The 70915-nt window shown below is 38.4% G+C and overlaps 6 protein-coding genes across 7 annotated transcripts in view; 2 read left to right on the top strand and 4 right to left on the bottom strand.

Moving 5' to 3' along the window:
* Positions 1 to 3314: 3314 nt before the first annotated feature.
* On the bottom strand, positions 3315 to 4578 carry LOC140764508 (uncharacterized). Its single transcript, XM_073103105.1, has 3 exons — positions 4376 to 4578; positions 3792 to 4240; positions 3315 to 3637 (listed from the first exon to the last, which is right to left on the bottom strand). Exons 1-3 carry the CDS (start codon positions 4576 to 4578, stop codon positions 3315 to 3317), a joined length of 975 nt encoding a protein of 324 aa, XP_072959206.1.
* Positions 4579 to 11206: 6628 nt separating this feature from the next.
* On the top strand, positions 11207 to 15658 carry LOC140765161 (protein DETOXIFICATION 16-like). The gene is made up of 8 exons (XM_073104105.1): positions 11207 to 11486; positions 13272 to 13816; positions 13900 to 13986; positions 14184 to 14240; positions 14324 to 14562; positions 14645 to 14763; positions 14862 to 14948; positions 15397 to 15658. Exons 1-8 carry the CDS (start codon positions 11247 to 11249, stop codon positions 15454 to 15456), a joined length of 1434 nt encoding a protein of 477 aa, XP_072960206.1. The 5' UTR covers positions 11207 to 11246; the 3' UTR covers positions 15457 to 15658.
* A 20612-nt stretch (positions 15659 to 36270) lies between these two features.
* Positions 36271 to 41027, top strand: LOC140764706 (protein DETOXIFICATION 16-like). 2 transcript variants are annotated; one of them, XM_073103416.1, is made up of 9 exons: positions 36272 to 36663; positions 37839 to 38383; positions 38470 to 38556; positions 38733 to 38789; positions 38866 to 39104; positions 39183 to 39301; positions 39392 to 39478; positions 39889 to 40025; positions 40859 to 41027. In XM_073103416.1, exons 1-8 carry the CDS (start codon positions 36412 to 36414, stop codon positions 39946 to 39948), a joined length of 1446 nt encoding a protein of 481 aa, XP_072959517.1. In that variant the 5' UTR covers positions 36272 to 36411; the 3' UTR covers positions 39949 to 40025; positions 40859 to 41027. The 2 variants fall into 2 exon arrangements, with proteins under 2 accessions (XP_072959516.1, XP_072959517.1); XM_073103415.1 differs by lacking the exons at positions 39889 to 40025; positions 40859 to 41027 and having other exon boundaries at positions 36271 to 36663; positions 39392 to 39882.
* A 9-nt stretch (positions 41028 to 41036) lies between these two features.
* On the bottom strand, positions 41037 to 47183 carry LOC140764507 (beta-1,2-xylosyltransferase XYXT1-like). The gene is made up of 7 exons (XM_073103104.1): positions 46897 to 47183; positions 46693 to 46761; positions 45107 to 45169; positions 42745 to 42795; positions 42517 to 42606; positions 42356 to 42418; positions 41037 to 42208 (listed from the first exon to the last, which is right to left on the bottom strand). Exons 1-7 carry the CDS (start codon positions 47024 to 47026, stop codon positions 41037 to 41039), a joined length of 1638 nt encoding a protein of 545 aa, XP_072959205.1. The 5' UTR covers positions 47027 to 47183.
* Positions 47184 to 57523: 10340 nt separating this feature from the next.
* Positions 57524 to 62864, bottom strand: LOC140764505 (beta-1,2-xylosyltransferase XYXT1-like). Its single transcript, XM_073103102.1, has 8 exons — positions 62741 to 62864; positions 62532 to 62606; positions 60062 to 60118; positions 59923 to 59979; positions 59533 to 59583; positions 59312 to 59419; positions 59154 to 59219; positions 57524 to 58824 (listed from the first exon to the last, which is right to left on the bottom strand). The coding sequence occupies exons 1-8, from the start codon at positions 62862 to 62864 to the stop codon at positions 57659 to 57661; spliced, it is 1704 nt and encodes a 567-aa protein (XP_072959203.1). The 3' UTR covers positions 57524 to 57658.
* A 7551-nt stretch (positions 62865 to 70415) lies between these two features.
* Positions 70416 to 70915, bottom strand: part of LOC140766062 (beta-1,2-xylosyltransferase XYXT1-like) — a 4232-nt gene continuing 3732 nt past the window's right edge. The window contains exon 10 of the mRNA XM_073105466.1: positions 70416 to 70915. This exon is cut by the window's right edge and continues 762 nt beyond it. Within this exon, the coding sequence (XP_072961567.1) occupies positions 70509 to 70915 (407 nt within the window). The 3' untranslated portion in view covers positions 70416 to 70508.

Below are 70915 nucleotides of genomic sequence, written 5' to 3'. Positions count from 1 at the left end.
GCAAGTAAGCCATTAGCGAACTAATATAATTAATTATCTTATTAGCACATTTATGTTTGGTACGAGTCAATGGTATCCTAGGAATCTTATGTTATCCCAAAATTAAGGATCATGCTAATCAAATCAGGTGAAAAAGATAAACAGGGTTATAGGGTCCAAATGGCCCCAAATGGGCTAGGCTAGAGGCAATGGGTAGGCCCAAACCCAACCCACGAAGCAATAGGGCCTTGGTGGGCTGGGGGCCCAGCCACAACCCACCAAGGTGGGAATAGTGGGCTGCAGACAACAGCCCACTCCACAATGGGCTAATGGGCTGCAGCCTACAGCCCACTCGGATCCAAGGCTAGGTGGGCTGCGGCCTGCAGCCCACCCAAGCCTAGGTGGGCTGCAGCCTGCGGCCTGCAGCCCACCCAAGTCTAGGTGGGCTGCGGCCCGCAGCCCACCCAGACCGGGCTGGTGGGCTGCGATCTACAGCCCACCCCAACAGATTAGTGGGCTGCAGACCACTGCAGCCCACTAAGGGGGAAATGGGTGGGGGTTAAACACCCACCCCTCCACCCCATCTCCTTCCACTACCGACGGAAGGAGGGTGAGGCGGAGAGAAGAGCCCACGAGGCTGCGGGGCTGCGGCAGCGCGGCACGAGGCCGGCGGCGCAGCGCGGGGACGGCGGCGGCATGGGTCCAGCACAGCACAAGGCCGAGGAGGGGAAGGAAGAAGGGAAGAAAGGGAGGAGGGGAAGGAAAGCTTACCGGAGGGGGGGGGGGTCGGCGAGCTCGGCGGCTAGCGGCAACCACGAGGGAGAGAGAGGAGAACGGAGGGGCTGCGGTAAGGGAAAGAAGAGATGAGGGAGATAGGGGGAGGATGGCGTGCACGGCAAAGGAAGGGAAGAAGAAGAAGAAAAGGGAAGGGCAGGGTGGCAGGCTGACTCGGCACGTGCGTCAGTTAGGTTTTTTTTTTTTATATTGGGGTGTTACAATGCCTATCCCAGCTAAGTCCAAAATCAGCAACTGAAGCACGTAACATGTCCTCCAATATCTGGATCGTTCGCTCTGACTGGCTGTCGGTCTGAGGATGATAAGCTGTGCTGAACTGCAATTTGGTACTCAGAGATCTAGCAAACTGCTGCCACAATCTAGATGTAAATCTAGGGTCCCGATCTGAGGTGATAGACACCAGAGCCCCGTGGCGAGCGAAGATCTCATTTCGAAATAAGGTGGCCCGCTGCTCCATGGAATCTGTGGTGTTAAGTGGAAGAAAATGAGCAAACTTGGTCAACCGATCAACAATTACCCATATGGAATCTTTCTTCTTTATAGTCTTCGGCAGTCCAACCACAAAATCCATAGTAATATGCTCCCATTTCCACTCAGGAATGGGTAGAGGTCTGAGAGTCCCTGCAGGTCTTTGATGCTTAATCTTTACCTGTTGACATGTCAGGCATCGGGATACAAACTCTGCTATGCTCCTCTTCAGTCTAAGCCACCAGAAAGACCTGCGAACATCATGATACATTTTCGTCTCCCCATGGTGGACGCTGTAAGAAGTCTGATGAGCTTCCTCCAAAATTTCTTTTCGGAGTTCACTCACATCTCGCACACAAAGTCTATCTCCAAACCTCAAGGTTCCCATATCATCAATACGAAAACCTCCTTTGCCCGAACCTCAAACTTGCTGAATTATCTGTAGAAACTGAGAATCCTCCACTTGTGCTGTTCGGATCCTCTCAGCTAGTGTCGGTCTCACCATCAAATTAGCAAAAAGTCCTAAGCTTGTTCTGTTGGAAATATTAGGGATATCAATCCTCTGTAGATCCTTTAAGATGCCCACCTGCTGGGTGATCAAACAAGCCAAGTTGCCTGTAGACTTCCGGCTCAAGGCATCAGCTACCACATTTGCCTTTCCTGGATGATAACTAATAGTGCAGTCATAATCATTTACCAGTTCAAGCCATCTGCGCTGCCTCAAGTTCAGCTCCTTTTGGGTAAAAAGGTACTTCAAGCTTTTATGATCAGTGAAAATCTCACATTTCTCTCCATAAAGATAGTGCCTCCAAATTTTCAATGCAAAGACCACTACTGCCAGCTCTAAGTCATGAGTGGGATAATTACGCTTATAATCCTTGAGTTGCCGTGAAGCATAAGCGACAACTCTGCCCTCCTGCATCAAAACACAGCCCAGGCCCATGAGTGAGGCATCACAGTAGACCTAATATCCCACTCCAATACGAGGCACTATGAGAATAGGTGCAGAAGTAAGTCTCCTCTTCAGCTCCTGGAAGGTTTCTTCACAATCACCCGACCACACAAAACGCTGGTCCTTCCGAGTCAGCCTGGTAAGAGGACTCGAGATTTTTGAAAATCCCTCCACAAAGCGCTGATAATATCCAGCTAACCCAAGAAAACTGTGCACCTCTGCCAGAGTGCTTGGCTGCTTCCAACCCAAGACTGTTGTGATCTTGGATTGGTCAACTCGGATGCCTTCCCCTGACACCACATGCCCTAGGAACACCACCTAGTTCAACCAGAACTCACATTTTGAAAACTTGGCAAACAACTTTTCTCTCCTCAAAGTCTCTAATACCACCCGAAGATGCTCCTCATGCTCCTGCTCTGAGGCTGAATATATCAAAAAATCATCAATGAAGACCACAACAAACCGATCTAAGAATGGACGAAAGACTCGGTTCATTAGGTCCATGAAGACAGCTGGAGCATTAGTTAGCCCAAAAGGCATAACCAAGAACTCATACAAACCATAGCGAGTGCGAAAAGCGATTTTAGGGACATCCGCTTTCCTAATCCTCAGCTGATGATATCCAGACCTCAGATCAATCTTCGAAAAGACCCGAGCTCCACGCAATTGATCAAAAAGGTCCTCAATACGAGGTAGGGGATATTTGTTCTTCATAGTCAGCTGGTTCAGTTGCCGATAATCAATGTAGAGGCGAAGAGTACCGTCTTTCTTCTTAACAAAGAGAACTGGAGCTCCCCAAGGTGATGTACTAGGCCTGATAAATCCCCGATCCAGCAAATCATCAATTTGTCCTCTAAGCTCCTCCATTTCTTTTGGAGCCATGAGATAAGGAGCCTTAGAGACTGGTCCTGCTCCTAGAATCAGATCAATGGTAAACTCAACTCCCTTGTCTGGTGGAAGCCCTCGAATGTCCTCAGGAAAAAACATCCGGAAACTCCCGAACCACCAGTAAGTCAATTAAGGCTTGGGCCCCACTAAACTCATCAGACATGATCGCCACCAACTACGGGTGGTCCACTTGTCGATCCTTAAACAATCGACACTCTATGCCATCATTAAGCTACAGAATAACTTCCTTGCTGTAGCAGTTAATGCTGGCATGATAAGCGGCTAACCAGTCCATGCCCAAAATCAAGTCAAAATCATGCATCTCAAAGGGTAAAAGGTCTGCCCTAAATTCCCATTCGCCAAAAGTCAGAATGCAAGGACTATAAATTTGACGAATCTCCAAAGAATCACCCATCAGGGTAGCTATGAACAGAGGTTCATCAAGAGGCTCTGGGGTCATATCAGCATATCTCAAAAATGAGGTAGAAATGAAAGAATGTGTAGCCCCAGGATTGAATACAATCTTAGCAGTATGAGAAAATACTGTCATAGTTCCTGTCATTGTATAAATAGTTATAAACAAAACTTCTTTTATTAAGTTTGTAATAATTATGACATCATTTCCTATTATTAGAAGGAAATAAGGAACAATTGAACTTCTATTTAAGCAGAAATTGTAAATTCTAAAGAAGTATATTTTAATTGTTACCTATCGCCACATCATTAGATGCCTCCGCATCCTGCTCCGTCATGGCAAATACTCGTCTAGTACGTCCGCCTCTACCCTTGTTAGAAGTCCTGGATCGCGCCCCGCCACGTCCTCTATTCGCAGCAGTACTAGCTCCTAAGGCTCCAGAAATAGCTGGCGTAGTGGTAGTGACTGACCCACCAGCTAACAGAGGACAACGGGGTCGAATATGTCTAGTCTGTCCACAATGATGACAACTCACCTCCCGAGTACCAGGACAATCCCGAGATAGATGTCCCTTCTGACCACATGTATAGCAAGTCCTCTCCTCCAAGGTAGGCCGTCGAGTAGATCCTCCACTACTATTGCTGGCTGAAACCGCTGCTGGCCTCCCGGTACTGACAGAAGGTGATGCCTTACTAGGCCCGCCCGAACTCTGTGAGCCGGATCTGCTCGGAGCTGCACTAGAACTGGCACCACCAGCATAGGGGTGAAACCTCGGTCGATAAGATCCAGAGGGTCCACTCTAACTCAAGCCACCTCCTCACGGATGCCCATCCAAGCGACCTGGACGTCTGGCCACTCGTTCCTACCGCTGGGATTACTCCTCTAGTAGATCTCTCTTGGCTATCCCTGCGTTCTCCACTAGCTCCGCATAAGTCAGGTTCCTTGCCATGTTCACCTGTTTACGGATCTCAATCCATAGCCCCATCTTGAATTGCTCAGCTCTGGCAGCATCATCTGGTACAACTCTAGGGCAAAAGCGGGACAAGGTATTAAACCTTTCCTCATACTGAGCTACAGTCATATTCCCCTATTGTAATTGGGTGAACTCCCGTGTCAGCTCAACTCGGAAGGATGCTGGAAAGTATTTCTGGTTGAAGGCATCAGTGAACGCCTTCCAAGTGATGTACTCTCCCATAGGCCGATCTGGCATCAAGCGCTCAGTGGCCTTCCACCACTCTTCCGCTTCCCCATGAAGAAGAAAAGTGGCGCAGGTCACCTGCTGATCCTCTGGACATCTGAAAGCAGTCAGGATCTTCTTCACGTCCATAAGCTACCGGTTCGCCTCCATGGGATCAGTCGTGCCACTAAACATCGGTGGATTTAGCTGCATAAACCGGTTTAGTGGCCACGAAGACCCCCCTCCAGCTTGATCGGCTGTGGTGAGATGCTTAGACGATCCACTCAGCGGGTTTGTCCTGGCCGCCATCGTGCGTTCGCGAATCAATTCCTCAATGAACCTCTCTTGCTGTCTGACCAAACGCCCGAGGGCATCTATGTTGCTGGCTGAAGCATCAACGGTCGGCTCATCAACTGGAGCAGAGGCTCCCTCAGAAACAATCGCACGGATCGATCTAGTGCGTTTAGGCGGCATTCCTATTAAGTTCAAGATAATTTATTTATAATTTTCAAAGTTACACCTACATGTCTCTAACATTCTTATGTTCTATCTATCATGGTCTTTAAACTTCCTAAATCAATATGTGGACTGTATCCTAGAGAACTTACCGGATTATGGTAAACCTATGCTATGATATCAAGTTGAAACACCCACTTCCAAGAATTCACGTGTTCCTCACGTGGAGCATGTCCACGTAATTCCCATGTGATTTGTTAGTGAAATAATCTCACCAAGTATCTGAATAGGTCAAGAAATACCATAATAATCCAACAAATAATCCAGAATTATAATATCACAGGCCTCAACAAGCCTCTAGAAATACAAGTCCATCACAAATTTGTTAAAACATAAATACCCTCGCAGGGGCTAAGTTCAACTTAAATAATAGAATAAACAAATGCTAAAAATAATGAATGAATCTGCTACTCCTCGATATCCGCATCCTCTATAATCATCTCTGAAATATTTCCACCAAAAATAGCGGTGAGCACGGGGCCCAGGAAGTAAAATCTAATAATAATCTAAGAATATTACATGATAAATAAAAATGCAACTCATAACATGTCAGGGAAAAATATACATTATGACTTTTAATAGCTTTCCTCATTATAGCTCATTTTACATAGAAATCTACACAGGAGTCGAGTCACAATAACATATCTCACAAAGCACCATAAAAATCGAGGGGGACTAGTCAACTAGCGGTATTATCGCCCATAAATGCCTGGCGATGCTACATATGACTGGTTGTCTGTGGCCATCAGACTAAGGACCCCAGTCGTAGGCCCATCAACACCGTTCTAGTAATCATCGCACAAAGCAAAATCATCACATACGGCTAATAAGAGCACACAGCTCAATAGACGTCCTGACCCTGCGTCCTCGGGTACCGCTAGAATTACAATCCCTACCTCTTAATCATCTTTTCTAATATCACACTAGTCAAGTCTCCAACTAGGGCAGTGTAATCACCTGACTGCTCCACCAGCTACCGACCTCAGGTGTGGGCCGCTAATATAATACTATATAATATACACTCTACTCCTAACCCCGGGTTGAGTGGGTAAAAGGGCACTGCCTAACTTGGACTTGACTAATAGTGATACGTGCACGTGGTGCCATGACCTATATTATTTATTTAACATAATCATCACAATAACAGATATTATAAACAAGCATAGAGTCTATCATACATGTGCATTAAGTGATAAATAATACAAGTAAGAATTGACATGTAATTAAATGCAAATATGAAATGTCATATAAGTTTCACAAGTAAGAAAACGACATTTAATTATCACAGGTAAGAAATGACATATGCATGCATTTTTCAAAGACTATTATAGAATTCTACTCGCCTGGGATATTTCTGGAATCCATCTTACTCTCCTAATCAGTCGGCTCTTCTTGAATTTCAAGATCCTTCCCGCACATTACTGAATCTAATAATTTATAAATAAAATAAACATAAGATTAATGGACTTATAAACTAACCATCTTGTTGTGTATATTTAAGTTTGATTCTCTAGGTCCGAGATATTATTTGTCTTAATTAAAATAATAATGGTCATTAGAGCCGTTCACATTGTAAATGTGAAGATAATTGAGAAGACTAATAAATTCAAATACCTATTTTGATTTTGTATAGTTCCTAATTTTATTAATAACATGGTTGAGAAAATTATAATAATTACAATTTAGGTAGCTAACAGAATTTAAGAAAAATAACAGACTCAAAATTAATTAGTCTAGGGTTAAAATGTTAAAGGTTGGGCTGGGCTCAAGGCCGAGCAAATTAAGTGAGAGAGAGAGGGAGAGTGGGTTGCAGACCTACCTGCAGCCCACTGGACCAGAGATAGTGGACTGGGCTCAAGAGCCCTGTCTAGCAGGGTGAGATGGTGGACTGGGCTCCAGAGCCTAGTCCACCGAGACCTTAGAGAAGAGGGCACTGAGGACTTGGGCTGCAACGCAGCCCACGCCACAGCCCAGAGAGAGAGAGAGCGGTGGGGGCCCAACCTCCACCTTCTCTTCGTCTCCTTGACAGAGAAGGAGAAACAGAGGAGAGGGGTGTTGCTGCCGGTGATCCTTCTCATCGGTAGCCCCCCCGGCTCCAGCAACTCCTCCCCAAGTTGACTAGGTCGACTTGGGCGCAGGAGTGGACAGAACCTCGAACTCCATGGCCGACGGCCATGGAGTTTTCAACTCAGTGCTAGGTGGGCTCGAAGCCCTCTTCTCGGGTACCTACATATTCCAAGTTAAGAGGTGGGTCAGCCGAGGTTGACGAGTGAGGCCACCACTGCCGATGGTGGCCGCTTGTGCTAAAGAAACCCGGCGGTGGGAGGCGACATGGCATCGCTGATACGATTCGGACTTCACCGACGTCGTCTCGAGCATGGATTCACTTTAGGAGTGTTTTTATTTCATGTTTTAGTGTTTAACTTCCATTAAAATAAGTTTTCTGTTAGTCGCGTTCGAACGCGGTCGGGCAAGTTCAAACGCGGTCGGCGAAAATTGTGTTTTTAGGGTTAATTTGAGTTGTTGGTTAGCCTATAAAAGGATGTGGAAGGCAACCAAAGTCATTATGGATTATTGAATATTGAGATTGAGTTTTTCCTTACCTCCTTCGTCCTCTTCGCTCCCATTCTGTCATTCCCCGGCGACGTCGCTTTTAACCTCCCTCGACCGGCCAATCACCCTAGTCCCTTAGGGGAGGCCCTCTCCTCCCCCTTCTTCCAATCTATCCAACACTTGCCCTAACCCTTCCATCAACCATAACCCTTCCACCACCACTTTTTACCGGTGCCATCCCATTAACGCCGGTCCTCCACCATCCATCATTACCTAGGATCACGTGCCTCCATCCACGGATCCAAAACAGACCTTCCTGACGTTCATCCACTAAACGGACGATATCTCAAGATCCCCAACTCCGATTCGCTTGAAACATGATTTGTTGGAAAGCTCTTTGCTGGGGCTACAACATATCAACATTTCACGTCGATCCAACAGCGGCATATTTTGGGATCTTATTTTAAAGTTCCGTGCCAAATCTAGTCCAGATCTGAGAATTCGGAAGAGATCGAACCTTAGCCTAAGGGGAGATCGTATCAATTTGGTATCAGAGCTCCATAGCCCGAGGTGTGATCGTATCAACCACCTCCCTTGCGCCCCGTGGGTACCCAATTTGGGTACCTACAGCAAGGTGGTGAAGGATGGAAACTTCCCGGACTGGTGGGTGATCGACCCGAGGTCGCCGGTCGGCGAATTTCTCTGGCGAAAGCAGACGAAAATATAATCCTAATTACGCATGATTAACTAGGCTATTTTCAAATTGAACTAAAGAGGGGATGAAGGCTAACCTAAGGATCGAGGTGAGGGGGTTTTAGTTGATTGCCGGCGCTCCGGTGACTTGCTGCCCACGACGAGGACTTCAGCGGTTCAGGAGAGAAAAGAGAGAAGAGAAGAGCGAAGAAGAGGAAGTTGCGAAAGAAAAGAGACTCGAGGGGGAGTGGGGATTAAATAGAGAAAAGGTGGAGAGGGCAACGGAGTGGAGTTAACTCCACTCCGGCGCACTCCTCTCCCACCTCTCGCAACCGACTGCGAGAGGTGGGGGGAGGGGGAAGAAGGAGTCAGCGCACGTGCCAAGCGCGTGCGCTGTGGTTAGGGTGCACGCGCATGGCGCGTGCACTAAAATATATATATATATATTTTAACGGGTGTTACACGAGCTCCACCATATCCACCACTTGGGCACCATCTCGATGATCCATTCTAGTAGATCATCTTTGTCACGTCTGATCTACCAAACCCCCAAATAGTAACTGATTCCAACGGTCGGACCACTACTAATCTCTTAAATTTAGTATTCGCAGATACTTTTGGGATCCCAAATATTTCTCGTAATCTAATTCTAAGTTCAGATTTGGGCTCTCCATAATTTTGTGAGTTGAAATGCATATTTAGATTAGAATTACAGTAACTTGCGGACCTGGAATCTATCAAAGATATCTATAGGGTTATGGGTAAGGGTGTAAACGAGTCAAGCATGAGTACTCAACTTGAAGAAATTAATTTGAGCCTAATCATGTTATTCAGGCTTGGCTCGACTCAAGCAAACCTAAACTTGAGCTGAGCCAAACAAATCCTAAGCCGAGCCGGAGTTTATAATAAAGCCTATTTTAAAGCCGAACTCAAGTTGAGCTTAAAGATCTAATGGTGTATAGATATACTTATATATAATAAATATTAATAAAAAATTTTGAGTCGAGTGCGAGCGAGCCGACTTTAGTTTAGGCTCGGCTCAAAATTCAATTTGAGCCCACAAATTTATTTAGGTTCAGCTTAGTCCAAGCGGAGCCACGTCAATCTCAAGTAACTTGTTTATTTTGATACCCCTAACTATGGGTCACCCTAGGCTTATAATATTAATAATTAGACGACATGTTTGGGTCTTGGGTTGAGCTTCAAGCTCAAATTTCAAGCCGATAAAAGAAAGAAAAGAATTTCAAGTTGAGCTCAGGCTTCAAGTTCTAGGTTGGGTCGTACTAGGAGGAAAAGCTAAGTCTGATCTTAGCTAGACCTGATCATCATGCGTGCCGAGCCGGGTTTGGGTCAGGCTTTTCGAGCCAACGAAACTTAAGTATTTGTTCACGACTCGACCCACCAATTACTCGAGTCGAGCCGGGCTAGAATATTTAGCCTATTATTGCCCATTAGCCCGTGAGATATCGGCCTAGCCAAGTCAGCCCAACCCACCTTTTAGTTATTTTTAGAAATTTTTTTACCATTAGCTTATTTAAAAAAAAATTTGTTCCTCCATTTAAAAATAATAATAATAAATTAAAAAATTTAAAGGTTTGCTTAAAATATATCTATATAATGGTACAACATCAAAATTTTTATTGGTTTTCACTATAGCAGAACGGGCAATCTACTATAGCAAAAAGGCGGACTATTGTAGCAAAACGGGCGGGCCTAGTTGCAGGTTGAACGGGAGGGCTGAACGGGCGGGCCAAACAAGTGGGCTTTCAGGCAAGGTCCGGCGAACAAAGGGCTAACCCGTGCCGCCTATGAGTAGTTTGGGCTCGAGCTGGACCGGGCCTAAATCAAGTCTAGGCCGGGCTTAGGTTGGTCCAAACTAGGCCGGGCACGAGCGAGTTGGACTATTTGATCAAGTCTAATCTTAGCTAAATTGGTCTCGTAAGCTTGGCTCGAGCCAGGTTATAGCCCAAAAATTTCGTACGATCTTGGAGCTACCAGGCAACATGAGGCAATTTGTAATTTACCGTTTATAAATTTACTAAATTACCTTTTTCCTTATGCCAGTGGGACATTTTGCTAGAAAATATGTTCAATGCGATGCTCTTAATAAATATGGGAATGTCACCAATCTAGTTTTCACAAGTCTAATTTGGATTAGTTGTATAAAGTTAGAAGTTGGAAAAACAAATAAATATTTTAACAGCTTACAACGTGAGACAAGTGAATCTTTTCATATAAAGAGCAACGGACCAAATGCACCCTCAAGAGTGTATCTAAAGTTTCTTTTTTAACATTGATACAAATTAATCCCAATAATTTAAAGCGCATTCCCGGTGGCCAAGCAAACCAATTAAAATCTCAGAATAGCAAGATTTCCCAACATGAAACATCTCAGAGATGGCGTGTTGTCCACGGGTTCTCCAGAATTTGATAAGGACAAGAGGTCTTGGTTTTCTTCATGTCAGTAAGTAGATAAGTGTACCAAATTGTCGAACCAAAATCTAAGTAATATATAGTATTTTTTATTTTTCATTTTTGAGTTTAAATGATATATAATATGACTTATGAAGGCCAGGACAACATGAATGCAGTTCACTTTCTACATCATACTCATGGAATTCTTGTATAGAGACAAAAACTCCATTTTCTACGAATGCACTTGTTACCTTGCCCATGACAAGGGTCATGGTCAAATACTGACCAACGATTGGCATTGTGCGGGTGTAACATTCTTCTCTATAAATAGCAGGCACCATTAGGACCCTAGAGAGAGAGAGAGAGAGAGAGAGCGAGGAACAGTGGGAGAAGAGATGGAAAAGCCAAACATGGAGTCTCCACTCCTCACAAGCTCTGGTAATAAGGAAGAAGGGGATTTGTTAACAGAAGTAAAGAAGCAGCTACGGTTAGCGGGGCCAATGATAGCAGGAAGCGTCCTGCAGAACATTATCCAGATGATATCAATCATGTTTGTCGGCCATCTTGGGGAGCTCTCCCTCTCAGGTGCTTCCATGGCCAGCTCCTTTGCTGGAGTCACTGGTTTTAGCTTGTTGGTATGTTTAGATTCTCCTCTCTTTATCTCCTCTGTTATCCAATTGCATGTGTGGCCTAGCTCCATGGACGGTAGGAAATCAACCTTCAGTCTTTGAGGTTGCAGTTGTCTGGGACATCCAAGAAAACAAGCTATTTGATTGTTGTTATCCTTTTGTCTTTATGCTAATCTGATTCATGATTCTCCTTTTTCTTTATATTGAGAATTGCCGGAATTGGTGCTGATGTAAATTTGGGCCTTTCTGTCATTTTGAACCTATAGTTTTACAAAAATGTGGCATGGAAAAAAGACTCTGTAGGTCTTGGAATATAGGTATCATTAAAGATTCATAATATAGAATTGAGCTAAATTCACTTTTTTTCAAAAGTAAGTCAAAGAAATCGATGGAACGCTGGCAAGTCAAGAACAAGATCGGAGATCGACTGGTCCAAAAGGAAACCAAGTGAAATTGTCATCTTCCGATCCATACCATGAGGAATATATTTGCTTCTCTTTCTCTTGTGAACTCCAGGTTCTTGGAGCATGCCATCCTATGGTTTCTCCATATTTTACAAGTTTTGATATGTGACTAACATCTAACCAAACAAAACTACAAACTTTGCGTCCATTCTTGATATGATATAATACTGAGAGGAAATATAGAGTGAGAGAGAGCAAGGGAGAGGAAGGAGAGATGGAAAAGCCCTACAAAGTTATCAATAAGGAGGAGAGTGAGGTCTCATACAGAAATGTAGTTTATAAATTCTGTGAGATTTTGTTTGGACAGATGTTTAATTTAACCTAACAATACAATTGGAAGACATTCTGAGCAAGTTAAAAGTTCTTTGATCTGGAACATAACGTCTCGAGCCCATATAAGCAGTGGAAACAAAAGTATACAAGGATTAATATTACTAGTATAAGAGTCCCTTTATAACATGGTTAAAATTCATATGGAATCAGAGGAGAGTGTTGGTAGATAAAATCCTCATTCTTATCTCAAAAGTTTAGGTCATATACAAGTTTGAAGAAGTGTTTAATAGTAATTTCGAGTGTTAATTTGAATAAGATGACTCTTCAAGCAAGGATTTTTAGTATGTGAATTTTTATGATCTTTCCAACTCAAAAGAGTGTTCTGTTACATGAGGCTCCAGACAGCATGTTGAGAGGGCAAGATGCAGGCAATCTTACCCTCATAGCTCGAGAGACTATTTTTTTGACAAATACATGACCGTATGGTGTGCATGATGGTAAGTCTTAATATCATACTAACACCTTCTTTGCTTTAATGTTGATGTGCCCCATTTATTACACTAATGAAAAATGGTGATGCTACGCCTCTGAGAGAGTTTCCTTTTCTTAATTTTTCTTCTCTAGTTAGCCTTGTGCTGACTGCTAATCTGCACTTAAGAAGAAGTTTCAAGTTGTGGATGCTGTCTCATGATAGTTCATAGATCTCATGTATCTAAATTGAATGCTTGCTCTAAGATAGTTTTGATTGTTCATGCCTCACTCATCTCGCGTAACTTGATGAATGATTGTATATGTTCTTAAAAATTTCTGGAACTAAAACTACATGTTCTTTTCCATCAGCAGATGCAACTAATGTTGTTGCAATGCCAAAATGAAAAGTTTAGCATATTTATATGAGCTAACAATGCTTATCTTGATATGTCTTGCTATAATGATTCATGTCTTTTGTTCCGTCAAAGCATTTTACTATTGAAGTTGACTGCTTTTCCTCTTTGAGGAAAACTGTTAGAGTTATGTTGTGTAAATAAAATTGTTTCCTTTGTTCTGTGGTTAGATGGGAATGGGAAGTGCTTTGGATACGTTGTGCGGCCAGGCCTTTGGAGCAAAACAATTCTATATGCTTGGTATTCATATGCAAAGGGCAATGCTAGTCCTTATGCTTGTAAGCATTCCGCTTGCCATTATTTGGGCCTGCACAAGCCAAATTCTTCTTTTATGCGGGCAAGATCCAGAGATTGCAAATGAAGCTGGAGTATATGCTCGATGGATGATCCCATCTCTTTTCGCATACGGTCTTCTTCAGTGCCACGTTAGATTCCTACAAACCCAAAATATCGTTTTCCCCGTAATGCTAAGCTCTGGGTTTACTGCACTGCTTCATATACTTATCTGTTGGATATTGGTATACCAATTAGACCTTGGCAGCAAAGGTGCTGCCCTTGGAAATGGAATCTCTTATTGGATCAATGTGTTACTATTGGCACTTTATGTTAGACTATCAAACAACTGCAAGAAAACTTGGACTGGCTTTTCAAAAGAGGCTTTGCACGATATCCTTAATTTCACCAGACTTGCTGTTCCATCAGCATTAATGGTTTGGTAAGAAAATAGCATATCCATTTGCATAACAATATTAAGAACTTTGAATAACTATTCTAAGTGCATCTTATGGATTGAGACAGCTTGGAATGGTGGTCATTCGAGTTTCTAGTGCTTCTTTCTGGTCTTCTCCCAAATCCAAAGTTAGAGACATCGGTGCTATCAATAACGTGAGTGCAGCTTTTATAATTTTTTTGCCTTTTATGGCTTTGATGAAACAAAGTATTTAGGATGTTCTCCATGATAAGTACAATATTTAGGCTCACAATTTAATGCATCTAATAATTCTTAATTAAGTTAACACATATAGCAACGCTCTGTGGTTAATCTTGTCCATTAACTAAAGCCGTGCATCTTATTTCCTCAGCCTTAACACAGGTTCAGCAATCTTCATGATCCCTTTTGGTCTTGGTGCTGCAGTGAGGTGAGTTTATTATAGATCTTCTTGACATCTTCTACCTTATACCATCTTTAGTAACATTGCATATAACCTTTTCCACTTCATAGTACTCGTGTTTCGAATGAACTCGGTGCTGGACATGGACAAGCTGCTCGTTTAGCTGTTCGTGTTGTGTTATTCTTGGTCATTGCAGAAGTTTCCATAGTGGGATTGGCCCTGGTTTTGCTGCGTGGTATCTGGGGATATGCATATAGCAATGAAGAAGAAGTGGTGAAATATGTGGCAACTATGTTGCCAATTCTTGCAGCATCCAACATTTTTGATGGAATTCAATGTGTTCTTTCAGGTAAACGTCATCCTTGAATTCGTGATCTGTTTCTTATTCTTATATCATTATAGACTAAATACTTTCTTTCTTGAACATGCAGGAGTTGCCAGAGGATGTGGTTGGCAGAAGATTGGTGCCTTTGTTAATCTTGGAGCATTCTATATTTCAGGCATTCCTTCAGCTATTCTTTTAGCATTTGTCTTTCATCTTGGAGGAAAGGTGGTTTTCTTCCTAGCTATTTTCTTCTTGGTTTCGTATTTTGGCTAATGATAGTGTTGATCGCAAACTGACAAACATGCATCAAAATCAATGAACAGGGCCTTTGGCTAGGAATCATATGTGGCATTTTTCCACAAGCATTGATTTATTTAGCCATTACCCTACGCACTGACTGGGAGAAAGAAGTAAGGATCATTGACGAACTTATATTCCTATTTTGTTGTACTAAGCTACTTTTATTTAATTGCAATCCATTCCATAGATGGTAAACTTTGCTTGCATTGTGGACATACTTTACTAGCTTTGAAAAGCTTTCATGGAAAAGTTGAAAGAGCTTCTTCGGAAGCCATCATATTTTAAACTTATACTTCATTGAATTTTTAGAATATCCATTACCAAGAATCTCTAATGTGCTTTAACTCAGCTATTTAAACCTAAAAGAAAGTTGCCATATGATATGAGCTCAACACTAGGAAACAATCATTTTCCAATTAAATCATAACAATTATAAATTTATAATTAAGTCTGCCAAGGGGAAAATACATTTGGCTCTGCAAAAATCATTAAATATTTCATCTGTTTTCTTTGTATAAGTTCATATATCTGCTCTGATGATGTTCTATTAATTTCCAGGCAAGGAAGGCAGAGGATAGAGTATTCAGCTCCAGCATTCCCACAGACATAGTAACATAATGTCATATTTGACAGGCAGTATTGTAACTTCTATTTTTCTTTTGAGAGAAAGGGATAATTAGCAATATTGTAACTTTGATAGTATAATGCCCTTATTTTGATCATCAAGGAGCTTATTTGAAATTGATGCTTAAACCTAGCAAGAGCATCAAACCAGGAAGATGTAGGAACCTTTATTAATTATTGTTCTCTTTCAGCAAAATTTTGGTGACAAGCTTTTGTGAGAAAATATGATACTGCGTGTAATACCTATGGTGATTTAGATTGTTGTTGGTTTAGCATGTTCATGAAGTTCCGTGAAATCTAACATTGAACATGAAGGATGTGATACAAGAAATATGCTTTTTTTTTTCTTTGAAAGATCCATAAATCGTTGATATATAGCTAGATGGAATTACAAATTCCATCCACTTGCTCACCAGTCCAGAGGCTTGAAGACTTAATATCATGCTGAGCAAGATTGTGAGCATAAAGATTGTTACATATGTTAGTAAATCCTAACTTAATCCAAGGATGTTATGATAGTAGAGTCAAGTACAATATGATGGAATACTCAGTCTGGATTGGCTTTGGAATTAATCTATTTGACTGTTTATTGATTGTCACTAAAGAGCTAAGCCACAGCCCTTAAGGGCAATTTGCAGAGCTCCTTTAAACCGGCCAAGATGGCCCACTCTTCGCCCAGTAACGAACTCAAGCAGTTTTCTAGATAGATTTATTTAGCGAAAAGGGGAGAAGCAAGGTTAGGCCTGGTGAGAATACCTATACCTTCCACATACTGGAAACTTAGATATAATAAGGCGCCGGAAAAAGTATGAGCTCCCCTGAGGTGATTGGTTCTGTTTCCTTGCCTCCACCTCCTTCTGTTCCACCGGATCCACCTCCCGACCCGCCCTTGGTTGTTGGCCGAGTTAATGAGCTAGTAAAAGATGCTTAGGATGCTGCTCCAACATTAGTAAATACTGCTGGGCCTACTGAAGAGATACCAAAAGCTGCCAAGGGTGCTGTTTCAAATGCCAAGGCTAAGGCTCCCCCCTCGTCATGCCCCAAGTCGTGGGCGGAACTATTCAAGGCCACCCACAGACAAGCTGATCCAAAAGGACCCGTTGCTGAATACTCATCTATACTTCAGAGAATTGCACAAGCCACCACGACCAAAGCTGCAACTGATCCTGCCAGAGTGCAAGAGAGCAGGGCTGAATGGAAGTTTACCCTTATAGGTAAGTTTCTCAGGAGACCACCTCCTCTATCCTATCTTGGTAAGGAGACGGAGAGGAGGTGGAAACCTGCTGGAAATCTCCAAGTTATTGATATGGCTACTGGCTTTTTTACTTTCAAATTTTCTTATGAGGAGGATATGTTAAAAATTCTTACGGGAGAGCCATGGACCTTTAGAGGCATGGTCCTCAATCTTATCCCTTGGAAGCCGAATTTTCAACCACTATCTGAGGAAATCTTATCTGCTCCCGTTTGGGTGCAATTGGTCGGGTTGCCGGGGGAATACTAGCCCCAAGATATGTTTATGGACATTGCTACAGATATTGGCAAACCTTTGAAGATTGATGGATATACCCTTGCCCGTTCTCATGGGCGTTTTGCCAGAGTGTGTGTTGAGCATGATCTTACTAAGCCGCTTAAGCAGTCCACCCTCGTTGGCTCGCCTGGGGAGCAAGTGATTCAAGCGGTGGCCTATGAGAACCTTCTGGTTGTTTGTTTTAGATGCGGTCGTATCGGCCACAGGATTATTGCTTGTCCTAGTGGGCCTGAGGTTAATGAGAAGTCCTCTAAAGTCTTGGTGGAGGGCGATTAGGTTATGTCAGACGCAAAGCTCCAGATCCCCCAGGCGGCCCTTGGATCTGTGTCCAGCGAAAGGGCCGCCAGGGAAAAGAGGTCAAATTAATGCCTAGAAATGCCTCCAACTTGGCGGAAAAGGTGACGGAGGTGGGGAATCCGGTGGCCCCTGGGCCGGATAGCTCCATGGGCGGTAAGCTTACCGTTCCCACATTGTCAAGTAGTTAGAAGGATAACCCTGTCAGCGGTACTCCCACCCAAACTCCTAAGGTTGCTCACCCTAACACTCTGAGGGCACGTAACCAGAGGAGAAGGGCTCGAGGTGGCCCATCGCGGGCGGCTCACCCTGACCCTTCCGAAACAACTCCCCATCCTATGTCTAATCTCACTAATACTGATGTCCCCTGCACGCAACTCCCCTATTCTCCCAATGGCTCCTTGAATAACCAAGCCATTCCACCGACCCAAACTTTCTTGAATCAAGTGCCTGTTGTGTGCACGCCACCCCTTCGGTTAGCCCTCCTTACATCACCTGCTCCTGCCTTTGATTTGATGGCTGTTGATATCCCCTTAATGCCTCTGCCTCTGATATGACTTGTCTTTCTCCCCAAGAAACCTTCATCGCTAGTCCTCTGTTGGTCCCAGTTCACTCCCACGCTAATAGGGTTGACAACCTTAGAACCGAGTCCCACCCTCCTTCTGGTCATTTCCCTCTTCTGCATCCTGATTTCACTATTGTTCTCCCCTCCTCTACCTTGCCCGAAGCTTTCCCTGTTCAAGGTTTTCAATTTCCCTCAAACCTATCTATCCTTCCTCCTCCTCCTCCTCCTGACCCGGATGGGGGACCAAGTCATGAAGAAATGGTAGCGCTCGCGTGCAATGCCCTTACCCATGCTAGAGAAAGGGTTGTTGCGGAGGCTACTGTCATGCTTGAGGAGTTACCTGACCCTGATCTCCGTGCCTTCCCTGCTCTAAAGTCCTTCCATCAGAGAAAGCTAATGAACCCCTCTTCCATGATTAAAGCAACTTTCCTACTTAAACCTCGAAGGAAAAATGCAAAGAGACTAGCCAGAGATGTTGGCCAAGAGCATATCAACCCAAGTCAAATACCAAAACTTCCTAAGTAGGACCGGGCCACCAATATGGTTTCCTAATGCGTGTACTCTCATGGAACATCCGTGGTCTCATGAAAAGGGAAGGCCAAACACATATTTTCAAACTTATGGCAGTTTATTCTCCTGAAATTTTTTCACTTGTGGAAACACACACGGATGATCATGCAACGGCTCTCTTTTTACGTAGGATTGCTCCCGACTGGGAGGGTACCTATGTTCCGGGGACGGGTGCAGCAGGAGGAATTCTTCTATGCTGGCGCACTTCTGTCTACAAAGTTATGGTGGTACACTCCTCTACACAAGTTTTACATGTTATCGCCTCTAAACAAGGTAATAACCCTTGCTTAATCTCGGTAATTTATGCTAGTACGGATCCCTAGATCTGTAACTGGTTATAGTTTGAACTGAGTTTTCTTTCGATTAAGCTGCCTTGGATCCTTATGGGAGATTTTAACTACATTCTTAACCCGAAGGACAAAATTGGAGGTAGACCTTTCTCTTTATCTTATTCAGATTCGGCTTTTCGATCTTTAATCAACAAAACCGATTTGATTGATATGGGCTTTAGTGGACTTTCTTATACTTGGTGCAATAATAGGCATGGTTTAGTAGGATTTTAGTTCGATTGGATAGGGTTTTTGTCTCCTCTGTTCTTCTTAATATTTTTTCTCAAGTAATTGTAGAACACCTTCCGCGCATTGCATCTGATCATGCCCCAATCTTGCTAACTCTTGGTGATTTTAAACTTGGAAAAAAATTGCCTTTCCATTTTGAATGGTTCTGGTTTGAATACCCGCAAGTTTGGGAAATAATTACTAATGTCTGGGGTAGACAAACTCGGCAGGATATTCCCCCTACTCAAAGTTTCCTATCTAAGCTTAAAAATGTCCAATCCTCTATCTCCCACTGGAATCATACCAGCTTGGGCCGGCTAGAGAAAAATCTGGACAAGGTTAAGAAAGAGATAGGGATTTTGGAGAGGAAAGAAATCCTTGCCCCTCTGTCGATTACCGACAGTACTAATCTTAGTATTCTTAATTGTAGGTGTTCGGTTCTTCTTAAACAAATATGTATGAAATAGCGTAACAAATCTTGTAACAATTGGCTAGTAGATGGTGATGAGAATATAAATTTTTTTATTTAACTACTAAAATTAGGAGGCAGAGGAATTTTATTGATAAAATCCAACTTATGGATAACTCTGAATGTGTCTTGCTCTCCTTGATCAGTCATGCTTTTGTCATCTTCTATTAGAACCTGTGGTGCAAGGATGTCGAGGCCTCCATGGCCTCAGATCACTAGCCACCCCTACCTATCATTGACCCCCTGCAATGATGAACTCATCAGGCAGTTCTCGGTTGAGGAGGTGAGAAAGGCTGTATGGTCCATGTCGACTGGAAAGGCCCCTGGCCCTGACGGTTATCAGGTTGAGTTTTACCATAATTACTGGGACATTATAGGCCCTGATTTAGTTAACTCGCTTTGGCATTTTCAATCTTATGGTTTTCTCCTTGTTTAATGTGGGCAGACGTATTTATCTTTCATTCCAAAAAAGCCCAATCCAGTCAAGGTGGTGGACTATTGGCCTATCTCCCTGTGTGATGTGAATTATCATATCTTAGCTAAACTATTAGCTGATAGAATCAAACCCCTCCTCCCGAACCTGATTAGCTCTGAGCAAATAGCCTTTATGGCTAGTCAGCATATCCATGATAACATCGCACTTGCGCATGGAATTGCAAATTTTTTAAACTCGGATAAGTGTAGGAAGGATTATATTATGATCAAGGTTGACCTAGAGAAAGCCTATGATCGCTTAAACTAGTCAGCTATTATTGGTACGATGCATGCTATGAATTTTCCTGCTAATTTTGTTAATTGGATAGATGCATGTATTAAATCTCCTACTTTTGCTGCTCTGATAAATAGATCCCCGTCTATTTGGTTTAAAGGTGGAAGAGGAATCCGTCAAGAAGATCCTCTTTCCCTTTACTTTTTCATTATTGTTTCTAAAATTTTTACTAGTCTTATGAATTGGGAGGTTAATTTGGGTAACATTAACCCAATCTCCTTTGGGAACAATGTGAACATTAGTCATCTGATGTATGCGGATGACCTTCTTCTAGTTTGTGAAGCCTGCCCTAGGGCGTGTAGTGCCATCGTTAATATGTTCAGGAAGTATGAGTAGATTACTAACTTAAGGATGAACAGAGAGAAATCGGAGATTTATTTTTCGAATAGGGTGCCCCTACATAAGCGGGCTGCTGTACTTAGCAGCCTGCAAATGTTTGGTGGGGATTTTCCCTTTAACTATTTGGGATCCAAAATCTCTCCCAAAAGACTACTCATAAAAAATCATGAGGAACTCCTCTCTAAGATTAATGATAGGCTCGCTGGTTGGAAAAGATCTTGTCTAATGCAGGTAGGGAGAGTTGTCCTGATCAACTTTGTCCTAAACTTCATACCAGTACATCTTATGTCGTCCACCTGGACCCCTATAGTTGTTGCCGATCAGATTGCCAGACTCTCTAGGAAGTTCCTCTGGGATAAGAACAGCTCCAATAAGAAGCTACACCTCATTGGGTGGGACACTGTCACTAAGCCCAACTGTGCTAGTGGGCTTGGCATTAGAGATCTTCGTACTATGATAATTTCCCTCATGGCCAAGAACATCAACAAATTGCTTAATGGTGGCGATGATTTTTGGGCCAAGGTGATAAGGGCTAGATATGGAACCCCGCACCCTTGGTCCCTACACAAGCCAAAAAATTGTTTTTAGACTTGGAGGCTAATTCTTAATGCTGTCAATGAGATCAAGGATGGATTTATCAAAATCATTCATGATGGCAGGGATACGAGTGTTTGGAATGATCCATGGATCTCTTCCATGCCTTTAAACCGCTGGCCTACCTTCTTTAATATCAATAGGGTAACCACAATCTCCAAAGTATCTAACCTCATCCATAACAACTATTGGAATGAGGGTCTCATTCACTCTATCTTTGGTCATCAACTAAGTCAGTCCATCCTTAGAATCCATATCCCCCTAACTATGGGATCTGATAAGTGGATTTGGCATTTCCACCCATCCGGGAATGCTTCTTCTAAAACTTCCTATTGCCATATCAAAAATCAGTTGGGCAGAATGGCTTGTTGGCCAGGTTGGAAGAACCTTTGGGATCTGGCAATCCCATCCAAAATTAAAATCTTCCTTTGGAAATTCTGTTGGGTAGACTTCCTACAAACTGCAACTTGGGTAGCCTTGGTCTTGGTATGGACTAATGCTGCTCAGTGTGCTCTTTACGTGATGAAACTACTATTCACCTCTTTCTTCACTGTCGGGCTGCCACTATAATTTGGGATTATGTTAAGAGGCATACAGCGTAGAACATTAGACTTTGGGACAGTTGGGCCGATAACACTTATCTCAATGAGGGCGAAGGGCTCTTGGCAAGAGATAGAGCCTGGCTCAGGGCGCTCTTCGTTGTTTCCTTTTAGACAATATGGAAATATCGTAATTGAGTAGTCTTCAACAAGGAGAGTGAAGACCATGATAAGGTTTGCTCACGTCTCATCCCATTAGCCAATGAATATATGAGTAGTAGATATGTCAAACACACAAAACCTGTTGTCTCTAAAATCTTCATTCGGTGGGAACCATCACCTTCGAGTTGGTGGAAAATAAACACTGATGACTCTTTTGAGAGTAATGAGGAAATTGGAGGGGGAGGCTTCGTGGTTCGACACTTTAACTGTGCCCTTCTTTTTGCAGGAGCTCGCTGTGGATTTTACTCATCAGTCCTGATAGCAGAGGCAGCAGCAATTAGGGAGGCGCTTCTATTCCTAAGGGACAAAAACAAAGCCTACGTGGTCAGTAGAGGCTATAGTGTCTAACATCAAATTCCTAACTTGCAATTACCAAAATTATAAAGTTAATCACATTTTTAGAGAGGCTAATCATCTTGCTGATTGGCTTGCTAATTTTGGTAGAACCAATGGCTATGGTTATACCTGGGATGGAGGTTTTCCTTTTGATCTTCTATAGTTGTTGTCCTCCGATTCTAACGGAGCCTTTTGTAACCATGGAAGTTAGTTTATAAAGTCCTTTCTTTCAAAAAAAAAAAAAAGAATACCTATACCTCCACATAAAGTGTTGCACCACGCTATGTCGACCCAGCCTACATAGTCAAACGAAATGTCAGGAGCTAGCATTTGAGATTCCCCATTATCCTAATCTAGTGCATCACTAATACTCTCTAGGCAACTCAAGTGAAGTGTTTTAGTGTTGAAAGCTATATTACTAGGGGAGACATCTTTGTTATTAAAAACCTTCTCACATCTAGCTTTTCAGATGTACCACAAAAAGGAGAGACAGTAGGACACGCCTCATATAGATAAATTTGAGTAGAGAGCCAGTATCAAGTCATTTAAACAGTAACGAGGCTGGATCATGGTTCTAATACCCAGATTACAGGAAAGCCATGCATCCATGCGGACGGGTAGTTGAGAAGGATGTGGTTGATCATCTCATTGCTAGAGGAAACATAGGGTTGCATCATCAATCTCTTGGAAGCGACTATGAAGAACAACCTTTACCAAAATAGCTCGGATCAAGCACCTCCATAAGAATGTTTTTTATTTTTGGTGTTACAATTTTTGCATGCTAGAATAGGACGAGCGCCTCCTACAACTATTGTCTGATGTCGAAATGAGCCAGTCACCATGGGAAAGTAAATCATAAGCAGTTTTAGCAGATAATAATCTATTTTTTGCTTTCGATTAGATTAATTTATTAGGACAATCAACCGAGTGTGGGTTGATGCAGGAATTGAGGATGAAAGAGGCAGCTTTGATTAGAAATTTATTGTAGATAAGAAAATGATTCTAGTTTTCATCATAAATATCATAAATAAGGTCACTTACTTTGCTAACTTAACACCCCAATACCGCTACGTGGCTCTCATGGTGCTTACGCTCACGTGAGATTCACATGGGGATTTAGAAGCTCAATAATATGCTATCAAAATAAGGAAGTCAAATAAATTAAGCGGAAAATAGAGTAGGGCCTAGGCCATAGTAAATCCATCCATAATATTGTGGAAGGGTAAACATCCTGACAAGAGTACATGATCAAAGTAGCTATAAAATGGGGATATAAATCCCTGATTATAAGTTCAAAAGAAAACATGAAATTAAAAAGGTTATCGCCCTACTAGCTAGTTGCTGACAAGCCTCTCGCTAGAGTGTAAGTCAATCTACAACCAATGTCAATACGAAATAAGCCTAACGCTCAGCAAGTGGTATTATCCCTAGTTATTCATCAACAATAATATCACCTCTAGCTCAAAACAAGATATAGGAAAGGGCACCATATAAGATGATATGCATCGTAATATGAAGTATACATGTCAATAACTAGCATGCATAGTCCAAAATGATTACAATTAATTTATCCGTTCTTTATGCATGGTACGCCTCGTAACATAGGCCCTTAAGAGAGGGTAAACTCTAGCGGAACAATTGCCTACTCATAACCCGGTGAACAGCATGATCAATCGTTCATCCTGTAGACTAAGGACTCTAATTGTAAGCCCACACCGAGGTCTACATCATCATTCTTATTTTTCAATTTAAACACCCTTAAGGGATTGATTCTCATCGATCGATAGTAAATCGCCTATCACTCAACAAAACGACTACCTAATTGTCTAGAATCCATATATTGAGACCTCAGGGGTAGGCCCTACTATATATACTATAAAATGTCTTCTGCCCCTAACCCTAGTTGAGGGAGGTGTCGGGTACTGCCAAGACTTAGAATCATCCCCTTTTGGTGTTATTACAAGGTAATTAAGTTTAGCATAACAAGATGGTAAATAAGGTTACCTAAGCATGCAGTACATCACATTAAATTAATAACAAATCATGTCAAGCAACATACTAATTAGATAGGTTTTGCTAGAATACAAAGATTAGCAGGTCATATATGCTTAGGCTATCACATCAAGTAATAAATCAAGACTGGATAGAGCACTTATCTAGATTCACTAAAAAGTTCATAGCGGAGAGCAGTCCCCACCTAATCATGGTTAGCCCGGGTTGAGCGCTAGTCACAGGGTGCTTAGTGATAAGATCACTAAGTTAGCACCAAAATCTTAAAAAAATTTACTAGGGACAGAAAATGGGGACAAATAGAATTAAATGTTGTGGATTAAGATAAAAGGGAAAAAAAAATCTGGTTCAATCACTACCCTGTCCCAAAGTGTGAAGAAATAAAAAGGGCTCAAGAAAAAATGTTGGGCTAGGCCAAGCCCGAGGCGAGCGCGACCGAGCTGGTTGAGCCCAACCCGAGGCAAGCATGCTTGAGTGCGCCTACCATGCTTGGGCTTGACTTGCCCTAACCCGAGCCCGACAAGCTCGGGCTAGTGGGAGCCACTCGAGGTAGGCACGCCCTACAACACTACCCAACTTGAGCTGAGCCCCCCCTTCAAGTCACCACCCCCCTCCCATATGGAGGGAACATGGGGAAGCACCAAGGTCGGTGGCCAACCGTTGCTGCCTTGTTGGGGAAGGAGGGGTGGTGACGACGCACAATTCGAAGCGTCGCATCATCACTGGATAGAATAGAAAGGACAAGGAGGGAGAAAACTCACCGACTATGACGAAGACTACACCAGCCCGAGCATGACAGCGACGATCATGACAATGTTCAGAATTAGAGGGAAAGATGGAAGGGAAGAGGCGAAGCCCAAGCTCTCCTTGAGGAGGGGAACAAATAGGGAGAGAGAGAGAAGAGCAATGGCCCTTTGCTCGAGGTTGCCCCCCTCAGTGCACGCCGATAATGGCTTGTGTAGGGGGGCTAGGCCTGCCCTCCTACCCTCACCTTGGCCTGACAAAGGCGGCATCCCTTTGTTAGGCCAAGACACACCAAGGGGAGAGGAAGTGAGGGTGGGCACGTGCCCCACCTTTTTTTTTTTTGCATGTTACACTAACGTAGTTAGTTAAGTGGAGATTTTTAATGATGGAAGAAGGTAAACAATGATTATATAGAATTGAAATAGACGAACCATCTCCAACCATCCATTGGGCATTCTTGAAGAGAATGTATTTGACTCTAGGGATTGAGGAGCAAGTTGTAGATTTGAAATGCTTCGAAGAGGTTGACACGTCGAGACCTATAGGCGTAGGTCTGCAAATTAAATCTCATTTGGACAACAAGAGATGTCAACCACCATTGGAGAAGCACTATCAACAGTTTCTAATAATGCCATTCAACTCCTTAAGTAGTGATTTAGGCAAGGCCACTATTGCGCTTAGTATTGACTTGATGAGAGTGAGCCTTCCTATATGCAATAAGAGATTGCTTTTCCATGAGGCCAACCTAGTTTTTACTTTGTCAAGTATAAAATGATAAGCCTTACTCCTTGAAGCAGGGAAAATAAAAGGGCTTCCTTTGAGTACTTATCTCTTAGTACTAAGGGCTTCAGGTTGAGAATGCTGAGGACATGTGAGCTTCTTCTTGGTTTGATACATTTACTAAATAGGATGGAGGACTTGTCGAAATTTTATTCTTGGCTAGAGATAGAGCAAAAGTGTCTAAGGATATTAGTGACAGTGAAAACTTCCTTTTGAGTGGCATTCCTAAATATGAGGAGATCATCTGTGGAAAGGAGATGAGAGTGAGCTAGAGCAGTGTGAGCTACCTTGATGCCATTCAGAAGGCTATTATTGGTTGCCACCTTAAAGAATTAGGATGTAGTGCCCAAAATGAAGTGGTAGGGAGAGAGGGAGCACCCTCGCCGTAACCTCCTAAATTGCTTGAAGAAGTCGCTTGCATGGCCATTGACATCCACCGCCAACGATGAGGTGGAAATGCATTGATAGATGAATTTAGTGTAAGCCTCAAAAAACCCATATAGATTTAGACAGTCTATTAGAAATTTACAATCCATCCTATTGAAGCCCTTTAATAAGTTGGCCTTCAGTATGAAGAAAACTTTCTTGCTTATTGAAGACTCAAGAAAATAAACCATCTCATGGGAAATGACTTGGTTATCAAGAATTTGCCTTCTAGGAACAAAAACTCTTTGAGCCTCAAAAAGAAATTTACTAGAAAGATTTTTATTCTTACCGCAAGAAGTTTGGAGATGATTTCCTAATAGATCTAAAGTCATTTACTATCGTGGGAGAGTCCTTAATGAGAATAATGATAGTTTGTTGATTCCTTCATCAAGGATTCCAAAAGTAAAAAGACAACAGCCTTTAGATCAGGCTAGAAAAGCTAGTAGATGCTGGCAGCTAAGTCGTTAGGGCCCAAAGCTTTGTTCAAGTCTAACTTTACAAATAAATATCTTATTCCAACTACTTACATATATTGAAATTGCCATGTAAAACTTCTCACAACCATTGACATAAAATCACCAACATGTTCGAGAAATTGAGAAAATAAATATTTAAAAGAGATAGAAAATTTATCACAAATAATAAAACCAAATCATAGAGAGAAGGGACAAAATATATGTGATTTAATAATTTAACTATTCTTATCTATAGATGACATAACTATCGGTCATTGTTGAGAAGCTACAATTATAAAAGATTTTACCAAACCAAAAACATAAAGAAAATGACAACATTCCACTATCCACTTCCCTCCTACAAAAAGAAAGAAATATTCTAATTTCCAAACTATTAGGGAATATTGACAAAGTGAAATAACAAGAGTAGAACATATATATAATTGCAAGATATGTAGTAGTGTTCAAAATAAGTTTTCCCAAAATTAATAATGATATTTTTTAGTTATTGATGATATTCTAAAAAAAAATAAGTGATGAAATAAAATTAGAAAAATATAGCCACAAGAGTAATGTACATGAAAAACCAAAATGGTATTAGTTTTTGCAAGTTTTGTCTTTTGCTAGAGAACCCAACGGCCAATCTATTTGATCTTGCCTTTTAATTGTTGTCGATCCAAAATGTAGCTAACAACTACATATATGAGATAATGTCATAATGATATTACATCGATTTACCTTAAGGTATATGTTTTTTCCAATGCCATTTTATATATAAAATTAATGGAAATAGTTGAATCGACAAGTTTTGTAACACCTATAAAAAGAAAAGAGTCCAACATGTGCCTCCTACGTTCCCTCTCTAGAGGAACTTATCATTTGCCCTGCACATGCCACTAACAATGAGTTGACGCACATGTAAGGTGACCACCTTCCCATCCTTATCTCCCATTTCTCTCTTTCCCCCATCAACTTACTCTCCACCCAAGTTTCTCCCCATCTCCCTCCATACTTTCTTCTGTGGCTGAAGCTAGCACCATCTTCTTCCTCCCCTAGCCGGTGACCGTTCGATCCTCTCCTCATTGAGATTCCCTTTCGCCTCCTCCCTTAATTTAGTCATAGCCTCGACATGGATGTGCTGCAGCCACCCGTCGCTAGTGGGAACATGAGTGCATCCTCATTGGCTAGTGGTGATCAGATTAATGATCCTTGAGGTCAGTGAGAGCCTTGCACAAATGCAAGTTAACAAAAAATTAAGTGGATAAAAATATTCTTATGCTAATTTAAGTAAACAAATGAACTATTAATATTGTAGACTACAATTCTTAGATCCAAGGAGAAGCATGAATTTCTCCAATCTCATGATCCACCCTTGTACACTAACAAACCTTTTTTTTCTTGAAATAGGAAATCAAGGTGGCCATATTAAAAGATCCTTTGCAAATGGCTTGGAGATTGGTATCAATAAGGAATTAAAGAGAAGAACCCAAATGAACTCCATTTTAGTTGAAGAAAGTTTAGCCTTGTAGTATCACCATGAAAATTAAATAAAGCATTGTTGTAAGCCACCACAGCCACCTCGGCGCTGTCGAAGTTTCTAAGATAAAGGCATGTTATGTTCTTGGGGAGGTGGATCTCGGTAACTCACTTACTCGAATGACACTATGAAACATTGTGGTAGATCTTTGTAGGCTTTATCAAATTAGGCCTTGGGTGAGGAATGATTCCATGGTTTAGTGATGTTTGTGTAGAGATTGGATATAATGCATCTCTATAGGATTTGGTAATGGAGACTAATCTCTATAGGATTTGAGAAGAAAATGCTCAGGACAGATAGATGAAAGGAATGTGCTCAGGAATAGTGAAGACAAGAGAGGAATGAGGGTTGTATATGGGAGTAATGGAGAAAGAAAGGATGGCTGCTATGAGCCTACAATGAAGAAAGGGGAATATGAGGAATTAGGAATTAAGGCATGAGGGTAATTAAGAAGTTAACAAAAAAAAATTATTAGCTATCCCACTTAACCCTTCTACTATTATAAGTGGAGGGGCAATTTGGTCATCTCACTTTTTTCGTCTATGAGATTAGGCGATGAGGCATTTTCAATAGTTCAAGGATTCCTTGTGTATCAAAAAATAGTTCAGAAAAGGTATGTAAAAAATGGTGATAGTTTAAGGGGTCAAATGAGAATTATCCCTATTATACATCTAGGGTTCATAATTTTTTTTTGTTGAGAAAGCATTTTTGGATAGATTTATTATAAGAATTAAAGTCTTCTTCTAATAGGATAATAGGATAATAGGATAGGGACCTTTAAGATAAACCCATAAAGGGCATCTCTTAGTCCAACAACTATTAAATCTATCCTAATCTACATATAATAACAATTGTTTTTTTTTTAAAAAAAAAGAGTCTATAGACCAATATTCATCAAAACGTTGAAGTATAATCCAAAACAAAAGGTGGATTAATCCATTCCTTATAGATATGTTTTCGAATGAGTAGAGTGGCTAAAGAGTGGGCCTTAGTGTTATTATACCTACCTGTAAAACATATCATAATGGAGGGTAAGAGGAAATCAACCTAGAACATTCTTGGACTATAGAAAAGATAGTCTAGTTAATATTGTTGCTGCAACCATTTAATACCTTGATGATAGTATGGGAGTTTGACGTGCTAGCAATTCTACCTAGCGCAGCGCAGCAACCAGAATGACTCTCAAATTGAGAAGTAGAGTCTATTCCTTGCCATAAATAGTGCTAGGGCAGTAGTCCAAAAAGGAGGCCTTAAATATAATAACTTAATCAAGATAAATACTAATGATTATGCCAACTCCACCCATATGGCCCCCACGCCAAGTAGCATCTACCCATCCCACCATGTCTCTCCGAAGTCTCATCCTTTGTAGAGAAGAGGGGACAATAAGGATCCAATGCTAGGATGCATTTGCAGAGGCAACTCTAATTGAAAGCTCGCTCAACAGAGCTCTCCCAAGAAAAGTTTTCACTCAAGGAAGAAAACTTTCATGGCCGACCTCAAACAAGTTTTCAAATGTGTTTTGAGTCCAGGGAAAAGGAGGAACTGAGCCAATCACCATTGGAGAGGGAACAATAGGTGGACTTGAAAGAGAACTCTATAGATGGGGTCGACATCTAGTCTAGATGGTCGGATCTGCTAGTGGTAACTAGGCCCAAACAAATACTAAGGATTTGACATGCGATGACCGGAGGGAAGACCCTTCGATCAACTTATCATTTTGCTTAGATTCTCTCTCAAATAAGTTGGGTACCTTGAGAAGGAGAATACTTTAAGAGATCTATGAGGATAATTATGGATCCTTTGCTATTGAAATAGTTGAATTATCCCCTACTGACTAGATAACATTCACACGAAGGAGATCGCTTATATTTACAATTGAGGCCTAGGTCTAAGATGATCTACAGCGTAGCTTAGCTTTCAAAAAGAAGGATATAGAAAAGTAGTTGTCTTTGAGAAGAAGAGCCCATGGGCTAGAAAAGCTTGATAATTATTCTCCAAGCAAGTTTGAGGATGAGGCTTTTGTTGACAAGCTCCTGCACATGTATACCTAGCTAGCCCGTTGCTCGACAAAGGGCAACATAGTAGGCTCCAACTTTTAAAGTAGATGTGGGTTTGACCAAGTTTATAACCCCACCAAAAGTCACACATTAGTTCCTTGATTTTGTTTAGAGGGACGTGGGGACAATGGTGGTTGCATAAGATAATTGGCATCAAATTGGGGAATGTTTTGAGTAAGACCAAACCACTTGCATGAGAATGATTTTTGGCTTTCCAACTAGTTAGTTTGTTCTAGATTTTATTAATAGCAAATATGTAAGTCTCGAACTTAGATTTCAGTAACTATAGGGGGTAGCCAAGATACTTGGGCCCACCGCTAAAGCTTTTACTTCGAGAGCAGAGACAATGTGGGAGCGTGCACTAGCCTAGTGGATATACTAAAGGTAATAACTAACTTTTCCATATTTATTATTTGGCATAACACTTTGCAATACAAATCTATAGCAGATTCATATTTGAAGCATCTTTGATTGAGGCTTTACTAAAAAGTAGTAAGTCATCCTCGAATAGGGGTGTAAATAAGCTGAGCCAAAGTGAGCTTGCTCTAACTCAAGCATAGCTCAAAATTAATTTTGAGCCTACTTTGATGTTTACGTTTAGCTTAGCTCAACTCAAGCTGAGCCAGACCGAGCCCAAGCTGAGTCCGAGCTTAATTAGATGAGGAGGAGGAGGAGGTGACGACGGTAGGGGCGACGACTTGCTAAAGAAGGAGGATACGAATGGAAAAGGAGGCTAAAGGAAGAGAAGGCGACAATGGCTTGCCGGAGGGGAGGAGGTAGTGGTGACTTGTTGATGGATGAGGAAGCTAGAGGAGGAGGCTAATGAAGAGGAGGATGAGGAGGCGTCGGTGGCAATCCCTTCTCAAAGTTATAGTAAGAAAGGCAATAAATAAGAAATTAAATTAAAATCGTACCCATTTACAGTAACCCACTCTTATTGATCTCTCCAATGGGCAAACAATCCCTCCTCAACTCCGTGTTTAGCACTTGAGGCTGCATCACCCTCTCCACCAATGAACCTCTCCTTTTCTCCTCACCTTCACCCCACTTTTCCCTAGCAACCACCAACTCCCACTCCTAAGGTTCTATTGCTAAAGTGTTCCATTTTAGCTAGATGCACTAAAATTGGACCTAGTTTTGATAAGAGAAGGGAAAAAGAAGAGGTAGCTATTGGCAAGTGAAGGGAGGAGAATGCTTGGGATATCGAAAAGACTCCGACAAAGCACCCAAGAGGTCGAGGAGATGATCAAGGGAGAAGTAGTGGTGGGGGTCAACGGAGAGGATAGGGATGGATGAGGGAAGGTGGAGGAGCTTGCGGCCATTGCAAAGTTCTCAGAGTGGAGACGACTGTGGCTTGGTTTGGGTTGGCAGAAGTGGCTGGAAGAGGTAGGGGAGGTGAGGTCGCTGCAGAAGGAGTGACATTTAGAGTTCAAGGTTTGTGTTACGATCGTGGTGGTGCTCATCTTCTTCACATTTATTTGGATTCAAAGGATGGAAGTAATGTGTTCAAATCTTCATTGGATAATTAACGATGAAGCTTTAAAAATAGGAGTGTAAAAGAGCCTATTGAGTCGAGCCTAAGCGAGCCGACTCACACTCAAGCTCGGCTCAAAATTTAAATCGAGCCTCAAAATAAGCTTGGGCTTGGCTCAACTTGAGTTGATCTAGAGCTTCAGTTGAACTGAGCTAAGTCGAGCTCGAGCCTTAGCTAAGTTGAGCTTGAGCTTGAGCCTCTCAATTAGTTTAACACTCCTATCCATGAACAATTAGTGGTTGATCTCCGATGCTCACCTAGCTAGCTTGATACCTCTTATTTTACGTGTCCTCTTCTAGTAACAATGAATATATGTTTGAGCCTAGGATAAATAAATAGAAAGAACGTGGCATGCTTGCCACTAGCCTCTAGTAGCTATATTACACCTATTAGCTGAATCATTAATACAATGGCTAGAGAGGAAGAAATACATCTCATGATGCAATTAGTGAAGCATTGGGGAAATAATAGAGCGTTAGATAATCATGCAAAAATCTACATTTTATTCTATTAAAGATAGGTCAGCTTACAAATAAAGCCACCCATAGTGCTTTTAGATGCTTTGAGAAATGAAAGCATTTCGTGGGATGTGGTTGTCCATTATTTGTCAACTAAGACACAAATGCATTTTGCTCTTTTGAAATTAGATCATTAAGGTAGGGCTTTATTCTCATGGCTAAGATCTTAGAGATGACTTTGTAGGTCGCATTACTTAAGCTTATTAGCTGATAGTCATTGATGGTGGAAGAATCCTCCTTCTTGGGGATAAGAATAATATGTCACTATTGAGAGCCAAGTCCATATACCCCGACAAAAAGAAATCCTTGACAGCCTTGCATATTCTAGTTTGCAGGGAGGGCTAGAAATATTAAAAAATTGGCATTTAGCTTGTCTAGTCCTAGGGCATTGTTAGGACTCAAGTTATTGAGTGAGATCTCCATCTCCTCCTAAGAAGGAATGTCAATAGTTGACGAGTAGTGGACAACCACATCAGCCGCATGAACTTGAGGAATAGAGCTCAACTTGTTAGAGTGTAAGTTGAAGATAGATGGAGAGATTGAGGGAGGAGGGATGGAGGGATGGAGGATGTACAATGATTTTAAGTAGGCAAGGAAAGCCTCCTCAATCTTGTCCATTTGATTAGTCCAAGCACCAATAACAAGCTAAAGGGAGTTAATACAGTTCCTTCTTTTCCTAGCATAGAAAAATTTGTTGCTTTCGGCTCCATCCTTGAGCTAATCTACTTTAGATCATTATTTCCAATCACCTTCTTGCTTGAGATAAAGGTTTTTGAAGTAACTTCTAAGGGACTTCTTACCCAAATTAGGGCTAAACTACAATAGCCAAAAATCTTTCTCCAGGGGACTAATTCTCTTGTAGAGACTTTCGATATTGTTTCTTGTCCAGCACCTAATCTTTTTAGTGAGGGATGTAAAATTTAAAGAGAGCGACCTAGAAGCTGAGTATGTTTTGACTAAGGTATTCTTGCAAAGCTCACCATAGACTTTCATGCCAAACCACCCGTTTTAGCATGGAAGCACTGGGGCCATCTTTTGGTATGAGGAATAGTGTTTAAAAGAAATAGATTATAATCTAAATAGATAGTGAGCAAATGAAAGCTGTAGGTGGAAGGGAAGAGATAGCTCCAATTACTCGACGCAAGAGCACGATCCAAGCACTCTCAAACCAGGGGCGGCGCAAGAGCATGGTCCAAGCACTCTCAAACCAAGTGGCAATTCAAGCGCCTATTAGACCTACTAGACTAAATGTATGCTAGGCTAGAATAGCCCAAATCTAATAAGTTGGTGGTGTCAATTCTAGATCAAAAGTGCAGCGACGAGAAGAGTTCTTTGTAGCTTTACCAGACTTTTCTGTTACACTAGTAATATTATTAAAGTCCCATTTGCAGCATAAAGGAGAGGGGTCAGCTGCAAAATAGATGATTTACCTCTAGAGCTTAAGATTGTCCGTGGTGTGGATCCCCATAGATTTCTTCAAGGATCTAGTTGAACTCTGGTGAAAGGCAACAAATGAAAGTAAAAGTAAAGCTTTAATGGCTTCTAAAAGCTCGACCCAAATGGTATCCTCCCATAGGAGCCGAAGACCACAAGAGATGCCAACTGAGCTAACAACATGGCTATTTTTTAAAGAAAGGAAATTGATGATTTTCTTGGTTTTTATTGACCCACATTTAGTTTTTGAGAGAAAGACTGAGGAATGAGTGCTTGTTGTGAGACTTAATTATTGTGGATTGTTGAGGCACCTCCACTTTCTCAGCAATTCCAAACAATAAATTTTATAATTGCCCTCATGATAAGTCATCTCTCATCACATTTGGATGGAAAATAATGTTCTTAAGAGTAACTATAGAGGAACTTAAACTTAATTTTGCATTGATACCCTTGGGACATCCATTATGGAGAAGTAATAGGAGGAGATTATCATAGAGGGGTGCTTGGACGTTGGAAAGGCAACTGTGAGAGTTTTTAGTTTGCTAGGAGAGTTGGCAATCATGATTGTTTGCATTAGGTTGAACTGAGGAGTGCAAGACTTGGGGTATATTGGGTTATGGCCTTCTAAAGTGTTTTGTATGAAAGACATGGAGTGTTCAGTGCTAAGAATTTGGGTTAACTAATAGAACAAATGATAAGCCTTTCTAAGTTTGGATTTTGGGTTGTACCAACCTAATGGACGGTTAGATTTTCCTCCACTTGCTTCGAGATGTTTTTAAAATTACTTACTTTGGCTTTTGGACCAATTAAGATCGCTCCAATCTTGACTACAACAATTACAATGTCAAATTAGTGTTACTAACATCCATTGGAAGAATGAAATTATCGACTTCTTCTGATGTGCAGCAATTTCTAATGAGGTGCTAGTACTTCTAATAGCAATTGAGCATGATTTTGACCAATATTCAATGCCTTTAACGAGGGAAAAGGGGTGGTCGACATTTCTCTCTAAATGGACTCATCAGTAGTCCCAAGTTTGAACACATTATCCTACATGAGAGACCTTGGAGATGAGAGACTGGGGGGACACTATATGCAATGGTGAGTTTATAACATATTACCAAAGAGATTTGTTGCCATCTCCACCTCGAGAAAGGTTATTAATCATGAGAGAAACGTCACAAAGATTGGAGAAATGCGGCTTCAGCATCTCTATCAGCTACAAGCACATATAGAAGGAAAGTTGTTCCTTACCTTCACTTCCAAGCATCCTCCGTACATACTATCATTAAGTTTATGTTTAATACGATCATATAAGTAGTATCTAAGCATCCGCTCAGAGCAAACCTAAATCTCTTGATTTGATCAATTTAGAAGAGAGACTGAAAGCAAAGCAACCATCAGTTTAATAATATCAATATAAGTTCTTAAGCAGATGAACCTCATCTATTTAGCAACTTCGACTATGTTGAGGGTGACAAGGTCTCCAATCTTTTATGTAAGGGCTTGAGTAATTTTCATGGACATGTATTCCAATGGGAGTTCATGAAACTGCACCCAGAATTCAAAATAGGTGAAATTCCACTAACCCAAGGGAAGGTTTGGTTGGAAGGGTGCGAAGGCAAAAAAAAAATCCTTGTTGTAGGACCATGGACCATGTAGGGTAGTTGATAGGGGTGTAAACGAGCCGATCCTAAGCATGCTAGCACCTCAAGCTTAACTCAAAATTAATTTTCAGCCTATCTTGGGATTCAAGCTTAGCTTAGCTCAAGTCGAGCCGAGTCAAACCGAGCCTGAGCTAAGTCCAAGCTTAAAATGAACATAGTTTCGAGATAAACTCCAATAAGGCCTGACCAACTCTCAGCCAAGCCCAACCTTGAAACTACACTATTTTTAAGCTAGGCTGAACTAAGCCTATTATTCAAGATATGCTAGATTGAGCTCAAGCTACCAAGCCCTAAAACTAGCCAAAAACTATTTAAGCTGAGCCAAAAACTATATATATATATATTATAAATTGAGCCTATCGAGCCAACTCCAACTCAGTCTCGATTCAAAATCTAAATTGAGTTCTAAAGTAATGCTCAGGCTTGGGCCAGCTCAAGTCAAACTCGAGCTTGAGTCAGACCTGAGCCAATAGTTTATTTTGACACCCCCTCATAATTGATTTTGGAGACGACCTTTGGGTTCATGATTTTATCATTTTGCGTTGTTGCTGTAGAAATAAAAACGTGGTTTTCATATTGTACTGTATTACTTCCTAATATACATATATATATATATATATATATAGAGAGAGAGAGAGAGAGAGAGTGAGAGAGAGAGAGAGAGAGAGAGAGAGAGAGAGAGAGAGAGAGAGAGATTCCATTTTCTGAGGGTGAAGACATCAGATATATGGATAACAAATTAAGAGCCATTCAAATGAGAGAGGAATCGTGTCATCATCCTAAATTGACCAGGGGACATCTGTGGTATACTTTGTTTACCTTTGCCCGGTGAAATCTACGGCTTTAAGCATATGCCATTACCATTCCGATAAATAAAACTGCTAGGGATGCCTGTTTTGGTGAAATAGTCACCAAAAGTTCCAACTTCTCTATAAATAGCAAGCACCATCTGTAATCTAGAGAGAATTGGAGAGAGAAAGAAGGGCTCAAAGCCTTAATGCAATGGGAGAAGAGATGGAAAAGCCAAACATGGAGTCTCCTCTCCTCACAAGCTGTGGTAGTGAGGAAGAAGGGAAGTTGTTAACGGAAGTAAAGAAGCAGCTATTCCTAGCAGGGCCGCTGATGGCGGGAAACGTCCTGCAGAACATTATCCAGACGATATCAATTATGTTTGTTGGCCATCTTGGGGAGCTCTCCCTCTCAGGTGCTTCCATGGCCAGCTCCTTCGCTGGGGTCTCTGGTTTTAGCTTGTTGGTATGTGGGATTCTTCTTTCTTATGTGCAATGTATTAATGTATATTATGAGTACTTCGAGGACTACCCATCTTAGCCTTTTGTCCCCTGATTATTTGAAAGGTAAGAGAAACTATTCAAGTTAAATCCTTGGATCTGAATCCATTTAAGTGAAGGATAATCTTCAGAATTCTGGTAGCATGAGCTCTCAGGACAGAGTTTTTGGCTAAAAAAGGCTATCGGAGTTGGGCAATTAGATTCATATATCTTCTTCTCTGGTTTTGTTCCTTTACAGATGCAGTGGATGGAGTCCTACAAAATTATCAGTAGTGGGGAGAGTGAGGTCATACAGAATACAGTTGGAAAATTCTGTGAGATTCTGTTTGGAGCTATATCTAATTTAAATTAACAATACCACTGAAAGATATCTGGGGAATGTTTGAAGTTCTTTGATCTAGAACAGAACGTCTCCAGTCTACCTAAAGAGTGGAAAAGAAACTACACTTGGATTAATATTACTAGTACAATAACTCCTTTTATAGTACGGTTAAAACCATACGGAATCAGAGGAATACTATTGCAGGTTGCAGATACAATCCTTGTTCTTACCTCAAAAGTTAGGTCATATACAAGTTTGAAGAAGCGTTTAACAGTAATTCGGAGTGTGTTAATTTGAATGATATTTGCAAATTTTTATTACCTTTCCAACTAATAATGGAGTGTTCTATTGCATGAGGCTCCAAAACAAAATGTTGGAGAGGGCTAGATGGGCACAATCTTACCTTCATAGTCAAACGGACTGTTTCCATAATCTGCATTTATGAAGAAGTTTCAAAGTCATGGATGCTGTCTCATGTTAGTTCATAGCTCCCAAATCTAAGTTCATAGCTTGCTGTAAAATATTTGAAGCAACTTGATGAATGGCTATATGTTCTTAAAAGTGGCTGGAAGTAAAACTACTTCTTAGCCATCATTGGGTGCTATTAATGTTGTTGCAATGCCAAAATGAAATTAGGGCATTAATAGGTGCTAACGATGCTTATGTTGATATTTGTCTTACTATAATTATTCATGTTCTTTGTTCTCCTGTCAAAGCATTTTATTGTTGAAGTTTTCAGTTTTCTCTTTTTTCTCTTTGAGGATAACCATTATAGTTATGTTGCGTGAATAAAATTGTTTCCTTTGTTCTGTGGTTAGATGGGAATGGGAAGCGCTTTGGATACATTGTGCGGCCAGGCCTTCGGAGCAAAACAATTCAATATGCTTGGCATTCATATGCAAAGGGCAATGCTAGTCCTTATGCTTGTAAGCATTCCACTTGCCATTGTTTGGGCCTGCACAGGCCAAATTCTTCTTTTATGTGGGCAAGATTCAGAGATTGCAAACGAAGCTGGAGTATATTCTCGATGGATGATCCCATCTCTTTTTGCATATGGTCTTCTTCAGTGCCATGTTAGGTTCCTGCAGACCCAAAATATCGTTTTTCCCATAATGCTAAGCTCCGGGATTACTGCCATGCTTCATATACTTGTCTGCTGGATATTGGTATACCAAGTAGGCCTTGGCAGCAAAGGTGCTGCCCTTGGAAATGGAATCTCTAATTGGATCAATGTGTTACTATTGGCACTTTATGTTAGACTATCAAATAACTGCAAGAAAACTTGGACTGGCTTTTCAAAGGAGGCTTTGCACGATATCCTAAACTTCATCAAATTGGCTGTTCCATCAGCATTGATGGTTTGGTAAGAAAAATAGCATATCCATTTGAGTAACAATTAGGTACTTTGAATTGCTATCCTAAGTGTATCTTAATTAAGAATTGAGACAGCTTGGGGTGGTGGTCATTCAAGTTTCTAGTACTTCTTTCTGGTCTTCTCCCTGATCCAAAATTAGAGACATCGGTGCTATCAATAAGGTGAGAGTATATATTTTTTGCCTTTTATTGCTTTGATGAAACATTCTTTAGGATGTTCTCTAGGTTCCCGAATTAACATATCTAATGCTTCTTAGTTAAGTTAGCACATATATCAATGTTCACTACTTCTCTGATAGTCTTTTGGTCCTTTAACTAAAAGCTTCTCATTTCCTCAGCCTGAACACAGCTTCAGCAGTCTACATGGTCCCTTTTGGTCTTAGTGCTGCAGTGAGGTTAGTTTAATATAGATCTTCTTGACTATCTTCTCAACCATCTTTAACTTCACATGGTACTTTTTCCTTTCCACAGTACTCGAGTCTCAAATGAACTCGGTGCCGGACGTGGACAAGCTGCTAGTTTAGCTGTACGCGTAGTGTTATTCTTGGCTATTTCAGAAGGCTTGGTAGTGGGATTGGCCCTGGTTTTGCTGCGTGGTATCTGGGGATATGCATACAGCAATGAAAAGGAAGTGGTGAAATATGTAGCTACTATGTTACCAATTCTTGCAACATCCAACATATTTGATGGAATTCAATGTGTTCTTTCAAGTAAATGACATCCTCTAGTTCGTGATCAGTTTCTTATTCTAATCATTATAGACTAAATACTTGATTTTCAACATGTAGGAGTTGCCAGAGGATGTGGTTGGCAGAAGATTGGTGGTTTTGTTAATCTTGGAGCATTTTATATTTTAGGCCTACCTTCAACTATTCTTTTAGCTTTTGTCTTTCATCTGGGAGGACAGGTGATTTTCTTTTCGTTTTCTTCTTGATTCCAATTTTTGGTTAATCATAGTGTTAATCTCAAACTGACAGACATGTATAACAATGAACAGGGACTTTGGCTAGGAATCATATGTGGCATTTTTCCACAAGCATTGATTTTTTTAGCCATTACCCTATGGACTGACTGGGAGAAAGAAGTAAAGTGTTCATGTTTTCTTGTACTAAATTACTTTTCCTTTATACAATTGCTCACAATTCCATAGATGGTAAACTTTGCATGCTGTGGGGATATATTACTATTGTTGAAAATCTTTCATCGAAAAGTTGTTGGTGCTCCTTCAAAAGTCGCCATATTTTAACCTCTAGAATTTCCATTACCAAGAATCTCTAATGTGCTCATCTCAGTTATTTAAACCATATAAAAAGTTGTCATATGATATGAGGTCAACAATACAAACATTTATTTTTCAAATAAATCACAACAATTGTAACAATGGTTGCTAAGGGGCAAACACGTTTGGCAATGGCAAAATTATTAAATTTTCCATCTGTTTTTATTTGTATAGTTCATATTTTCTGCATCTGATGAAGTTCTATTTATTTCCAGGCAAGGAAGGCAAAGGATAGGGTATTCAGCTCCACCATCCCCACAGACATAGTAAAATGATGTATCAAGTAGTATAAATCCAACCTTTCCATCTTGGACACAGATCAAAGTATCATATTCCTAAATACAGAGCACTGGTACTTTGGCATACAGTATTGGAAATCTTTTTTTATCTTTTTGAGAAGGGTCGATTAGCAGTTTTATCTTTGTTAGCATAAGGTTATGATTTTGATTATTAATTGTTATAATTTGTCATTGTGATAGATCTTTTGAGTAGAAAAATAAACTCCTTCCCAAGAAGTGGTATTAGATCTTTTGTTGGTTATTTGACAAAATTCTCTAAATAGCTATAAAAGTGAACATAAATAGAATGAAGAGCTTAATTAGTACTAATTGGAGGACATTGAACCGTAGAATACTAAACTTGTTCTATTGTAAAGAAATGCATGTTACATTAGAAAGCAATGATACTTAGTCGAAGGACAAGATGCTAGACAGTCCATTGCATAAGGTAGTATAATCCTTGAGGGGCATTACATGCAGATGAATGGGTACCAAACTGTGATGTGTTTGAAGTTTGACGTTCTTCTGAAGATTGGTGGAAAACATGATTTTATAGAACACATCATGACAATATGTCGATATGACCATGTTTCTTCTTTCTTTTCAAACAAGAACTACCATTTAGTGCCTCGAATAAGAAATTTTATTATTTCTGGAAGATTTTGCTTTCCTTGAAGACTTAATAGAAGTTGGAATTGAATTCCATTACTTCCTGCATGATTAGTGTTTCAGACTTCAGTGTTTCGAGTTCAAGTACAAAATTTCATATTTTTGAAAGATATGTTTTTCTCAATTTGGAGCTTATATAATCTTGATTTCTCTATAAATTGTTATGTAGGCTTTGGGTGGAAGTATTTCAGAGCAACTTTCCTTCAATAAACTTTTTTTTCTTCTCTTTTTCTTACAGCTGCTTGAGAGATTCAAGCATCGTGCTCTGTCTTGACAATCTGCAATTCAGATGCTAGAAGCCAATAAGCTTTATCACATAGCTCTAGTAAACTTTCAGATGTAATTATTTTGTTCTGTAGTTGACTGATTATATCAAGAATCAAGTGGAATATGAATGAATCAGACTATATCTTTGTCTACTGTTTGACAGAGTGAAGAACTTGTACTAGAAGACTTCTGAATCTACTAACATCAAGCTTTACTTTCTGTTCGTTTAGGAATATTGACCACAACGTATTGAATCCCAGCTTGTGAATTGAGATTGGATCCTTAAATACTGCATGGTCTCGTGGATACCTTTCTATCAAAGTACTCTCTTCTTCTCCGATTTCATAGTCCACATACCTTATCCCCATATCTGGGGCTGGCTCGCCGAAAATGTACCTGCATCCATCTGACCCCACACCCCAAGGGATTATCTGAATTAGTGTTGCATTGGTTGGAAGGAAGAGCATGTTAGTTAATCCAGCCCCATGCACCCCCATCATCACATCGCAAGAGTTAACCACCTGTGCAAATCTTGACAGGTCGTTGGTTTCTTCTGGTCCAGCAGTTATCACTTTGTACCCAACTCTTCTAGCCATTTCTATCACTTCCTTCTCATTTGTCAGTGACCTTGATCCCTTCCTTAGTACTATCAGTAGCCTTGGCTTTCTCCTTGACTGCTTACTGATACTCTTCGTGTAACTTCTTTTCAATGAGAAGATCGTCCTTAAGAAGTTCCTGAAATCAGTGATGGAGTACCCATTTGGTGACTTAGAAGGATCAATGCCCAATACCTTATGGCTCTTCAGACCCACATGAACAGAGGGGAAACAATGCACCATGTTGTCAGTATCTAAGTTGATGACTTGATAATCTGAAAGGCGTTGCAAGATCCATTGGTACTTGTTGACCCACTGCCAGTTGAAGTTGGTCACTAGAAACTGAACCTTTCCATTGTATTGGCGAGAGGTGATGAAGAGGGGTATCACCACGTCACTGAAGTCGTGAAAGTAGTTACCGACAAATCCACCTGTGGAGAAGACGATAGCGGTGATGTCATGTCTCACATTGCAACTAGGAATTTGTCCATGGTTGAAAGCTGATTTCAGTGTGAACTCCTTGATGGATTCCATGGTGGTTGCTTCCCATTTCCGTGTATATGGTCTGATCTTCCATGTAGTGTTTTCTGACTGAAATTGAGTTGGTGAAACTTCTATAATGGTTGATGAACTGCCAAGAACTCTGATATCGCCATCCATGGAGCAAGTATCTGATCTCATCTGAGTGAAATCACAGTTCACTTTGCCCTTTTGAATAGGAACATCTTCATTCGAGTATAGAAAATTATTAGAATGATGAAAAGAGTAACATAACTACAGGTTCTTAAAACCAATATTTTTGCTTTTCCTGTATGTATTCTCTTTATCGCCATCTCTGACATGTAATCGTTAGCTGAAAGTTCCATGTATACCTGAAACTGTGGGATACTGCTCATGTCTCTCATCTGTATGCGAGAATTGCCTCACTTCAGAATCTGCATGAAGTTTTTTCACATGTTAGCTGATGCTATTTTTCTTGCATGATAGATAGTAGTGACAGATATGTCAGCAGAAATATGCACTTATGACTTACCTACTAGCGATTTGTTCTCTCCTAGCTTTTCCTTGAAATCGCCCCCTAGGGATGAGTTTTCTTCTGATTTTCCATATATATCAAGGGGGGCTGTTGACATTAACGAAGCTGGAATTAATGAACAGATGAAATTTGTATTGATATGCAGTTGAAATTTATACATTTATATATAGATATTATAAAAGTTTGAAATTTATAAATAGATTCCTCGTTTACCAAGACACCAACCTGCATCTGTGCTATTCCTGTTCTCCTCTCCTTCCTTTGAAATTTCTTCTCCTGCAATGTGACTTGGCTCTTTCAGTCAATTGTTCTATTTTCTGTCTATTGTTATAAACACTGTATAATATATAACTCTTTCGTCCTCTGTACATATATAGCTTGATAGATCTGTTGTTCATCATGCATTGTAAATTTGTATGCTAAGTATGTATAGCTACATAGCGTCATTTCAATTTGTCCTTCTGTAGATGTGATGACAAACTCCACCTTCAACTACTAACAAGAAATACTCTTAGCAGCAATTATTGTTTAAAAATAATTTGGCCCTTGATATGTTACTCGATCACTTTGTATTACCATCAAAATGGTGCTAACCTAGTTAAGTCGGATCGCATCATAAGAATATTGGGCTCGATAAATTGAGCCTATTTATTTTTTAATTAATTCATAATGTAAGCCCTCAAGGCAAGTCTAGTTATATTATATAAACTCATAAGGCAACTCTTAATTCGAGTCATGTAAGCATTTTAGAGTTAGTCCTAATAGGACTTATTATACTTGACCTCTATATATATGAGCAATTTGACTCATTTATTTAATTATACAAACATCCAATGAAGAATTAAGAATTATGTTTTAGTATTCGATTATCTTAAGAGTAAGAGTAAGATAACCTAGGAGTAGAAGTAAATTAATCATAAATATTTATTTTCTTAAGAGTTTTGTTTTAATCCGACCATGAGAGTCGAGTTAGTTGAGTTAGTCGAGTCGAATCAAATTGAGTTAGTTATATCTTATTGTTTTAAATTCAAATAAATCGAATAATCTACATGTATATCCAATAAGTTAAAAATTTTACTCCTATAAATAGGAGTGGTCATATCTTGATTACGACAAATCGTGGAATGATCGTGACTGCCACATGGCCAAACTCGACGGCCATGATTGTGAGAAATTTTCTTGAGCCAAGCCATGCTAGGGACTCTTCGTTGGGTGTCTCCGCCGTTGGGGCTCTACTGTAGTGGGACTACGGCCACCAACCACAGCCTCTATGGGCCGAAGGACCTATTGGCAATGCACCATAGCTGTCGAGGCTCCATGATTTTCATCTTCCACCATTGCTCACCGCCACTCTACTATCGCAAGGACCCATTGGATGCCGATTCCCACTGGCTAAAGACCTTGCCTAGCCACCGTGAGCATCCATGCAGCCCACAGCGGCGCTCAAAGGCTGAAAAATAATTTTAGCCGTAAGGTTAGATTTTTGGCTATTAAGTGGGAGAGATGACATGCATGTATCTTGATGCGTACTGAATTTTTGTGATCCGACACAACCACCTTGTGTGAACCACTTTCGGACTTATGTGCATGACCCTGAGCCCGAGTACAAGCCCAAGGATGACTAATGGAACGATCTAGTGAACCGCGTCAGCTAATTAAGCCGTATCTACATGCAGACCCCATGGCATGATGTTAACTTAAAGATCTAACTCGCTTACTAGTTACTTTGAGGAGAAGGTGTTGAAAGCATGGTGGATTGTTATGATCCGACCATGGGAGTCAAGTCGATTGAGTCAATTGAGTCGAGTCAAATTGAATTAGTCTGTTAGCTTTATCTTCTTATATTGAATTTTAAATAAATCAAATAATTCGCATGTGGATCCAATCCACTAAGATTTTACTCCTATAAATAGGAGTGGTTGTATGTTGATTATGATGAATCATGGAATGATTATTGAGTTAAATTATTTTTATTATCTCGTCTTTATCTTTTATAATAGCTGTTTGATCGTCCTTATTTTTCTAGGAGTAACTCGTAACTGTAGAAGCTTTCCGATCGTTCAAACCCTAGCCACTATCTTCCTCCAACAGCCACCCTACTTTACGGCCGTCCACCACCACCTCTGGCTATCCGCCACCCTCCGACTACTGCCGCAACATTGGATATTTACTATTCTATGCTATTCCGACCTTCTTCCACTATTGCATTTATAACTTTTCATCTTGACGTCAGATTCTCGTGAAATCTAGATCTGGTTCGTAATAAGTAAATCTAATATGGAATCTTAATTCTATATCCAAACCCTAGCCATCATCATCCACGAGCCACCGTACCTAACAGCCGTCTACCACCACCGTTGGCCATCCGCCATTTTCCAACGACCGTCGCAATATCAAATAATTATCAATTTGTCTAGTGCTGACCTTCCTCTACTATTTTAATTTTATCTTTTGACTCTAACCACAAAATCACGTGAAATCAAAGAAATCCATGAAATCTGGAGGTTTCTTCCCATAAAATATTTAATTTTATTACGTACAAATCATTCTAAATTTTATTTGTACCACAAAAGGTTAAAAAAAGTACCTGCACTTGGATTGCTCTGCTCCTTTTCTTCTCGGGGAAGAGGCCAACTGGTTGAATTTTTACCTGCAAAGCACTTGCTAAGATGACTTTATAGTCTTCAAATTAAACTGATAGACTGCGCAACAAGTACAAATACCTCCTGCTGAATTATTTTGTTTTTCCTTGATAACAAGAGGTAATTTTATCTGGCTATTTGCAGTATAATGCATTGTTGAACAGAGTTTGTCTCTTCAAAGATATGTACCATGGGTTAAGGAATTACTTTTCTTCAGATTCAACTAACGCAAAGAAGAGGTTTATAAGAACTTGATTTGTTCCAATTTGCAGAAGTTTGCTGATTTGCTGCTTATTGTGACACATGAATTAAGCCCTTTGACTTACAACTTTTCCTTCTAAACTATCACTATATTTTTTTACCCTTATTTTTAAGAAAGAAGTGAGAAGTTAATGATGTCTCAGTTAAATCATTGCGTGAATTCGAACACTGGTATACTTATATAATGATAAGCCGCTTTAACTATTCGAGCAATTTCTCATTAACTTCTAAATAATCACTATGCGGGGATTCAAATCTAGCAACCAGAACAAGATGGAGTAATTTTTTCTCATAATTGAAACTTATTGAACTAAATTTCAAACATAAGTTTCATGCTTTGTTCAACTGGACTAAAATCTCCTAACTACTCAATTCCCTCATGGATATATATTTTTTCCCTCATGATTTCTTGATGCCTTGACATTCCGACCTCTTAATGGTGCCACTATATTAACAAGAAACCATTTCTTCTCTAAGGAAAGATCAGACCATATAAGATAAAGGCTTTTGAGTGTTTAAGAGGAAGCAATATGCTTATGATGGAAAATATTGATTCTAATAAGGACAGGGGATAGTTTGGTCATTTGTTCCACTAATCTTGGATGAAAGAAAGAATAAAATTAATTAATTGTTTTCCTAAGTCGATCAAGAATAAGCAAAAGAAACTATGGAAAACGACTCAAATACATTGTTTTTGCTTAGCTTGCTTTCCTTATAGTTCATACGTCACAATCCATCAGTCGGCAGCCATTAAATAATAGCTACCACTTAAACATTGTGCCATTCTAAGGTAGAATTTTTAAATCTCAAACGAGTGAACATATAAATTTAGCATAAAAAGAAAAAGTCTTATCTCCATTTAGTATACTCAAGGTCCACAATATTGCAAATTGCCTAAATTACACATTCTTTTCTTTGTGGTTGTCTAATTTAATGTATATCCTTGTAATTTTCCAACCAACCTCCAAAAGAATCAACTTAATTATGCCATCCTATCACATACCATTTCCTTGGCCTCCATTGATCTCCTCTTTGTGGGCTTTAGCCTTCAAAATAAACTCTTAGCTGTACAGATAACGATCTTGGCGATCTATTTATTGTCTTGATGAAGAATTTTTATATCACTATCACCTTCTTCACCTCCATTTCATTTTCTACTAAAAGTACATAATCTCAACTTCGGAAATTGAGATAATTGATGTAAATTTATTTAAATCATGCAGTACTGCTAAAAGATGTAGAAGATCAAACATAAGATGATTGAGCAAACCTTGGTGAGTGTTGGATTCCTCCACTGTCGTCAAGGGCTCATATGTGTTGAAAGATAGCTGCAAACTTGCTGCAAGAAAAAGGCAGTTATAATTAACACCTCATCTACTCCAAGAACAAGCAAGTGATCATTAACACTATGGCTATACTTTGAGAGAAATATGAAATCTATGAAACTGCAAATAACCAAGGAAAATGAACTTACAAATGGCGGAAGCCTGTGAATTGGACTTGAGAAGAGTGATTAGTATCGCAGGAACTACGAGGAAACTGATGAGGATGGCGTAGCCAATCTCTTTCGGTTGGATTCTTGCGAAGCTCTCATTTCTCTTCATCTCTTAATCTCTTCTCAAGTTCTTGAAAGCTTACAGGTGACTTAGCTTTCTATGTATATATGTATATGTCTTATGATATAATGAGCTTGTCTCACCTGGACTATTTCTGCAACCACTTGCTCTAGGAATAGATGCTCACTGAAAGGAGAGAGCTAACAACCAGCACCCCTTTCAAATGCGCATGCTTCATGCCCATTGTCATCTTCTATTTAATAAATTCTCCTTCGCTTTGTTAATTAATTCTCTAACAAGGATCGAAGTTGAGAAGGAATCAACTTAACTTCTAATAAGAATTATTCTTTAAAGGAAATTCTTTTGTGTGAATATATATATCAGATTAAAATGCAAATGAGTTAGGTCAAATTCGGTGCGCAGGTGAATGAATCATAGTACATTCAATTGCAATATAGAGAGATCTAAGTAGTTTTTGTAAACGACAAGCTTATGAAAACCTCAACATTGGAGGTTAATCATTCCTAAATATTTGTACATGTCATTATCTTGCAGTATTTTATACTGCTAAATGATGTTGAGAAGAAATATTATTTACAAAAGACAAAATGGAAATAGATTTGGAGAGCTGGAAGGATTGATATTTGCTACAATAATAGAACCAAAATATTGCAAGTCATACAGATGTTAACAGCCCACCTATATACTGAAAAGATACAAGCGCAGAGACTCACCAAATGATTGATTCAACATTTTGATCATTGAAGACCTGAAAGATATACAGAGGATGTGCTTTATAATGACTCAAATCTCATTTTTGGATTTATTTCCTTTGTTGATTTTATGTCAGCAGATAGAGAATTATACCTTTCCCATTATCTAAATGTCCAAGATCTAGCTTGATATATAGCTGAGTGAAATTAGTCCGAGTACGAGTCAAACTTAGCCCGTGCTTAATTAAGAGTGCTTATATTTAATATTAGGCAATTTAATGACAATCTTGATAATTGAGCTAAATAATGTTGAGTCCGAGTCAAGCTTAATCTTTGCTTGATTAGAACTGCTTAGATTTAGCATTAGACATGACCCACTATGATTTTACTCTCATAAATAAGAGTGATCATGGGTTATTTATGATTATGGAATGAATATCAATTTAAGTTAATTTATTATCTTATATTTACTATTTAAATTATAACCGTCTATTTTCCTAGGAGTAAATTTAGCCTAGAAATTATAACTCTACTTTCGAACCTTAGCTACTATTTTTCTTCATGAGCCACGCACTCATATAACCGACCTCCATCATGTGTAACATCTCGTTAAACAAAATAATCTAAAGTGAGCGCACGTGTGCTGCTTTACTCTTTTATTTCATTTCGTCTATTCTTCTCTCTTTTCTTTGCTCTTTTATTTTCTCCCTCACCCTACAGCCGCCATTCTTTCCTTCTTTTTCCATTCACGCTGGAGTGCCGTCGAAGCCTGTTGACTATATGGTTTATATAGTTGATGAGTCTTCTACTCTCTTTTAATTTAATTTAAGTTTAATTATGTTGTTAACCCCTTCTTCCTTTTCCTTCCTCCTTTCGATCCCACTGAAAAATTGGTTGGCCGACGACCTCATACCTCCCCACGTCGGCCTTGGTAGCATCGTGCAGTCATCCTCTTGTCATTGGTACCCTCAATGCGATTAAGGCTACACATGGTAGCCTCTCATTACCAACTTGTGAACATTTTTTTGGCTAGTCTCATTAATGTCTATAAGAGAAGCTCTAGGCAAACTTTGAGTCTGAATATAAAGATATGTAGAAAAACATACCCAAATGCCCTTTTGACTCTAACTTTGAAGAATGTTAGTATAAGAATATTATTATTCAATTTATTTAAATGATAGTTTCTTTCTCTTTATTTGATGAAAATCAAAATGATTGTAGGCTTACGAGCCTTAAATTTGTATTATAGGCGGTCTAAAGGTTTATAAACCCACATCTATTAAAATATTATTGTTTAGTTTTCAATTTTCCTTCAAGTTTAGAGATTTGTTGGCTTACAAGCATTCATCTTGTAAGCTAACAGTTTTTTTAGGGAGCTTTTGTGCTCGTGCAATTGCAAGCCCGCGTAGCATTTTATTTATGCCTATAAGCTCACATACCATTTTCTTTATGCCTATAAGCCCGCAAAAGGTGGTGACCATTAAGACCAACAGGTATCAACTTCTATGGTCTAAAAATAATATAAACAAAAATATAATTATGTGGTAAATATGAATATGTCCGTCCTGATCACAATCAATATATCAATACCATATGCTCATCATGTTCATATTTAACGTGCACATGTATTAGCAATCTATAATACGTGCATCAATCCGAATTATCATGTCATCAGACTCAAGTTTGCCTAAAGCTTCGCTTATAGGCTATGTCAACACTTTACAATATGATATGTATCATTTCCGACTATCAAATCTTTAACTTAAGCTCACGCAAAGCCACACCATAGGCTACATCAACACTCACACTACACAAACACCCACAAGAGAGGGTAGACCATAACAATAAGAACACCTACCCATCACCTAGCAAAAAGTATGATTGATAGTCTACCACTATAGACTAAGAATCTTAATCATAAGCCTATCACATGAGTCAACATCGCACATCGACATTATCCTTTGAGCCATCGGTTCCACATCATCGCACTACTATACGAAAATTAAAAGTCATCACTCAAGGACGCTCTCACCTTACGTCATTAGGTACCGCGAAGTTTACAGTATCCTATCATTTGCTCTCCAACTTAAACTTTCTAAAGGGTTTGACTCTTATTGATCGATAAATTGCCCATCGACTGATTAAATGACTACCTAATTATCTGAGATCAATAAGCTAGGACTTCGAGCATGCACGCTACTATATAATAATAATATATATCCTCCATCCTAACCCTAGTTTAGGGAGGAGTGGGGTACTATTGAGACGTAAAAATTACTCCCTTCATAATAGTGCATATGTGCCAGTGGCATAATATTATACATCATAAATAATATAATGGAAACACACATGATTATAATGTATTATGTGCTATTATATATAATTATTAAAAGTCATTAAAAAAAATTTACTTCCAATTATCATTACACTAATTATTATCGATTTAAAGTAAAACAAAAAAGGCACATTTAATTAACTTACTTCATTAAATAAGAAAACATGTATAATACTATTTCCTTATACTAATCTATATTAATTCTCCGATAGGACTAATTAATACATATACACCTAGACGACTGACTTAATTGTTAGAATTGATTTAACCAATATTACAATCAACCACGTTAAACTCTAATTAGAGCTAATTCTTTGTTATGAGCAATTAGTATGGGCACTTTTAAGCCACCGTCTAATTTATTGATATTAATTTATAATAATATCAAAAAATTATAATAATAACAATATAATTAATAAAGCTAGTCTCTAAATATGATTAATATTAAGGCTTAAGTTTGACATGATCAATTAATAAAATATTAAAGCAAATAAAACATATTAAAAAATAATTAATCTATTTGGGTTAGCCTAAGGCCTAAAGCAATGGGCAGTATTATAGCTATCCCTAATACCACAAAAACCTCCCAAACTTAGGCCTAAAGCCCTAACCCAACAAAGCCAAGAAAGCCATTTGGGCTAGGTCACAGTCTAACCCAAAACTAACATGGGCTGAACTGCAACCCAATCCATCACCAACCTAGGTTGGACCATAACTTAACCTACCAACGACTTGGGTTGGGTGCAACCCAACCCAAGTCTAAGCTAGGCTGAGCAGCGCAACTCAATCTCACCTTATCCCACCTCCTACCTCACCCTCGACAAAAGACCAATCGAGGAGAAAAAGGGAGGTAGCTGTTGGCGATCACCACAGTTGACAATCGTGCCACACACCTGCTAGCTTCTATCTCCAACCTTGGAAAGAGGCACACGAGACGTTGACTAGAGATGAAGCATGATCATCTTGATAAGAAGAAGCTCAACGATAATAAGGGGAGCAGATCTATGAGGCAATAAAGAGGCCGATGAGAAAACTATGCTAGAAGAATGAGGAGCTCGAGAGGGGTGTGCATGGGTGGCTCTTGTGATGAAAAAACCCCTCCATGTTAGTCCGGAAGGTTGCCAAAAATCACAACCAAGCCATAAGGGCACTGAAGAGCGATACCAAAAGCTTCACCATGCAAACATGGAACTTTCAACCGGTCGAAAAAGGGAGACATTAATGGAACTAGCCAAAAAAAGGTTCACAAGTTAGTGATGAGAGGCTAGCATGTGTAGCCTCAATCGTATTGAGGGTACCAATGATAAGAGGATGACTACACGATACTAGCAAGGTCGACGTGGGGGAGGCATGAGGCCGTCAGCCAGCTAATTTTTCAGCGGGATCGAAAGGAGGAAGGAAAAGGAAGAAGGGGCTAATAACATATTTAAACTTAAATTAAATTGAAAGAGAGTAGAAGACTCATCAACTATATAAACCATGTAGTCAATAGGCTTCGGTAGCACTCCAGTGTGAAGGGAAAAAGAAGGAAAGAATGACGACTGTGGGGTGAGGGAGAAAATAAAAGAGAAAAGAGAAGAATAGAGAAAAGATAGAAGAACAGAGGAAACAGGAGAAAAGAGTAAAGCAGCACACATGCGCTCACTTTAGATTATTTAGTTTAAGGCGTAGCTCGTGGAGAGGTTGTTACGAAGATTGCGTGGCTTGTGGAGAAAAATAGTGGCTAAGGCTTGAAGGTAGAGTTATAGTTTCTAGGCTAAATTTACTCCTAGAAAAATAGACGGCTATAATTAAATAATAAATGTAAGATAATAAATTAACTTAACTTGATATTCATTCCCTAATCATAAATAATCCATGATCACTCTTATTTACAGGAATAGAATCATAGTGGGTTATTTATGATCAGGGAATGAATATCAAGTTCTAATCAAACAAAGGTTAAGCTTGACTCGGACTTATAGGCATAAAGAAAATGGTATGTGAGCTTATAGGCATAAATAAAATGCTACGTGGGCTTGCAATCGGATAGGCACAAAAGCTCCCTAAAGAAACTATTAGCTTACGAGCTGAACGCTTGTAAGCCAACAAATCTCTAAACTTGAAAGAAACCACTATTCTCCAATAACTTGCATACGATGAGCTAAAATATAGAAACCACTATTCTCAAAATGTCTTGGTCCATAGGTGAGAGGGAGTACTAGAATATAAAATATAGAAACCACTATTCTCCAATAACTTGCATACGATGAGCTACCACAAATATGTTTTCCTAAGAGACCATTAACAAACATTCAAATAAGTTTTGGGGGCATTTGAAAAGGTCTGTTTGGGTGTTAGCTTAAAGTGCCAGCAATTTTAGACTCTCAAAATTTAGGATTTGTGATCAGCCAATTTGATACTTACCAATTTAGACTTAAATGATGCCTTGGATAATTTAGACTTTTTGCAGTCTTTTAGTCGATGTGGATTTAGCCAATTTAGATTTGGATCTTTTATAGTTGGACCTAGCTGATTTGAGTGGCCTACGATTTAATTGGAACACTTACCGAGAAATTTGATTCTTTTCAACTTGAGACCTTCTGTCTCAATGTTCAATGTAATTTTGAATCCCTTTGAATTGGAAGCTACCCCACATGATAGTTGATTTCTCTGGATCTCATAAAACTCTTCGTCTCTCGAGTTTTAGCTTCGTTCTCCTAGTGGATTGAGAGTTATTTATTAGTTGATCTAATTTTTACATAGAAAAATCCTTAAACACTTAGGATATAAAATTATGGATCTTATGTAAGATCAAATCAATCATTAAAATCAAACATAGTTATAAGATGGAGTTACAGATGGCTTGTTAATACTCATGACTATATCAGTAAGGTCTAACTCACTCAAACACACAATGTACTGCTTCGTGTGATTAATTCTCAACCCTTAGTGATACTAGAACTTAAGAGAAGGATCTAGTAATAGTAGTTATTGTTTTGTATGATGGCTTCCTATGGCCTTTTAAGCCTCCTAGCTAAAGAGCTTATTAGTTTTTTCATCCACTTGAAAAGAGTCTACATCAACCTTGTCGGACTTCTTCGTTAAGAGAAGATGATCTTTTGATATCATTTCATATTTTCTTTTATATTAGCTTTACCAAAAATCTTCTACTAAGCAAGAGAGGAGATAAAAGAAAAAAAGGAAGAAAAATTTCTAAAATATAATTATATGAAAAGAATGTCCCCTCTCTCTAAACCTATATTATTAGAGTTTAATGGAAGAGAAAATATGAGAAATAAAAAGCGAGGGAGTAGTCAACTAGGGTTAAGAGAACTCCCAAACACCGGTTCTCATAACATGCACTATTGTCATAACATGGAATAAACTTTGATGAATCAATATGTTTTATGAAATATTTATTTTAAACGGACGATTACTTTATAACGAAACCAACTTAATTGAATGATATCTTCATTTAAAATTTTAGGAAATAAGAAACTTTTTCAATATCGTGATTAGCTTTTAAAATTTATTAGAATTTTATAAATCGTATCTAATATTTTATTTATTTTGTTACTCACACTCCGTTTTTGAGGATTTTATAACTAAACACCTCATTTTTCTCTAAAATTCTCATTTAACACCCTGGGTTAATTTAGATGGTATTAAAAAATAAATATATTTTATTATAATATATAAAATAATTTATAAATATTTAAATTACTTATGTTTTCTCAAAGAGGAAGAAAAGAAAAGAGGAGGAATATGTTGTCTTACTGATGAATTACCAATGAACATTTTTGTGCTAAGGCTATGTTCTTTTTCTTTTTCTTGACAACTGATATTATTATTACATTTGCTCGTAAAGCGTACTCTCATACCATGGTTGAGAGAAATCCACCTGAAGAGAGGAGGAGATGGGGCAGTGAGGAGCTGTTGCGATGAGAATAGCGAGCCCTTCCTCCTCCTCTTTCTTTGGGCAAAGGTTGTTACGAAGATTGCGTCAGATCTCCTTGGGGATCGGCCAAGATAAGTCTACTCCTCTGCTTCTGCATTGGCTACTCGGTCATCATCTTCACTGCATAGATACTTTTGACTATTAATTGCGTTACATTTTGTATAGTTTTCATTTTCAATTATTTTCCCCCCAACATTCTTGGGATTTAATTGTTTTGGTAGCATCTTTGTAGTGTCTTTGAGTAGCATTTAGGAAACCAAATATTACATATAATATATTTTTTACCAATTGATGTGAACATATGCAGCAAACTTAGAACCACACTATATTCAATATTCAGTTGTTTAGTTCATATACACATAATATTTTATGCAGAAAAATTTCTATTAACTAAGGATAAGAAACTATGAATCTTTTACCGTGATTAAATGTAATGCACTATCAAGTTAGATACAAGATGCACTTACATAACTATTCCTACCGGTCAACACTCATGACTAACGGTTGGAGTCTTTCTTGCTTTTTAGACCCCCATGATAGACTACTCATGCAACAGATTGTTCAACTCCGAAAGAATCCACAGAGTAAAATCTCTCACGCCTCATTATAATCTCAAGGGCTGATGTAGATAGGTGATTGTAGAAACTCTATGATCTTTTGGATGTAGCTTCCAATGATGAAGATTATTTCAAACCAAAGTGATCTCCTCTCTTCTCTCTTTGTTTCCTAAGGTTGCTTTAGATGTGGAAGAGATCTTTTCGTCCATGTAGAAGTCTTTCCCTTTTATAGTAGAACTAGAAAAGTCTAAAATCACTGTGAAATTTTTAGAGCATTGTTTGAATACAACTTGAACCTCCAAGCTTTAGAAGCTTTTCAAATGGATGCACTTTGTTAAAATCATTTTGAAGGTTCAAATGGCCTTTGAAAGGAGCTATCTAGAAAATGAGTTCGGTTGGATTTGAGTGTTTGAATCAGTCCATTTGAACTTACTTTGGACTCAAGGTTGAAAAAATCGTGATCAGGATCGGGATTGGCTTTTCGGAGAAATGATATGTATTGGTCGGATCGGTCGTCCGATCGGATCAAATTTCTTTTAATTACAAAAATTCTAAATATTATTTAAAAAGACAGAATTTTTTTAAAAATTTAGAGAACATGATAAAAAAAATTATTATTATATACATATGAACCCTGAAAATTAAACAAAAGTACTAACTTACTTAAAAATCAAAACTTTAATGAATACCGAGCTGACTTTTGTAAATCCTTATGGTCATCTTCATCATAATCACCATAAATTTGTAAATAATGATGTCTAAAGTCTGGTGTTCTAAAGAGTAATTGCATCATATCATTCATATTAAATGGATCTTATTGTCTCTAAGATAGATAATAATCGATATGTGAATCTTGTACTTGAGGATACTAAAGAATATACTGAAGATACTAAGGAGGATAGTAACCAGCATATGGATCATGTGATAGTTTCAAACAATAAATACCTGATAAATCATAATCATAAGAAGAAACATTCTAATAACGACGTCGCTGATATGTATATACATCCTCAGTTTTCTATTTTTAATTTCTATGCCTTCTTGAGAAGGGACAATTTCACCATTAAGTGTGAAAAAAATAAATCCCTAGACACACGTATGTATCTAACCTCTAGGCAATGATATTTCTCGTTCGCTTAAGTAAAAGTCGGAAGAAATATTAAAAACAAAAGTAGAGATGAACGCCAAGATTTTAACGTGGAAAAACCCAAAACGGGAAAAAACCACGGATCTAAACTCGGATCAAAACCAATCACTATAATAGTAGCAGTTACAAGACTGACTCACAAAACACCCCGTCGATCCAAACGATTTTGTTTCTCTTAGTCTTGATCGCTAGAACCCACGATTCACTGCTTCTTGTGATTGAAGTCCAATCTCAGTAGCCCTCGAGATTGATCTTTCGTCTAGATCACCCTTAAGACGAAAGATTAAATTCTTGTAGATGAGTGGAACATTGTTAGTTGAAGAATCGATGTAGCCTCAAGAAGTCTCCTTCAATAATATTTCTTCAACTGCCCTAGGTTAGGGCAACACTATCCTTATATATGATCTTCAAGATAGAGACAAATCCGAGTTTTATCCGTACTCATGAACTTCAAGATAGAGCCAACTCCGAGTCTTATCTGTACTCATGATCTTCAAGATAGAGCCAAATCTGAATCTTATCCGTACTCATGAAAGTCCAATATTTTTAAACTTTGTTGGTGCGTTCGAACGGGCTCGAGTGCGTTCGAACGCGACAGCTTGAATTCTTCAGGTTGCGTTCGAACGCGTTTGTGAACGCGGCTCTCTGTCTGTGTGAACGCAGTGCCTACGTTCGAATGCGTTTGTGAACGCGGCTCTCTGTTTGTGTGAACGTAGATTTCGCGTTCGAACTCGTTTGTGAACGCACCGCGTTCGAACGCGTTTGTGAACGCGGTGTGAACTCAACAGCTTTTCTCCAATAACCTTGCAATTCTTCAGACCAGAGATATTCTAGACTTGTGTAAAGCTCATATACATGTAAAAAATACACTTACAATATTTTGTACACAATTGCCAACAAATAAAAACCTAACAAAGTGTATCATCAGGATTATCACTAGCACTAATAGTTATACTATCTCTTATTGTTGAACAACTTATACCAGCCTTTCCTCTAGTCGCGGTCTCTCCTAATGCCTTGTTATCTCTATCATCTAATAATCTATCTTCCGCTTTTCTAATCCATGGAGTCACCTCCAATAGTCACTCTACCCTACTATATGATCGTCCACCACCCTCTAACAACCACTACAACATCACATATTTATCGTTTTGCCCCATATGGACTTTGCTATACTCTTTTAGTTATATATTTTCATCTAGACATCCGATTTAGGTGAAACCAGAGCCATTAGAACTCTATCTCATGAAGCTACCACAATCTATATTTTCATAATTTTCTTACATCCGGATCGGTCTAAATTTAGTCTTTAACATTGGTATCAGAGCTGACTCTTCAACCTTCATTCCTTTTCTAAAGATATCTTCTAATCTAGCCACCTGATCTGTGAGAAATTAGATTCATTAGAAAGATCTTTTCCAGGGCTACAACCTTTGAAAATTTTACATCGATCCAATGAGTAGATCTACCGACAACTCTTTTTAAACTTTCGTATAAATTTCTATTCAGAAACATATTCGAATCAAATTAAACCGGTTCGTATCGGTGGACCGAAACGAAGAGATAACTATGTAGTAGTTACTATGTTTGGGGATTATATGCATATAAGTGAAGATATAATTGTAAATAAATTATCTTTAGGGGTTGTAGATAGAGATGAAGAGTTATTTAAGGTATACAAAACTACTAAGAGGGTTTGAAATTGAGGGGTAAGCGATTGTGGAGAAAATGTCGGAATAAATCACCAGTCGAACCGGTTTTAGGAGTAAATTTTGGAAATTTCCTTTTATACCCTTAATTGGATCAAGGGTCCATTTTTCTCTCATGCTGATTGGCAAAAAGGTAGGTAGTGTACTAAAGAAAAGCTTGTTTATTCACATATTATAAAGAATATTGTTCAGATATAATGCTTTTGTTCTGTAGTTGACTAATTACTTCACTCATCAAGAATCGAGTGGGATACAAATGAATCAAACTATATCTTTGTTCTACTGTTTGATGGACTGAAAAACTTTTTCCAGAACACTTCTGAATCTACCAACATCAAGCTTTACTTTCTGTTCGATTACGTATATTGACCGCAGTAAACCCTGCTCCTTAATTAAGAGTGGGTCCGTAAAAACAGCATGATCTCGTGGATACTTTTCTATCAAAGTGCTCTCTTCCTCTTTAATCTCATAGTCCACGTACCTTATCCCCATATCTGGGGCTGGTTCACCGAAAATATACCTGCATCCCTCTTCCAGCTTGCCCCAAGGGATTATCTGGATTAAAGTTGCATTGGTTGGAAGGAAGAGCATGTTAGTTAATCCAGCCCCATGTACTCCCATCATCACATCGCAAGAGTTAACCACCTGTGCAAACCTTGACAGGTCCTTTGTTTCTTCTGGTCCAGCAGTTATCACTTTGTACCCAACTTTTTTAGCCATTTCTATCACTTCCTTCTCATTTGTCAGTGACCTTGATCCTTTCCTTAGTACTATCAGTAGCCTTGGCTTTCTCCTTGATTGCTTGTTGATACTCTTCGTGTAACTTCTTTTCAACGAGAAGATCGTCCTTAAGAAGTTTCTGAAATCATTGATGGAGTACCCATTTGGAGACTTAGAAGGATCAATACCCAATACTTTATGGCTCTTCAGACCCACATGGATGTGGGGGAAACAATGCACTATATTTTCAGCATCTAAGTTGATGAGTTGATAATCTGAAAGGTGTCGTAGAATCTGTTGGTACTTGTTGATCCACTGCCAGTTAAAGTCAGTCACTAGAAACTGAACCTTTCCATTGTATTGGCGGGAGGTGATGAAGAGGGGGATCACCGCGTCGGTGAAATCATGGAAGAAGTTACCAAGAAATCCGCCTGTGGAAAAGACGACAGCGGGAATGTCATGTTTCACATTGCAACTAGGAATTTGTCCGTTGTCGAACAATGATTTCAGCGTGAGTTCCTTGATGGATTCCATGGTGGTTTTTTCCCATTTCCGTGTATATGGCCTAATTTTCCATGTAGTGTTTTCAGACTGAAGCTGAATTGGTGAAACTTCTATAATGGTTGATGAACTGCCTAGAACCCTGGCATCACCTTCCATGGAGCAAGTGTCTGATCTTATCTGAGTAAAATCACAGATCACTTTGCTCTTTTGAATAGGAACGTCTGCAATGATGAAAAGAATACCATAAGCTTGTTCTGAAAACCAAATTTTTGGTCTCTGGTTGGTCATCTATATAAATGTAATAGCCTAAGATTATTCCTTTTATATCCTCAATTGCTGTGTGGGTGTCATTGTAAACATTTTTTTACTTAAATATTTGCATCTTCTGCTAACTATCTCTAACATATTAGCTTTTAAACTCTGCATCTTTTTATTTTATTTCACATTTAACAAGCCTAGCAATCAATAAGATTGGCTAAGAGTATATTTTCTTTCGCTCTATGTATTCTCTTGATCTTCATTTCTGATATGAATCATTAGCTGAAAGTACCTGAAACTGTGGGATGCTGCTCATGTCTCTCATCTGTAACAGGTGAGAATTGCCTTATTTCAGCATCTGCATAATTTTTTTTTTATAAGTTATTCTGTTCTATTTTTCTTGCATGATAGATAGTATTGACATAAATGTCCGCGGAAATATGCACATACCTACTAATGATTTGTTCTCTTTTAGCTTTTCCTTGAAATAGAGCCCCAGTGATGAGTTTTCTTCTGACTTTCCATTTGTATCAGGGGGTGATGTTGACAACAACAAAGCTGGAATTCATGAACAGATGAATTTGGATATTGATATGCCAGTTGAAAATTTATAGATAGACTGTATAGATAACATCAAGGGTGTTCCTCTTTAACCAAGAGATTGCACCAACCTGTTTCTGTCATATTGCTGTTCTCCTTTCCTTCCTTTGGAACTTCTTCTCCTGCAATATGACTTAACTCTTCCAGTCAAATTTTCTACTTTGTATCGCTTCATAGAACTTCTTTTCTCAGTGCATATATAACTTGATAGAACAGTTATTAATACGCAGTAAATGTATGTTAATCATATACATATATAACTTCATTTCAACATTGTTTCTTTTGTGAATGTGATGGACAAACTGATCTCTTCCTCTTCTACTATGCATCAACACAGGATTGCTTTATAGTTAACACAGGTTTGTTTATGATGGAAGTTTGAATAACAATTTGGTCCTTGAAACATTACTCGACAGCTCTGTAATAATATGTATTACTACTGCTGGAAAGTGCAAAAGTACCTGCATTTGAGTTGTTCTGTTCTTCAAGAGGAAGCAGCCCAGTGGTTGAATTTTTACCTGCAAATCACTCGCTAAGGTAACTTCGTAGTCTTCATATCAAATTGGTACAGATGGTGCAAGTAAGAACATGTACGCAAACCTTCAACTGTCTCATTTTGTCCTTCCTTGATAACAAGAGGTAAATTTGTCTGGTCATCTGCAGCATAATGAATCGTTGAACAGAGTTAGTTTCTGTGACATTAATTTGCATGTGTGTTATAACACTTCCTTCACTTTTCTTCATAGATATATATCATGTAAGGAGCTATAATCCTTCGGATTCAACTTATGATTTAGTGATTGAGTCTTATGATTTAGTAAATATATGTAAAAAAACATCATGAGTTATATTTGAATTAAAATATTCTTAGTATACGTTAGGTTTAGTTAAGCTGGATTGGGTTTGTATAGATTGGCTAAGTATAACTTGGCTTAAGATATTTTCCTAATCTTCTTAGTATAGTTAACTTAACCTAGATATTTAGTTAAGTTTAACTAATAGATTTAACAACGAGTATATTTTTATATATATTTACTAAATTGTAGAGCTCGATTTATAAATACAGTATAAATTATAGTTTTGTCTTAAAAGACAAGGTATCATATGTAAATTTTTCTAAAAAATCAACCGAGCTAGGACGGAGCAATTTAATTCCTTAATGACCTATTGATATTTCAATTAACCTATTATTTGTTTTAATTCATTGATAGTCAAGTAATTGATACATTTTGATGAGTTTAGATTATATTAGATGCTATTACAATTAATGACCACTTTGAAAATATCACAACATGCCACTATATCAGCCAGAAAATAAATTCTTTAATAATTGGAAGACCAGAAAGTGACCATTTATATCTATTTAGATGATAAATAATATTGAAAATTCATTTTTCACGTCCATAAAATGGGAGTTCTTAGGTGCATGAAGGCAAACCTTATCCCTAGAATTTAGAGACACTAACATTTAACATTCTATCTTCTAACGTTTACATCGTTTACAATTAAACAATGGATATGATGGGTGCTTTTATAATTTAATTATAATTGTTGTGCTAATTAGTAAGATTAGATTTTTGTAAACTGAGAATATATATTTTCTATAGTTGATATATACTTCGTTATAATAAAGTACACATAATGGTACATACTAGAGCCTGATATTACCAATTGAAAAATAAAATGCACCTAAGTTGCAAATGGTTGAAGAAGAGGATGGAAGAAAAAGAGAGTATTGAGGGAGTCAATATTCTTCCCTTTTTTATTTAATCTTTGAGATTTTGGCGAAAGGAGGAATATTATCATAAGCTAGGAGAAAAAAAGAAAGGAATTCTAGGTATTTTAGTAGGCGAATAGTTTGAACTAGATGAAATATTCTACTTTTATTTCATTTGCTCAAACGATATTAGTCTTAATCTAATTTAGGATGTCTCGTGCAACTATCTAGTAAATAACATGGTTTTATTTTGCAAATATTGAAAATGCATCATGCAAACTATAAATATGATGAAAGATAGGATGCTAAAATGCAAACTATTCCCAGAATTTGGAATAGGACCCACACAGTATCTATCTGCAGAATGCCCACTTGGGCATCAAATAAAGGCCAGAAAGAATAAGGTTGCGTTCCTAAGTCGATCACGCCAAGCAATGACAAATAAATGTGCCATTCTTTTCTTTTTCTGTGTAGTTCATACGTCTTAGTCGGATAAGTAGCCCGCAATATTTGCTACCACTTTGGTTGCTTTAAAAATGACTATATATGATGTACCATTTTTAAATCTTAATGTAGAATTATACGTGGACTAAGTTGAGGAGATCCTGTCATTAATGTATAATTTTAAATCGTAATAGAGTTAGTAGAAAAGGAATATTAATTCTTTTTTATCTCCTGTTAAAAAATCTTAGTTGATTAGGACTTTTTGGCTGCGGAGTTCCATTTTCAGTTCTCTTTTCTATTGAAATACAAAGATCATTAGGGTAAGTATCTATGGACACATTTAAATGCAATTTACTAACCTCTGTTTAAGACTTATTAAAATGGGTATACCTACTATTTATACAACCATTTAACATTTCCATTGTGTGTATATCCTTCCATGCTCTAACCAACCACCAAAAGAATCCAAACTATTTGCTTAGCCGCCATTGATATGTTTCTTTGTAGTTTTTAGTCTGCGAATGAAGAGGTCCGCATATATATAAACTATTTGCAACGTTGACATTCCATTGTATTTCTCATTCACTTGGTTGCTGGTCCTTAGCCTTCAAAATAAACTCTTAGCTGGAATGATGACGATCTCGCATATTACGAGAAATTTGCATTTTAATTTCTATTTATTGTCTTGCTGAAGATTTTCGATATATCACTGTCACCTTCTTCACCTCTACTTTATTTTTTTTTTCCGAATAATGGTTTTAGTTTATACTCTAAACTTCAGAACATGTCAAATAGTTCTCTTGCAGTTTAATTTGAGCTAAAGTTATTGATTTAAATCATGGAGTTTCTGCGTCGTTCAAAGATATAGAAGATCAAAAGATCAAACATAAAGATGCTTGATTGACTAACCTTGTTGTTTGTGACTGTTGGAATTCTCCATTGTTGAGAAAGGCACGTACGTATTGAAAGAAAGCTGCAATTGCACTGCAGTTTATAACAAGCCAGTTATAATTAACACCTTGTTCGTTGCTGTCTTAATCCAAGAACAAGCAAGTGATCATTAACACCATGGCTGTACTTCTAGGAACTGGAAAGGTTAAGGAAGTTAATGAACTTACGAATGGCCTGCGAATTGGACTTGAGGAGAGTGATTAGTATCGCAGGAACTACGAGGAAACCGATGACGGCGGCATAGCAAAGGTCCCTTGGTTTGATTCTGGCGAAGCTCTCATGTTTCTTCATACCTTATTCTCTCCTCAAGTTCTAGATAGCTTGCAGGTGACTTAGCTTTCTTTGTATATGTAAATGTCTATGCCTTAGGGTAATATATGAGCTAGTCTCACTTGGATACAGTCATCAACCACTTGCTCTAAAAATAGATGCTGACTGAAAGGAGAGAACTAACAACCATTTTCCTTTCACTTGGATACAGTCATCACCTTTCAATAATTTCTCCTTCGCTTTGTTAATTCAATCTCTAACAACGCTGGAAGTTGAGAAGGACTCTATTAAGTTCTGATAAGAAAATTGCATGAAAAGGAAATGGTTTAATTAACTTCGCTTAGTTAATACATTTAAGTTGCAGTATATATAGGGCCAATTGAATGATAATCTATGGAGAGATCTAAATAGTTTTATTCTCTATAGCAAAGAACCTCAACATTGGAGGTTATATTATATATATATATAGACACTTAAGCTTGCAAAATGAATTCTTTGTCATTAGAGTGCATGTCTTTATCTTTCAGTATTATATACTTCTATATGTTGTTGAGAAGCAAGTTTATTTATAAGTTATCATGCCGTATTTTATATTTCTAGATGTTGTTGAAACAAGTTTATTTGTAAATATTTTAAGAGATTGGTATATCCTGCAATAATACAACCAAAAAATTGCAGGTCATAGAAATGTTAACAGCCCACCTATACTGAAAAGATACAAGCGTAGAGGATCACCAGATGATTGATTCAAGTGGTTAATTTAATATTAGGCAATTGAATAACAAACTTCTTAGTCTGGATCTTATTCAGTGAAAGAAATTAAGAAAGAGAGAGATTGGTTGTATTAATCTCACACCTTGTATTGTCTTGAGTCATCACCTATATATACAAGCGTCTCTACTTGATTACAGAAAATTTACAGCTGTACAGAGTATCTAAATATGAAAAATATTTAAATCAAAACAATATATTAGATATATTAACATGGAATGATTCATTATTTAGCTATCATTGATTCTTTATTTATTCTTGTTTTTTCTACAACATCATTATTGCCTAATTCTTCTTAGGCAATTTTGGGTAATCTGTTAATACCAAAAGAGCTTAGTTAATAGCCTACTAAAGGGGAGCGGACGAACATGTAGCTTGTCACGAAGTAATGTGAAGCGAGCAATAGTAAAACTCTTTGTGAATAAATCAGTGCATTGGTCTAAAGTAGAAATATAAGAGATGCAAATATCTTTGTTGAAAACCTTTTCTCTAATGAAGTGATAATCCACTTCGATATGCTTAGTACGAGCATGGTAAACTAGATTAGAGTCAAGTGCAATTGCTCCTATATTGCCGCACCAAATTCTTGGAGTAGTAGGGATGATAACTGGCAAGTCTTTGAGAAGCATCTAAAGCCAAAATAATTTTACAGTGACTAAGGCAAGAGACTGGTACTCAGCTTCAGTGCTACTTCTTGACACTAAATTAGTTCTTGGCACTCCATGACACAAGACATTGACCAAGATATATAGCATGGCCACTAGTAGATTGGCGATCATCAAGAGAACCTGCCCAGTCATTATCACAATATGCATTGAGATTGAGAAAACTAGGACTAAAATTAAATCATGGGAGGGAGAACCTTTCAGATAGCGTAGAACCTGTTTAACAGCAACCCAATGAGGTACGTTGTGGGAGAGTGAAGAAACTGACATCGCACAACAAATGCAATATTTGGTCTAGTTAGGGTACAATATCAAAGTGCACCCACAATTTGCCTATACTCTTGACCACCATCAAATAAAGGATCTCCATCATTTTGTGGCAATTTAATAGCATCAACAATGGGTGAAGAACTAGGCATAGCACTAACCATCTTTGCCCCAGGTAGCAAATCTAGGACATACTTACTTTGATTGAGATGTAAACCATTAGCATTTCGATGTGCTTGGATACCAAGAAAATAAGACAGCGAACCCAAGTCTTTCATGGCAAACTCTTTTTGAAATAATTTGATCAATTGAGTGATAAACTTCATCACAGTACTAGTTATCAATAATTCATCAACATAAACAAGAATAAATATATGAATCTGGTTATAATGAAAAGAGAATAGAGAGTGATCCACCTGTGATTCTTTAAAGCCAGGAGTTGCCAGGACTTATGAAAAACAATTATATCAAGGCCATAGGGGCTTGTTTTAATCCATAGATGAATTTTGGTAACTTGTAGACATAATCTAAAAGGTTTGAATCCACGAAACTCCTTGGTTGTTCTATTAAGACTTGTTCTTGTAATGTGCCATCAAGAAATGCATTTGACATATCTAATTGTTGAATAGGCTAATTGTAATAAACTATCATTGCTAAAATAACTCGAACTGTAGCAGGTTTAATGATAGGACTAAAGGTCTCGGTGTGATCAATCCTATCACATTTATCAAACCCTTTAGCCACTAATCGAGCTTTGAACCTATCAATAGTGCCATCAAATTTTTGTTTCGCTTTGTAAAACCACTTGCAATGAATAACATGTTGGTCTATAGGTCTTGGACAAAGAATCCAAGTGTTGTTAACTAACAAGGCATTGAATTCTGCAGCCATAGTGCCTCTCCATTACACTGATTTCACAACTTGAGAAAAGGATGTGGGCTCAGGTGGAAGATTGGATGCATGAAAGGCTTGAATTGGATGTTTGGTAAAATAGTAAAGTTGGTAGTTAGTGAAGTATTTTGGACAAGTTTTGCCTATTCTAGTTCAAGTAACCATGGGATGAGTAGGAGCTAAAGATTGGGTCAGTAACAATCATAGGAGGATTAAAAGAAGGTGTAGGAGGAGGAGCAAGTTAATCAGTAGCTAAAACAATATTAGAAGTTTGAGGCACATAGAGAGTATTAGGGAGTTCAAATAAAAAAGTATGAGTAAAATAAGTACCCTTACCTAAGGAAGAATCCATACTAGCTGCAAAGAAGAATGACTATGTATCTTTTGCAGGAAAGCATTGTTTATCAAATATTATATGTCGAGAAATTAGAATACGATTGGTGGTAGAATCAAGATATCGATAACTACAGTGAGTGGAACTATAGCCAAGAAAGATGCATCGATTGCTTTTGAATTCTAACTGATGTTTGTTGTAAGGCCAAAACAATTGATAGCAAGCACATCCAAAAACTTTAAGTATATTATAGTAAAGTTATTTACCAAACAACTTAAAGTATAGGGTGTTGTAGTTGAGAATAGGTGTGGGAAATCTATTTACTAGATAGGTAGCAGTAAGCACTACTTCTACCCAACATGAATGAGATAATCCTGATGTACCTAGCAAAGCAAGGGTGGTCTCAATGAGATGTCTATGTTTTCATTCTGCTAAATCATTTTGTTGGATAGTATAAAGACAAGATATGTGATGAGATATACCATTAGTTTTAAGGTATTGTTTGAAAATGGTAGAAGTGAATTCTCCTCCTCTATCTGATTGAAAGTGTCTAATTTTTGAGAGAATATATTCTCGGTAAAGTTTTGAATTTAATAAAACTAGAAAATCCATCAGAATTTAACTTTAAGGGAAAAACCCATGTGAATTGTGAAAGATTTTCGACAAAAATAACATAGTACAAGTAACCACCAACAAATTTAATAGGAGAAGACCACACCTCTGAATGGATTAATTCAAGAGGAAAATGATTTTAATGAGAAGAAGAATGGAAGGGCAGCTTTTTATTCTTAGCTAATTGACAAGGTTCACATAATGTTGTAGTACAAGAAATATTAGTAATAGGTAACCTAAAAAGTTTGATTACCTGATTACAAATCTCAGTAGATGGTGTCCTAGCCTACGATACCAAATAGAATGAGAGGTTTTTATGCTAATCAAAGCCTTTAGAGACTAAGCTTTATTATCAAACATCTGCTTCAAATGCATAGGATACAATGCCATCCTTATTCTTTCCTTGTAATAGAATCTTCTCCGAGGTTTGATCCTTTACAATGAAACAATCAGCAGTTAGTATAAAGTAGACATTATTATCAGTGCAAATTTTTTGAATGGATAGGAGATTGGCATATGCTTGCGGATAGACAACACAAGGTTTGTTTTAATTGCAATGGATAATTTTTGGAGAAAAGAAGTGTGGAACTAGTGTGCGCAATTGTAAGAGTCTGTCCATTGCCTACAATGACAACTTCATTGCTATAACAAGGTCGCTGAATGCGGAGATTTTCAAGAGTTGTTATGATATACTAGTTTGCAGCGCTATCAGTATACCAAGGCTAATCGTCTTCTTTAGTAAAGGCAGCATTGGCTTGTGCAACTATGGTAGCAATTTGATGAGTAGGATAGCATCCTTGGTATGCAAAATCCATCTTGTGGTAGCAGTCAAGCGTAGTGTGACCAAGTTTGGGACAAATTTGATATTTAGGTCAATCTTGTGTTTATACACATTGGTTTTAGAGGCTAGCTGCTGACGTGGTGGTGGTGAAGCATTTGAACGATCTTGTGATTGCCTATTTCTAGGAGAAAATGCTTTGAAGTTTGTAGGCATCTTTCTTTTCTTAGGTGGACATGATTTGCTTGACTTGTTAGTAAACATGGCAAAACTTCTAGAATCCGGTTGAATAGATTGATTGTAAACCTCAATCAGGGCCTCGTAGTTTAGAAGCTCGGACTGGAAAATTTCAAAGGACATAGTAGCATCTCTGGTAGTGAAGGAATATGTTGTGATAAAGTGAGTAAAAGCTGGATTAAGACTACTTACTATGAAGCCAATTAAATCATCATCTTCAAGTGGTTTCCCAGTAGCACCAAGTTGATCAGCATAACTTTTGGCAAGACAAAGATAGTCAGTGCATGACTTAGAGTTCCGACGAAGGCTTTGAAGTTGTCTCTTTAGTTATGCTACTCGAGATCGTGAGTGAGATGCAAACCGAGTAGCGAGAGAATCCCAAACCTTCTTGGATGTGTTTAGGCCGTAGACAATAACAACAACTCCTTCGCTAAGAGTTGCATTGATCCAACTTAAAATAAATTGGTCTTTTTTGTCCACATGACAAACTCGGGATTGATCTTAGGAGTATTGTCACTGGAAGATGTTATAACTTCACGAATAGGACATGTTTCGGAACCATTTACAATTCGCAGGAGATCATTGGTTTGCAAAACTAGCAAAAAATTGTGACACCTAGAGGAGGTAGTTGGTTTGGTCAAGTTTGATTGAGATGAATTGGTTGATATTGGGTAATCTGTTAATAACAAAAGAGCTTGGATTGAGAGGATTATGAGGATCATGCTCAATATGGTTAACATTCAGATCAGAGATACCTTTAAGATGAAATGATTTCCAAACTAAATTCTAGACCTCATAAACGATCGAGCTACTAATTCCACCCTAAACGGCTAGTGGTATACTTTGATCCTGTGGCATAGCCGTTCGTTAAATGGCCATGTTAGCTTGATTTAATGTAGAAAATCCTCTTTGTAAAGAAAAAGAAATAATTAACTAAGTCACGATGTCTAATTTAGTATGTGAGAATAAAATGTGGGGCAACTTATTAACAAATTATTTCTTTAAATTAGTCAGATAAGAAATTTCCTAAAGAATTTATGATCATCGAAATGGTTTTATAAGGAGAACTTATGATCTTATTAGAGCACCGAAGACCTGCAAACTATTGAGGATATGCTTTATTATGTCTCAGTTTGCCATCGGCTGTTATGTATCCATCATCTCAACCTCATTTTTGGATTTATTTCTTTATTGGTTTTATGCTAGAAGCTAGAGAAGAACAGCTTTGTTGGCTTTAAGGCTTGATAGTTAAGCTAAACTATGTCGAGACTTAGTCAAACTTAACCCTTGCTTAATTAGAGGTGATTAAATTAAATATTAGGCAAATAGATGACTTAAACTTCTCAGCCTAGATCTAATTCAGATCAAAGATGCCTTTAAGATGAAATCACTTCCAAAGTAATATATAGTTCATTGTTTGACTAAGTCATGAGTCTCTTTATAAAAACAAAATTAAATAAGTCATGACATCGTATTTTAAAGGAATACAATAATTTTGATTCTGAATATAGGATATCTAGCGAATTAATCAACATAGTTTCCAGAGATTGAGTATTGTTGGTGTTTTTATTTGGAACTGGTTATTCTTGAACAAGATAAAAGTGAGTCGTAGTATCCAAGTTTAGAACAAAATTGTAAATGAAAGTCATGGCTCAAAGTATCATCTGACTAGGCGTGTGATTCCAGTCAGAGACAGCTATATCAGATAAGCTTCATTAAAAGCATTTGAATGCAATTTCTTAAGAATTTGGAGTGCGTTCAGACGTGCACAGAGAAATATCGAATGCGATTTCTTGTGACCACTTGTTCGAAGTGCATTAAGAGCCCATTCTAGTGGATGAAAGGTTGTAACGAAATTTTAAAACTTAAATTAATAAATAAAATATAATTAAATAATTAGATAATGAGGAATTTTATTTTCAAGAAGATAAGTACATAGAAGAGTGGGTTACCTTTTTGCTGTGTCAATCTATTCTAGGATTTGATTATTTATTTGGGTTTTTGTGTTTTCTTCGGATTTTATTCTAGATATTTGTGACCATATGTTCCCGGATCGGAGGTGACAGAATCGAAATTCATATAAATTGAAATATTCATAATTTATATCTTATTTTTACAATAAAAATAAATATTAAATATTTTTATAAATCTAAAAATATAAACAAAAAAATACTTTTTTTATTCAAAAAGTAATAAATCTAAATTTTCTGTAAAATACAAATAATCTTAACATCTCAATTTTTTATTTGAAAGGCCTTAAAATAACAAGTTTCTTAATTTTTATATACATGTTCATCGTATTATAATTTCTTATCTCATAAAATTAAAAAATAAATAAAAAGAGATAATTCTAATTCATCAATTCTATTTTTAAATAATAAAAATTTAATAAAATAAAAATAATATGATTTTCACATCCTAATTATAATCTGACGGATTCCAAAGCGCTCCATGATTGACTTGTCTTTCCTTTTCTTCTATTTGTTATAATAAGCTCTTTTTCTATCTATTTTTTATCCTCTTTTCTTTATATACATTTTCATCTTCTTTTTCTTTCCTATTTTTTCTTTTTTTTTTCTCTCTAATCTCTCAACAAAAATCCCTTTTTTCTTATTCTCTGTAGCACTGCTACAGTACCGCCCCAATCTTCTTTAAAATCGTTTTCTTTTAGGCCCCACTTTTATAGTTAAAAAAAATATAATAAGAGTGAATAGAGATTCTAATAGTTTAAAGATATACTTAAAATTTAATTTAATATTTTTTAATCTTAAAATATAAAAAATAAAATAAAATTTCTTATTATTTAAATATTTATTTCTATTTTATTTATTTATTTAAGTTTTAAATTTTTCCGGTTATTTTAAAGATAACTCAAGAGTGTGTTTGAACGGTGATAAAAAAGAGTTTGAATGTAAAACAAGACAGAGTTTGAATGTAAAACAAGACCCGAAAGTAGGTGTTGGAAGTGTGTTTTAATCGTGCCATGGCATCTTTCCTTTCTTTTGATAATTCTTGCATTTTGCAAATCACATTCTTCAAATCTGATTTCAGGGTAAAAAATATGTTGAATAGAATACAAATAAATCAAACTGTATCTCTATCCTACTGTCCTACTGTTTGATTGACTGAAGAACTTCTGATAGAACCCCACTAAATCTATCAACATCAAGCTTTACTTTCTGCTGATTGAGGAATACATTCCAAATTGCCATCCATCCATGCTTGTGAATTGAGGCTGGATCTTTGAATACTGGATGATCTCTCGGATACCGTTTTATTAAAGAGCTTTCTTCTTTCATGATCTCATATTCCAGATACTTTATCCCCATATCTGGTGCTGGCTCACCAAAGTCATGCCTGCATGCCCATGTCATGTCACCCCAAGGAATAATTTGGATGAGAGTGGCATTGGTTGGAAGGAAGACCATGTTGGCTAATCCAGCTCCATGCACTCCCATCATAACATCACAGGAGTTAACGATATCTGCAAACCGAGGCAGGTCCTTGGTGTCCTGCG

Source organism: Typha angustifolia, chromosome 8 (assembly GCF_048772165.1).
Source record: "Typha angustifolia cultivar Huaian chromosome 8, ASM4877216v1, whole genome shotgun sequence".
NCBI classification, from domain to species: domain Eukaryota; kingdom Viridiplantae; phylum Streptophyta; class Magnoliopsida; order Poales; family Typhaceae; genus Typha; species Typha angustifolia.
This window is presented reverse-complemented; position numbering and strand designations above follow the sequence as displayed.

Bases quoted from the DNA above. Each gene is read 5' to 3' on its own strand.
- LOC140764508 (XM_073103105.1), bottom strand. From the start codon at position 4,578: ATGACTGTAGCTCAGTATGAGGAAAGGTTTAATACCTTGTCCCGCTTT. The intron at 4,241-4,375 runs GTAATCCCAGCG...TGGTGGTGCCAG, and splicing joins AAGAGAGATCTACTAGAGGA to TTCTAGTGCAGCTCCGAGCA. The intron at 3,638-3,791 runs GTAACAATTAAA...ATACAATGACAG, and splicing joins ATCTAATGATGTGGCGATAG to GAACTATGACAGTATTTTCT.
- LOC140765161 (XM_073104105.1), top strand. From the start codon at position 11,247: ATGGAAAAGCCAAACATGGAGTCTCCACTCCTCACAAGCTCTGGTAAT. The intron at 11,487-13,271 runs GTATGTTTAGAT...TTCTGTGGTTAG, and splicing joins TCACTGGTTTTAGCTTGTTG to ATGGGAATGGGAAGTGCTTT. The intron at 14,764-14,861 runs GTGGTTTTCTTC...ATCAATGAACAG, and splicing joins TCTTTCATCTTGGAGGAAAG to GGCCTTTGGCTAGGAATCAT.
- LOC140764706 (XM_073103415.1), top strand. From the start codon at position 36,412: ATGGGAGAAGAGATGGAAAAGCCAAACATGGAGTCTCCTCTCCTCACA. The intron at 38,557-38,732 runs GTGAGAGTATAT...TCATTTCCTCAG, and splicing joins ACATCGGTGCTATCAATAAG to CCTGAACACAGCTTCAGCAG. The intron at 38,790-38,865 runs GTTAGTTTAATA...TCCTTTCCACAG, and splicing joins GGTCTTAGTGCTGCAGTGAG to TACTCGAGTCTCAAATGAAC.
- LOC140764507 (XM_073103104.1), bottom strand. From the start codon at position 47,026: ATGAAGAGAAATGAGAGCTTCGCAAGAATCCAACCGAAAGAGATTGGC. The intron at 46,762-46,896 runs GTAAGTTCATTT...TTTTTCTTGCAG, and splicing joins TTCACAGGCTTCCGCCATTT to CAAGTTTGCAGCTATCTTTC. The intron at 42,607-42,744 runs GTTGGTGTCTTG...TAATGTCAACAG, and splicing joins CAGGAATAGCACAGATGCAG to CCCCCCTTGATATATATGGA.
- LOC140764505 (XM_073103102.1), bottom strand. From the start codon at position 62,864: ATGAAGAAACATGAGAGCTTCGCCAGAATCAAACCAAGGGACCTTTGC. The intron at 62,607-62,740 runs GTAAGTTCATTA...TATAAACTGCAG, and splicing joins GTCCAATTCGCAGGCCATTC to TGCAATTGCAGCTTTCTTTC. The intron at 59,220-59,311 runs GTATGTGCATAT...AAAATTATGCAG, and splicing joins AGAGAACAAATCATTAGTAG to ATGCTGAAATAAGGCAATTC.